At 33.9% G+C, this 72,089-nt stretch overlaps 1 protein-coding gene and 2 non-coding genes across 4 annotated transcripts; 1 reads left to right on the top strand and 2 right to left on the bottom strand.

Moving 5' to 3' along the window:
* Window positions 1–2,223: 2,223 nt before the first annotated feature.
* LOC128287640 (small nucleolar RNA R71) lies at window positions 2,224–2,331 on the top strand. The gene has a single exon (XR_008278339.1). It is a non-coding gene; the product is annotated as a small nucleolar RNA R71 (small nucleolar RNA).
* A 32,556-nt stretch (window positions 2,332–34,887) lies between these two features.
* LOC108464283 (increased DNA methylation 1-like) lies at window positions 34,888–46,199 on the bottom strand. Of its 2 annotated transcripts, XM_053024315.1 has the most exons (9): window positions 44,956–46,199; window positions 43,389–43,469; window positions 39,198–42,105; window positions 38,841–38,964; window positions 38,127–38,203; window positions 36,901–37,142; window positions 36,596–36,682; window positions 35,848–35,947; window positions 34,888–35,730 (listed from the first exon to the last, which is right to left on the bottom strand). In XM_053024315.1, exons 3-9 carry the CDS (start codon window positions 42,087–42,089, stop codon window positions 35,134–35,136), a joined length of 4,119 nt encoding a protein of 1,372 aa, XP_052880275.1. In that variant the 5' UTR covers window positions 42,090–42,105; window positions 43,389–43,469; window positions 44,956–46,199; the 3' UTR covers window positions 34,888–35,133. The 2 variants fall into 2 exon arrangements, with proteins under 2 accessions (XP_052880275.1, XP_017619975.1); XM_017764486.2 differs by lacking the exon at window positions 43,389–43,469 and having other exon boundaries at window positions 44,956–46,198.
* A 21,784-nt stretch (window positions 46,200–67,983) lies between these two features.
* On the bottom strand, window positions 67,984–68,090 carry LOC128287725 (small nucleolar RNA R71). Its single transcript, XR_008278425.1, has one exon. It is a non-coding gene; the product is annotated as a small nucleolar RNA R71 (small nucleolar RNA).
* Between the last annotated feature and the right edge of the window lie 3,999 nt (window positions 68,091–72,089).

Here is a 72,089-nt window from a genome sequence, read left to right as displayed (position 1 = left end):
TCCTATAGTCGATGCAAACTCTCTATCCTGTGACTATTCATGTTCGGATCAATTCATTCTACTCATTAGCCACAACAACCATGCCTCATTTCTTAGGGAAAACCTGCACAAGACTCACCCAAGAACTGTCATAAATAGGATAAATAACTCCAGCATCTAGAAGTTTAATTACCTCAGCTTTTACGACTTCTTTCATGTTAGGATTCAGTCGTCTTTGAGCTTGCACACAAGGTTTATATTCATCTTCTATTAAAATTTTATGTGTGCAAAAAGAATGACTGATCGCTCTTATGTCAGAAATTTTCCAGGCTATAGCTCTTTTATGCTCCTTCAATACTTGAAGTAACTCGTCCTTTTCTGTTGGCTGTAAATCTGAAGCAATAATTACTGGTAATGTGGAATTATTTCCAAGAAACGCATATTCTAGGTGATTTGGTAGTTGCTTTAATTCTAATTTAGGAGGTTCTTCAACAGAGGGTTTTAATTTCAATTCATTGTTTACCTCAATACCCTCATAATTCTTCTATCGCAATGAAGACTCATTAGAATTTAATTCAGCTTTTGTCTTACCTAACATAGAATCATCGTCATTTACCTCTTCTTCTTGTGCAAGACACAGTGTCAATGTGTCCTTATGAACGATTTCCTATAACGAATCTTGAATAGGATGATCAATAGAATCAATAAAATAGCAGGAGTCATCTTGTTCTTTAGAAAATCTCATAGTATTATAAATTTTAAAAATAATCTTTTCGTCACCTACCCTAAGTACAAGTTTACCGTCACCCATATCAATAACAGTTCTAGCAGTGGCTAAAAATGGGAGACCTAAAATTAAAGGCACCTCAACATCCTCATCCATGTCAAGCACAACAAAATCAACAGGAAATATAAATTTATCTACTTTTACTAGTACATCTTCAATAATACCCCTAGGATATTTAATAGATCTATCAACTAGTTGAATGTTCATCCTATAGGTTTTGGTTCCCCAATGCCAAGTTGCTTGAACATTTTGTAAGGCATCAAATTTATGCTAGCGCCTAAATCAGCTAGTGCCTTCTCAACATTTAAACTACCAATTAAGCAGGGAATAGTAAAACTTCCTGGATCTTTCAGTTTGGTTGGTAGTTTATTTTGGAGTATGGCCGAGCACTCATCGTTAAGTTTTACTATAGACAACTCTTCAAACTTCCTTTTATTTGTTAGAAGCTCCTTTAAAAATTTTGCATATGTAGGCATCTGCGAGATAGCTTGAATGAAAGGTAAGTTAATATGCAACTATTTAAAAAGTTCAAGAAATTTACAGAATTGTGCAACCATGCAGTCTTTCTTCAACTTTGCTGGATATGGGATTGGTGGTTTATATTCCTTCAGCATCGGTTTCTCACTAATTTTGAGTTTTACCTCCTCATCCTCTTTCTTATCAGCTTCTTGTGGCACCTTTTTCAGATTTAGTTAACACTTTCGCACTCTTTAGGGTAACTGCTTTCACATGCTCTTTTAGGTTGGGTTCGGTGTTACTAGGCAGGCTCCCTTGTGGTCTTTCTGAAATTATCTTAGCTAATTGTCCTATTTGATTCTCGAGCCCTTGAATCGATGCTTGTTGATTTTTAAGTGCAGTTTTAGTGTTTTGAAAATGGGTTTCTATCACTGAAATAAACTTCGTCATCATCTCTTCAAGGTTCGGCTTTTTCTCTTGCTGGTAAGGCTGTTGTTGGAAGCCTGGAGGGGGTGGTGGTCTCTGATTTCCATGGCCTCCCCATGAGAAGTTTGGATGGTTCCTCCAACCTGCATTGTAAGTGTTACTATAAGTATTATTTTGAGGTCGATGATTATTACCCATGTAATTTATTTGCTCGTTCTCCATGCTAGGACCGAAGGGTAAATATTCTATATTGCCTATTCCACCTTTACTCGTGTCACACTACATCACCGGATGTACCTGTGTAGAACCATATAAACCGTTAATTTTTTTATTCAAGAGTTCTACCTGGTTTGATAATATGGTGATTGCATCTAGGTTGAAAACACAGGCTGATTTCGTTGGCTTTGTTCTCATAAGTTGCCACTAATAATTATTCTGTGACATCTCTTCAATGAACTCATAAGCCTCCTCAGGTGTTTTTTTTATTTATGGTTCCACCGGCCACTGCATCGATAACCTGTCTAGTTGAGGGGTTCAAACCATTGTGGAAAGTTTGAACCTGTAGCCATAAAGGTAACCCATGGTAAGGGCACCTTCTCAATAAATCCTTGTATCTCTCCCATGCATCATATAGTGTTTTTAAATCCATCTGCACAAAAAGAAGAGATATCATTCCTCAATTTAGTTGTTTTAACCGGCGAAAAATATTTGAGTAAAAATTTTTTGGTCATTTGTTCCCAAGTAGTGATTGACCCTCTTGGTAATGAGTTTAACCATTGTTTAGCCTTATTCCTTAATGAAAAGTTAAACAACCAAAGAAATGACATCGTCAGAAAAGCCATTGATCTTAAAGGTGTCGTAGAATTCCAGAAAATTTACTAAATGAGTGTTTGGATCCTTGTCCTGCAAACCATCAAACTGAACAAACTGTTGTATCATTTGAATAGTGTTAGGTTTCAGTTCAAAATTATTTGCAGCAACAGCAGGTCGAACAATACTCGATTCAGTTCCTGTTAAAGTAGGCTTAGGATAATCATACATAGTACGAGGAGCAGGATTCAAATTAACAGGATTTGCGGCAACTACAGGAGGTAGCGGATTATTCTAATTATCTACCATCTCTACAGTAAAATCTGTAACGTCCTCTTGCTCTTCCTCTATGTATTGTAGACTTTTCCTTATTTCTCTTTGATTTCTGCGAGTTGTACTCTCTATTTCACTATAAAAAAGAAAAGGTCCTGACGGGTTTTTCTAGTCATAAACTAGAGACATCTGCCAAAGCAATTAAAAAGAAAATTTTGAAAAGAGGAATTAAGCTAAAAACAAAAAGTAAATTGCAATAAAAGTAAAAATGGCTAAAGTAATAAAATTCAAGCGTTCCTAATATCTTAGTCCCTGACAACGGCACCAAAAACTTGATGGTCGCTAAACTAACTAAAAATTTGACTAAGGTAAGCGCACCTATCGAATAGAAGTATAGTTATGGTGAGATAGGAAATATTGTATCCACAAGGACTAAAAGTACTAATAATTACTATCTTTTTATTATCTAGCCTAAGAATTAAAGGGATGTTTTTAAACTAAAATTAACTATTTAATTAACTAAGAACACGACAGAAATAAAAATTGGAAAATACTTTTGGAAAACCAATGGAGAAGACAATACCCAAGGAAGAATCCACCTAGACTTCACTTACTACTTCTGAACTAGACGATTTATTCACTTGACTTAATCCGTAGAAATCCCTAGTTTATGTTAATATATCTCTCTTTCTAATTAAAACCCCTATTGTCGTATTAACTCGATCTATGGATTCCCTTATTAGATTTGACTCTAATTCGACAGATTTACGTTATCCTATGTCTAGGATTGCATTCAACTCCGCTTAATTATGCTAGATCTACTATTAAACAAGGACTTTTGCTCAACTGAATAAACACATCAGACTTGAATTAATATCCTGAAATATTAAAGCAAGAATTAAGAACACATAATTAAGAATAAGAGCAAGTATTTATCATATAATTTAAATAGTAATAAGATCTGTCTTAGGTTTCATCTCCCTTAGGTATTTAGGGATTTTAGTTCATAGTGATGGGGCAAAACATCTCAAAATTGGGAAAACAACAAAAAATAAAGAAACCCAAAGAACTTCTAAGGAAATTGAATGGACATTTTCAGTCTTGAAGTAGATTCTGCTTCCGAGCTGATTCCGATGGTTGTCTTTGAGTATTCTCTGCCTTCTGCTCTGTGTTTCCCCCTTGATCCTCTTCTAGGGTGTTTATATAGACTTTGGAATCCCTAAAATATCCCAAAATTAGCCTTTTCAGAATAGAATTAGACTTGGGCTTGACAGGGACACGGCCGTATGCCATGCCCGTGTAAAGGTGCTCAAGCCGTGTGCAATTCTGACGTGGTTTAATGTCGACATGGCTATGACACATGGGCGTGTGGCCTGGCCGTGTGTCTAACACGGGCGTGTGAACATGCCTAGGCCGTGTGGAACACTAAAGTCAGCCTATTTGTTTTTGGCTCGTTTCTTGCTCTTTTTCACTTTTATATGCTCTCTTGAGTATGAAACATGAAATTAAAGGATTAGGAGCATTGAATTCAATAAAACTAATGATAAATCATCCAAAAATATGCCAAGCATAGGATAAAAATATGTATATCTTATGGTTTATCACTTCCCTTTTGCAGGCCCCGGTATTGGAACTCAAACCATTAGCGAAACATTTAAAAATCCCGATAGAGGAAAAGGAAAACCCAAGTAGAAAAGTTCGAATACGTTTCAATCCACTGATGATGAAGGAATCTGGAAAATACTTCAAGGTCAATAGGGAAAGGTTGAAATCTTTCTATCAGAACTTTCAAGTGTACATAATGGAATAATTAACTCTCGAGGAACCAAATGAATAATACTCAGGTTGTCGAGCTAATGACGTTAAAAAAAATGCTTTATGGGAGGCAACCTAAAATTATTTTTATTTATTTATTTCATTTAATTTTGAATTCTAATTTAGTTTGAGAATTAATAAGTATCATTTAATCCGTTTGATCATGTTATTTTCTAGGAACATGGACGAAGACAGTCATTTTTTAGGAGGTTGGAATTAATTCATGGCATGAGCACAGCTTCTCAAATTTCAGTGCTGCCATTTGTTGAAACATACACCCAAGATCGAACTGGCCAGAACCAACCCGAACTGCCCAAACCACCTTACGCCAAATTAACACGGGGAGTACACTTGACCATTCTATACATTATTGTTTTAAATTTTCATATTGAGGGCAATGTGGGCTAAGTAAGGGGAATTTTGGATCATGTTATACTTTCTTTTTGCATGTGTTTTACTAAGAATAATTTTTTTTAATTCGTTACAGAAATAAACCTCTAATTCTTATGTCTAGTTTACTTAAATAAGTGGGTGAATCATGAATAACTATTGCTTGCTTGATCAATGAATATTTTGTAGAATTGAAAATGTTATGCCTTAGTTGTTATTCATGAAAATTGTTGGTTTTGTTGAACTTGCCTAATGAAAGTACTTGTTTAAATAAATAAATAAATTTGCTAATAGCTTAGTTAAGAGTGAAGATTTAGAAATGTGATCAAGTTGAGTAACCGGGATGAGGTCCTTGGATTGTCATCTCATTTCGCGTCAAAATGTTTGGTGATGAAATCGAGCTGCCTTGAAAAGCAGAAATAAATTGATTAGGGACATGTGAAATTGAGTCACCGGGATGAGGTGTTTGGGTTGTCATCTCATTTCGCGTCAAAAGATTTGATTATGTCTCAAATTCGTTAAAAATAAATAAAGAGAATGTGTCGGGTTGAGTAATTGGGGTGAGGTGCTTGGTTGTCTTCTCACTTCGCGTCAAAAGACTTAACTAATTTTGAAAAAAAAAAAAACAAAAAAAAATATAGATATAAATAAAAGTATATATTGGGTATGATCGTTTCACATGTTTGATTAAGCCTAAATTTAGTGAAATAGTTGAATTTGACATACTATTCGAGATTTTATAAAATACTTATTGATTAAGTTTAGCATTTATTTCTTTTTGATTCACCTAATTGTTTGCAGTATGCTTGACTAGGAAAGGGGATTTTGATTTTGAAAAGGATTGAGGAATTATTTTTAGTGGATATCATGCTTGAGGACAAACATTGACTAAGTAGGGAGAATTTGATAGCAATATAAATTCGTATTTTTAATATATTTATTTTTGGCAATTATTGAATAAAATGCTATTAAATTTGAGTTTTTATTATCAGGAATAAATTTGGTGTGTTGAATTCAAACTCTTACAAAATGGGGTTAAATTGAAACAAAAAGCAAAGTGGAGGGCTTGATTGAAAGATTGAAGATACAAAGATGACTAGATAAAGATTGAAGGGTTGAAGTTTTTTTCAAAAATAGCTGGATAAAGATTGAAGGATTTTTTTTATATTATTATAACTCTGTAATCAATTTAAATTTGACTTTTAAAAGTGACAATATTTAGAATTATTTAGTGATAATATTTAAGATTATTTTGTGATAATATTTAGGAAAAATCTAGTTAAATTTTAACATTAGAAGTGAAAATAAATACCCAATGGCTATAACCAATTAAACATACACTTTTGCCTTTAGCATTTAAAAACATTATTTAGTTTTTTTTTCCCATTCCTGCGTCATTCTCAATTCTCTGGTTCATTTTTTTTTTCTTTTGTTTTCAACCTTTCTGTTTAATTCCCTTCTAAGGCCTTTTCCGTTTCTATTTTCCAAATTCCATTTAAACCATTTATTTTCAAGCATAATTTTTTCTATGATTAACTAAACTTTTTTTAGCCTTAGCTTGGTTATCACTTCGACAAAGTAATCGTGAGATATGAACCCACACTAAATACTTTGCAATTCGGTATTCACTATCTCTCTAGTATATGGGATAATACAAATTCATCCCTTAAAGTTTATTCGATTTCAATTTAAATAGCGCACGTTGGGAAGTTGAGTGGGCGGTGCTGTATTCAAAATCCCGTGAACAAATTGGTGTATTCAATTGTAAAAAGCTAGTTGGATTCCATCAAGGGAGATAGTGATTTAATTTAAATAATCCACACGGCTGAGGCCGTTAGTTCGAGTTGGGCTTTTCAGATCACAAGGCTATCAAAGTATTAAATTATAGGTACGTGCCACGTGGTTGGAAATTCGAAAAGGGTCAATTTGCAGGTGATACAGGGATTGACTACGAGAGGAAGAGTTGGCGGTTTAAGGGATCCTTTATTGCTATAACCAACTTATTGCTTGGAAGAAAAAATTTGTTTTAAGGATCGATTCAAGATTGGAGTACACCGAGGCTAAGGCTAAGCTTAAAAATATATTTTATTTATCTGTTTATTTTATTTTCTTAAATTTATTTTTGCATTTTTGAATATATTTTTATTTTATTTTATTTTTCGTATTTTCTTATTTTGTTATCTTAATCAATTTAAACCCTCATTTTTGTTTTTATTTTTTCAGCATTTCTACACACCAGCCGTAGGCATAATTGTGATTGCGATAGTGATTCTGGTCATGGAAAAAGGGGAAATTAGATAGCCAGTCTCTGTGACTTTGACTCTACTGCTCTATACGGTTAATTACAGTTATTTTCTCGTAGGAATTTATATTTGATGGTTTCGATGTCCATCAGAAAGTTATTTAGAACAAACAATCACCAATTCCAACTGCCACAACTGTCCTCAAAAGACCCAAAATCTACAACATCCCTTGACGAAGAAGGAGAAGAAAAGCGAAGTTGTTAAGGTTGATGAAAGCAGGAGGTTTTTTGGTTGGGAGAATTGCATCAAAAGCAGCTGAAGAAAACAAGGAAGATTTTGTGGAAAAAAGATAAGAATTAAACTTGGAATTTGGCCAAATTGATACAAAACTTGAACAAACAGAAGCAGAGAAATACAAGAGATTAAAATTTTGGTTGGGCAAAAACATACTTGTTTCCTCAATATTGACGTTCATATATTTACCTTCAGCGATCCTTATCCTCAAGGCAACTTTACTATTAAGCTTGTAACAATACTCTCTCCATCAAGGCAATCCTTATCCCCAAGGAATGAAGTTTGGATACTGAACCTGAAAAGTGTTGAACGATTCTCAGGCATCTTTTGGGAAAGTGTTTTCCTATTGAACCAATATTTCTGTTACTACTTGATCATTCTTCTTTTCAGCATCGTCAAAGGTTCTTTAGGCAAGGTTCCATCAGGAGCTAGAATAGGTAACTGAGGTTGTGTGGGTTTATCTCCAATGTCGGGTGTACTCTAGAACTTAGAGGAAGAAGTAAAGTGTTTACTATTGCTCCAACCTTAGCTTTCACTTGAAAAGGGCCATAGAATTTGGGTGACAACTTCATGCAAGACCTTTTTGCCACTGAGTGTTGCCTATAAGGCTGTAATTTAAGATAAATCCGACTCTTACTTCAAAAGACCTCTCAGATATTCCTTTATCTACCACATTTTTCTATTTTGAGATCGTTGAGGTAAAGGTTCACCATTTTAATAGCAATCTCTCTTGCTTGCAAACTTTGGTCTACCATAGCCATTACTGATTCTCCTGGTAAGTAGGGACCATGTATAGGAGGAGCTTGCCATAAATCACCTTAAAAGAAGCAGTGTGGGTAGAGGTGTGGTAAGATGTATTGTATCAAAACCTAGCTAGGGGTAGCCATTTGTACCATTCCTTGGGTTTTTCTCCATTCATACACCTCAAATAGGTTTCCAAACATCTGTTCACCACTTCAAATTGGCTATCTATTTTCGGGTGATACACTATGGATAGCTTAAGTGTGGTATCGCTGCACCTAAATAATTCTTGCCAAAAGAAACTAATAAACACCTTGTGTCTATCAGAGACTATGCTTTAAGGAAGGCCATGAAGTCTAAAAACTTGGGTAAAGAATGCTTGTACCACCGGTGAGGCAGTAAAAGGATGAGCTAGAGATATAAAGTGAGCATACTTAGAAAGTCTATCCACAACTATCATTATTGTATCAAATATAGAAGATTTTGGAAGACTTTTTAAGAAATCCATACTAACATCGTACCATATTTTTTCTGGAATTGACAGTGGTTGTAAAAGACTAGGAGACAATGAATTATCGTATTTCTATTGCTGGTAGACCGCACATTTTGAACAACCACCAATTGCTTTAGCATGAAGCTGGTCCATGAATTCCCCTTTTAATTTTGGGACATTACCAGCCATTAACTTCCTTTTCCTTTTCAATAAACCTCCATCCCAAGTGTATTTAGAAGTAGCACGAAGACTCTTGCTCAAGTCAGAAATCAACTTCTGTAATTTTGGGTCCAACAACCAAGAATCCTTGATCTTTTGAAACAAATCACTAGCTACTGAAAAAAATTGCCATTAAATTGATGGGCACAAATTCTGATTTCCTAGACAATGTATCTGCTACTGTGTTGGGAGATTCCTTTTGATATTGCACCTCAAAGTCATATCACATCATTTTCACAACCTATAATTGTTGTACCGATGTTATTGCTTGCTGATTCAATAGGCACTTTCAGCTTTGATGATCAGTTCTAATGATAAACCGCCTGCCCAACAAGTATGAATTCCATTTTTTAACAGCCATCAACATTGCTAACATATCTTTGTCATAAATTGACATTGCTTGATACTTTGTAGATAAAACTTTACTAAAATACGCAATTAGTCACCCATGTTGGATTAATACTACCCCAACTCTCGAACCTGAAGCATTGGTTTCAAGCACAAAGGCGGCTTAAAAATCCAACATTGCCAAGATCAGGGCAGTAGTCATGGCCTTTTTTAATGCTTTAAAAGCATCCATTGCAGCCTCTGTCCACTCCCAAGCATTTTTCTTAAGCAATTCTGTTAAGGGTCTCACAATAAGCCCATAATTTTTAGTAAACCTCCTGTAGTAACCTGTAAGGCCTAAGAACCCCCTAAGTTGCTTCAAAGTTTTAGGTTGTGGCCACTCCATCAGACATTTAACCTTAGCTGCATCTATGGTAATTCGTTTGGAACTAATGATGTGATTCAAATATTCTACTTGTTGGGTAGCACATACACTATTGTTTTCTTTAAAGAATAATTGATTGTTTAAAAACCTTCACATGATAGATATGCGAATTTCATGATCTAAATAAATTAGTAAGTCGTTAAAGAATACCAATACAAGTTGCCTCAAATAAGGTTTAAAGAGTTGTTTCATCAAACTCTGGAAGGTAGAATGAGTGTGATCATGTCTCGATGTACGTGCATCAAAGCTATAAACCAACACACAATTTAAAAATTTAAAAGTAGCTTTATTGCAAGTGTGATATGTTAGTTGTAATATTTATAAATGTTACAATAGAACACCAGGAGTATTCCAAATATCGAACCTAAAAGATTATCAAATTAGTAGATGTGTTATCAAGTTAATTACAAGTTAAATAATTACTAATCTAATTGAGTTAGAAATTATTAATACAAATTCAAATATAAATTATTTATAAACTAAATTTAAATTATTAATTAAATAAACTAATCTAATTTTCTTTCCTATTGTTTTAGACAATGTAAATGATAAAACGATGATCGGTTGATTAGTCGGTTGCCAATTAAACTAATAAACCTACACCGATTATATTGTTTGCCACTTTTAGATAGGAGTATCGTTTTGGTCTCATCCTAGGCTAAAAGATACCACCTAAGTTATCCTCTCAGTCTTATCTAGGCATATGGATTTCCTCTCGGTCTCACTATTTGGCACAATTATATTAAACTATCTAATGATAAACTCTCATTTCGGTCTCCTTTATCTAAATTTTTCACTAGAGGCGTCAATTCTAGCGTATGAAACATTTTGATATAAAAGAACAATAAATTAATCAATAATAAACATTAAATTAAGCTAAAAAGTAACTAATCAACCAACCATCAACAAATTTAGCACATAATCAAACTTAAATTTCAAACAAGCATTTTATCAAACTAATGGTAGACATAAAATAAAAGTAAAGAGTTTAAGAAAATGCTCATTTAATTGATGGAAATCCAATGAATTCCAAGAGTTTGATGATCTCCCTCTTGCATAGGCTTCAATAAGAAAGAAGAAATAAAATAACAAAAATAAAACCTAATCTAAAAATGTAAAGAAAACCTAACCTAAAAGCCTGAAAAACTAAAGAGAAATGTTCAGCCGCCAAAATCATTTCCTTCAAAAGCTTATAAGGTAGTATTTATAGCCTACTAACATTTAACTTAACATTGACAATTATGCCCTTAAATGAGCAATGATTTAAGCTTGTTTAGACACAAAATTTTCCCTATAGTGTTTCACACGTCAGGTTTCGGTGTCGCAACATCCCCTGGTCAGTGTCACAATATCATTGGTGATGGCTCTAATTTCTTCACTTCAACACCTTTAGGGCTATCACGACCTTGAAAGCTCAATGTCATGATTTTGGCTCGGCGTCACAACATCCTATCCTCGATTTCGCAACTTTCTCGATAGTAGGCTCCATGTCGATTTCATGTTGAAGTTTTTGCATACTCAAGGTGAAAGGATTCATGTTGCTACACTTACGCTAAATGCAACTTTTCTCAAAGTTTGATCGTCATTGTCTCCCTACACAAGCTCAAATAAATCATTAGACTCCCAATGACATAGTTTTGTCAATTTAGGTCTCAAAAGAGGAAAAATATAAGAAAAAAACATCCTTAATACTAACATTTAAGAATCAATAAAAAGTATAAAAGCCTAATCTGTCGCAATTCATTGTAGCAGATTAAACTATTTTTTGTACTTAATGAGCTCAACAATTTAGTTATGTTTTTGTTTAGTTTTCATTTTTAGTTCTTAGAAAATAAAATGAGCAATTTTGACTATTTATATGACCTTGTGGACCAAGAGAGGCCTAAAGGTAGACTAACATATCCAATTAATGTGCAGGGCATTATTTGGAGGCACGAAGTTAGAAGATTGCCTGCATTGTTGCAACACAGAGCTAGGATGTCGCAACACAAAAAAAGAAGTATTAAAGGAGCAAACTACCTTCAATGTCACAACATAGCTATTGGGTGTTGCGACATAGTCTTGAAGACATGCCCAAGCCAGTAGACTGCCAACTATGTCGTGACACAGGCCAAAGGGTGTCGCGACATAGATGTGACAAGGTTAATTAATAAGACAAATATGTTTCCATCCACACAACAAACTTTAACGAAGATTAGTCAGTTGAATTAGGTCAAGGACCGGGGACGAACCCTAAGCCTATAAATAGGATTGCTCTGCATAGTTTATGGACAATTTTAACCTAGATTTTAATTCTCCATCTTTTACTTAGTTTTATTTTAGATATATTTTTAGTTGTAATCGTAGTTTAGTTTTTATTTCGTTCTTCGTGAAAAGAAAATTAGAGATCCATTAAACTAGTTGACGAATTACCGTTCTCATCGTTATCAATATATTAGGATTTTTCTTGTCTCTGTTCTTGATTTATTCTTTATTTTTATATTTCTAATAAAGTTAATAATGCATGTTAAATCCATAGGGAACTAATACGGTAATGGGATATTAACGAGTGGATGTGAGATTAATTAGCTTCTATGTAGGGTTTCTTAGTGGATCAGTTGATTGGGATAGGAAGAACTTAAAACTTTAGGCTTGGTGACCTTGAAAGTCATATAGATGGGAATGAACCCAAAATTAGTATTGTCTATCTGTGAGAACCTTACCCCAATCCAATCTAGATTGTGACGTCAAGAGATAAATAGTTCTTGCCAACTCATTAGGTTAGTGGAAGACCGAGAGCCCCTGCTAGGTTAGTGACTAGTTGATTGGATAGAACTCAAAATAAGAGTTAATTATGAACATGAAGTGAGTTAGTTTTCTGTCATTTAGATCTGATTAAATCTATACTTTGTTTTCTTTGATTGTTTTTATGTTCTTTTATTAGTTTAATAAAATAACTTCTATCACTACCTTAGGATTCATCGTAATATAGTTTAATTACAATACTAAGTAGACCCATTAACGTAGAAATTATAATTAGTTTAGCCTCGCTTCCCTTGGGTACGATCCTCGAAGTACTTCCATACTTCGTTGTATAACTATATTACAACTTGACTCGTATACTTGCGAAAATCGCTTTACGCTTATATTTGGTTGCAGTATTCACACTTTAGACTTTAGTACATTCGAAGGAGGTCAAATAATCATAAGCTACTTGAAAACAAGCTCATTAAGTACTCGAGATAGCCTGATTTGACATATTAAATTACGACAGATCAAACTCCCCTACATTTAAGTCTTTTCTTGTCCTCAAGAAAACATACAAAGCATGCATAAGACGACCTTTAGAATATGTTAAACAATAAGAAGCATGACAATTGAATATTGAATTTTTACAAGACAAATCTCTTATGCAACTTAAGGTTGATGTTGAGTTGTTCTAAGTACTCCTAAAGAAAATATATCTAGTTCACTAAGTTAAAGAATTAATAAACCTAGGGGTAATTCAAATGAAGAAATACTTGATTATGTTATCCATCAACATAAACTATATAGATTCGTAGTAAACACAAAATTCAAATCAAAAGCATTCATTAAGCTAATTATAAAAAAATTAAGAAGATCGTGTATAGGAAATGTTTATGTCACATAGGTCTTCTAGGCTTGTAACATTTTGAAGCTTAAGATGGTTTGAATTTTAATTAAAAAGATAGCTCGAAACGGTTTTAGGCACTAAAAATAGTAAAACACATGACATTGTTCCCTATTCATCCCCAAAGTAATCATTAAGCTCATCACCTTATTTATCATTCTCTCATTTTCCTTATCTCTCTAAAGAAATAGAAGATATGGTTTAATATTAGTGCATACAAAAAGCTAGCAAGTATTTATGCATTACGAAATGAAAGATTTCTTTTAAGCTTAAAAAGAGTTAACTATTTGAAACCACCAAAATATCTCTACCTAACCCTTGACATCCATGGCCTAACGTCTATTTCATAGTCCATTTTAAGATTAATGATAGAGAAGGGTTAAGATTTAACTCAATTTAGGCTCAAGGTTTCAAAACTATAGGTTTATAAAGAAAGGATAATTTGAGGCTCAAATCATGGGAACTAGGGATAACATAACATCAAGGTTAGTCATTTAGGCTCTTGGCTAATCAAACAATGCCTTAGGTCATCCTTAAAATGTTCAACCACACAATTTCAATCATGCTTACGTTTACACAAATGAATGACAAATTGATTCAAGCACTATTTATCTACAAGCATCTATACAATCTATCTATTCTTTGGCACAAATCATATATTATTATATAAAGAATAATTATCTCTAGTATATTATGCACTTTAACTTATTGAACTAACTAATTTACTTTTAAAATAGCCAAATTATCTACCATCAATCAAAATTTACATCCTCAAAAGTAAAAAAATATATCAGTCAATATCAACAACCAATAATCCCAATGCCAACATATTTCAAGCACCATACAAGAAAAAGAAAAAAGTAATTTTTTTATAGATTTTTTATTTTTTTTAAACAAAACATAAAATAAGCAAACAAAACATGTGAATTAAAATTTCTATGTACACTCTGTAACACCCCTAACCCATATCTGTCGTCGGAACAGGGTTACGTAGTATTACAAGAGTTTACAGATCCAGTACAAACATTTCATATAATTTCTCATTCATATCAAAAATTAATTAAAATCAATCATATTGTCCCTTATACGAGCCCTCGAGGCTCAAAATGCGCATTAGAAATTTTCTTAACAAAATTTTTATACGACATTCCTATCATAATGCAGACCATGCAATAATATTAAAATAATTTTCCTTCCGAATTAAAATTTGTGGTCCCAAAACTACTGTTCTAATTTCACTGAAAACAGACTGTTACACACACCCCCACACTTAAGTTACACATCGTCCTCAATGTGTCCCCTACTAAAGATTGGTTTGAGAGATCTCCCTCAATTTAAGATTATGTGCAGTAAAATAATGGAGTAGTCCTCAAACTTCATTAAAACACTTAATGTTGTGTAGCTTTTGGTGGGTAGACCAACATAGAAAAACAAAACAAACACACCAAAAGCAAAATATGCAATAATAAGAAAATAAAACAAAATAATAACTAGCAAAAAGAAAACTTATCAACTTTCGAGCGATCCGCATCCCCTTCATAGAAGAATTTCCAATAGGTCCTCAACACTGAATCGACGTTTGCTCTTCATGACCAAAATGAGGACCCCCTATTCATTCGAGCACATTGTTGCCATCTTATTTTTAACCTTCTAGACAACCACATCACAAGCCACTTTCTTCCAAAGCCTAACCAACTCCAAAGCTTAATCTGGGATACTATAGTATCGGGCATCACAAAATCAATGTCACAATAAGTTGTAAATACCTGGGCTTCACTTCCTGTTTTGAATTGAAAATAAATATTCTCATTAAGCCCGTCAGTTGGCTTCTCTACAACAATGATTGGAAAGTGTGTTGGCTCTTCCACAATTTCATTTTCCCGATTTAACTTTTCCTCTATGTTGAAACCATTTTTTGAAAATGGGAATCGACTTTGTTTAAAGGCGAAAATCAAAACAGGAGTCGCCACCGATCTTTATTTGGTGTGATCGGATCACCTTTGTTTTAATAAAACAATTTTAGTTTACTAAAACGGCATTTTGGTCCACGAAATTCAAGAGAACAAGTTCGGGAATCGGTTACGTGTGAGGAAGGATTAGCACCCTCGACACGCCCAAAAATTGGTACAGAATTGATTAGTTAGTGTCTTAATGTCGAAAATTGAAAATCGGGAATGGATTTGAAATACGATCCTTTTTTATTAACATAGATTTTAAAATTCTTGAATTAGCTCAAAACGATTGCTTAAATATTTCCTTATCCCGAGATATCGGAGTATCACATCCCGTAAGTTAGGACACAATACCATGAATTCCCGAGCGCAAGGTCGTCTTTTAATTTAAATAAGAATTTCATGTGTTTTAAAACTTGAAAATGATATTTGACTATTTAGAAACAACGAGAAAATCGAAACCCCCTAAGTTAGGGCACAATTCCTCGATGTTCCAAAATGCAAAACATTGCCTTATTTGGAAAATTTTGTTTTTGAATAGTAGCGAATACAATATTTAAACGACGTATATTAGTTATTTAGGTTAGAATAAAGCGATTTGTTGGATAAATGTATTGGGGTCTAATTTGAGGCAATGATATGAAATAAAGTATAGTGCGACAAGGAACAATGATTCATGCATAAAATATTCTACAACCTCATGGCAATAATATGAATACGAGTAAGCAAATTAACATACATACAATAGCAATAATTTCACAACATACATTATTTAACATTAAGCTTAATAAATATAGAAATGAAGTAATAGTATAAAACAAATTAAATCAAATAATAAAATAATCTTAAATATAAAATATACATGTAAAGGGTTTAAAATAAATACTAGAAAAGCAACTTAAAGTAAATGATAAAAATAATTTAAAATCATTAATGAAGTCTAAAATAAATAATACATAAAAATAAATTTAAAACAAATAATATACATAGTATATTAAAAAAACAACTTAACCTAAATATATATATATATATATATATATATATATATATATATATAAAATAATGTATAAAGAGTTTAAGATAAAAACATATGGTAATTTGAAAATAAATGATCCATACAAAAGGAAGTTTAAGAATAAACATTGTATAAACTTAAAATAATAAGCAGTTCAAAAATAATATATAAAAAGGATTTTAAAATAAACTAATAAAAAGCAATGTGAAGTGATGAATATGTATATAATAATTCAAAATGACCTCTGTAAAAAGTTTAAAATAAATGATATGTAAGATAATTTAAGATAAATAATAGAAATAAGTTTAAAATGAATATTATGTAGTAATAAATCTAAAATAAGTAATATACAAAACATTTAGAAAGGGTATATATAAAAAGATAACACATATAAGAATTTGGAAGTAATAATATACAAAAAAAATTAAAATACATAATAAAACAATTTAGAATGGATAATACATATAATGATTCAAAATAAACAATGGATAAAACAATTTAAAGTGTATAGTGCATGAAATAATATATCTAAAGCAATTTAAAACAATATAATATATGAAATTTAAGATAAATAAAAACAGTTTAAGATGAATAAATAAATAAAAGTCTAGATTTATAGGAAAAAGGGAAAATTACAAATAAAACGAAAATTTAGGGTCCAAATTCGAATAAAAAATAGATGCAAGTATTTAAAAAGGACTAAATCAAAATCTGAATAAAATTAAAGGGAAAATCCGGGTAAAAAAATGAAACGGCGGGCCCATTTAAATCGCGCTGAAACCTAGAAGGACCGATCGCGTAAATAGCCCATAGGTCCAAAACACACGGGTTCCCCCCCTAAACAGTGTCGTTTTGGGACGTGGGGGGGTATGTGTGTGTGTGCAAAACGGAAGTGTTTTGCATGTCTATTAAATCCAAAATTATTTATTTATTTTTTTTAACTTCATTTTCTTTCAAAAAAAAAAGGCAGGGAGCCTTCCTGCTCTCTCTCCCTTCTCCTTTTCCTCCGGTCACCGAGGTAGCGATTCTCCTCTGCACCGGCCGCCATAAGCAGTGGTCGGAGGTGCGACAATGGGCTCTTTAGCCCCTATTTAAACGCGCACGAAGTCCCCCCCTTTTTAGCCCCGAAAGGATCGAGAAGAGAAGACCCCTCTTCCCCTTTTGGGCTCGAATCCGGCAACAGAGGAGGAGGTCCTGATGACGCAACCACGGAGTAGATCGGTAAGCTCCCTTTCCTCTTTTTTTACTTTTGTCTATTTTCGTATAAAAATAATTAAAAGAAAAAAGAAAACAGAGTAAATGAACTCAGAATTTAAAACAAAAATGGAGATAAAAAAAATCAACCTTTTTGGTTCTTACGCTGTTTTTATTGCTTAATGTGCGTAAAAAAACAATACAAGGCTAAAGTTTGAAGCTTTATAACTGGATATAAGATCCGTTTTTGTCCATATTTGTTTTGTTTTTTTCCATTTCTTGTCGTTTTCTTTGTTGTTTCCTATTACTTTGCGTGTGGATCTCTCTTTGCAGGTGACATGACGCGTGGAAGGTCAGTAGTTGGTGCCCCGAGCGGCGGTGGCTGAAAGCATGCGGCGACTGCATCTTGGGTAAGGGTTTGCTGCTGAAAATCTTAAGCAAGTGGGCTATTATTTGGGCTAGGGTTTGATATAAATTGGGTGTGGGTAGGTTTTGTCTTAATTTTGGGCCATGTATTGGACTGTTTTTTTGTTTATTTGGTTTGGGTTCTTTTAGGCCAAAATATGGACCGAGTTCGATTAAGGGGAATACATTTCCTTACGGCTATACGGAGATGAAAACCTCACGAAGACGCAGGTACGGATGTATCCGAAAGCAATCCACTATCCTATACGGAGGTGAAGACCTCACGAAGGAGTAGTTTCTCACTTCCACTTAAGAGGGTAAAATTGACCAATAATGCGACGCGATATGCAAAGATACATCAAATATTAAACCACTTAAAGCAATCATATTATGAAGAAAATCATGAAAATAACAGACAACATGTAATGCAGTAAATCTAAAACTGATTTTCAATTTTTGACGAAAGACAAAAATTAATCAATTTAAGGCTTGACTCTTGAAGTCCCCAGTGGAGTCGCCAAGCTGTCGAAACCTTTTTTTGAAAACGGGAATCGACTTTGTTTAAAGGCAAAAATCAAAACAGGAGTCGCCACCGATCTTTATTTGGTGTGATCGGATCACCTTTGTTTTAATAAAACAATTTTAGTTTACTAAAACGGCATTTTGGTCCACGAAATTCAAGAGAACAAGTTCGGGAGTCGGTTACGTGTGAGGAAGGATTAGCACCCTCGACACGCCCAAAAATTGGTACCGAATTGATTAGTTAGTGTCTTAATGTCGAAAATTGAAAATCGGGAATGGATTTGAAATATGATCCTTTTTTATTAACATCGATTTTAAAATTCTTGAATTAGCTCAAAACGATTGCTTAAAGATTTCCTTATCCCGAGATATCGGAGTATGACATCCCGTAAGTTAGGACACAATACCATGAATTCCCGAGCGCAAGGTCGTCTTTTAATTTAAATAAGAATTTCATGTGTTTTAAAACTTAAAAAGGATATTTGACTATTTAGAAATAACGAGAAAATCGAAACCCCGTAAGTTAGGGCACAATTCCTCGATGTTCCAAAATGCAAAACATTACCTTATTTGGAAAATTTCATTTTTGAATAGTAGCGAATACAATATTTAAACGACGCGTATTAGTTATTTAGGTTAGAATAACACGATTTGTTGGATAAATGTATTGGGGTCTAATTTGAGGCAATGATATGAAATGAAGTATAGTGCGACAAGGAACAATGATTCATGCATAAAATATTCTACAACCTCATGGCAATAATATGAATACGAGTAAGCAAATTAACATACATGCAATAGCAATAATTTCACAACATACATTATTTAACATTAAGCTTAATAAATATAGAAATGAAGTAATAGTATACAACAAATTAAATCAAATAATAAAATAATCTTAAATATAAAATATATATGTAAAGGGTTTAAAATAAATACTAAAAAGCAACAAAGTAAATGATAAAAATAATTTAAAATCATTAATGAAAAGTCTAAAATAAATAATACATAAAAATAAATTTAAAGCTGTAAAAAAAATAAAATAAAATAAAGAATGCATAGATTTTACGTGGAAATCCTTTCAGGAAAAAATCACGGGCAGAGGAGAAGAAAATTCACTATGTTGAAAATTTTGAATCAATACAAGAGGAATAGACTATGTCTATTTATAGGCTTGTAAAGCGATATTCTAGTAGGATTGAAACACCTTATCCTAATAAATATAAAATAGATGGAGTTTAATAAGGTTTAAAAAACCTTATTCTAAAATAAAATAAAAGAAGTCTAGTTCTATATGGATTTTACTTTTATTTTATTTTCCATCGTATTTTATTTAAATAAGAATTCGGGTCACTTAATTCTAACATTCTCCACCTTGACACAAATTCCCAATGAAAAAGTTCTTCACCGCGAACAAGTTCTCCACCTCTTCTACAAAACCCCTTAGGGGTTTAACTTCAACAATAAACACCAACCAAGTCTAAGCAATGCTCAAACTTGGTTATAGGAAGTGACTTAGTCATCATATCTGTAGGATTTTCATGAGTACTAATTTTGCTCACAACAATATCACCACGAGCAATAATATCACAAACAAAATGATACCGAACATCAATATGTTTTGCTCTCTCATGAAACATTTGATCTTTTGTAAGGAAGATGGCACTCTGACTGTCACAAAATACTGTACTGATTTGAAGGTCTTCATTAAGTTCACTAAATAGTCCCTTCAACCAAATCGCTTCTTTACAAGCCTCAGTAATCGCCATGTACTCAGCTTCAGTGGTAGACAAAGTGACTGTAGTTTACAAAGTGGCTTTCCAACTAATTGCACAACCTCCGATTGTAAAGACGTAACCTATGAGAGATCTTCTTCTATCAAGGTCTCCAGCAAAATCAGCATCAACATACCCTATGACTCCATCTTTAGTTTTTCCAAACCGTAAGCAAACATCAGTAGTGCCTCATAAGTATCTTAAAATCCACTTAACTACTTTCCAATGTTCTTTACTGAGATTTGCCATGTATCTGCTAACTGCACTGACTGCATATGATAAATCTGGACGTGAGCAAACCATAACATACATGAGAGATCCCACTGCACTAGAGTATGGAACATGTGACATGTACTCAATCTCATCATCTGATTGTGGAGACAAAGCTGATAAAAGTCTGAAATGGGCTGCTAAAGGAGTACTAACAGGCTTAGCACTCTGCATATTGAACCTACAAAGAACTTTCTCAATGTACCCCTTTTGACTTAGGTACAATTTACTTGCTTTTCTATCTCTGAGAATCTCCATACCAAGTATCTTCTTTGCTGGTCCTAAATCTTTCATCTCAAATTCTTCACTTAGTTGGGCTTTGACCTTTCTTATCTCTCCTTTATCTTTTGCTGCTATCAACATGTCATCAACATAAAGAAGTAGATACACAAAAGAACCATCACTGTTTTTCTTAAAGTAAACACAACTGTCTAAACTACTTCTTTTGAAATCATGAGAAGTCATAAAGGAATCAAACCTCTTGTACCACTGTCTTGGTGACTGTTTCAAACTGTAAAGGGACTTTTTCAGCAAGCAAACATAGTCCACTTTTTCTAAGACTATAAAACCCTCTGGTTGTTGCATGTAAATATCCTCCTCAAGTTCTCCATGCAGAAATGTAGTTTTTATATCTAACTGCTAAAGCTCCAAATCATGCATGGCCACAATACCAAGCAAAGCTCGAATCGAACTATGCTTAACAACTGGAGAGAACACGTCTGTGAAGTCCACTCCTGGAATTTGACTATAACCCTTTGCAACAAGCCTTGCTTTATATCTGGGTTCTTCAACTCTTGGAGTCACTTCTTTCTTTTTAAACACCCATTTACAACGAACAACCTTTTTACCTTTAGGAAGTTTCACAAGGTCCCATGTTCTGTTTTTGTGGAGTGATTCCATCTCTTCTTGCATAGCAAACATCCACTTTTCTCGAGTCTTCACATTAACCGCCTCGTAATAATTAGATGGCTCTTGATTCAGATCTATATCTTCACCACATTTAAAGCATAAGCAACTAAATCACTTGCATACTTCTTTGGAGGTTTAATTTCTCTTCTAGTTCTATTTTTGGCGATAGAGTATTGTGGTGAAGAAGCAACTCTATTCTCAATTTTTGTTATGGCTTGTGCAGTTGACTCTGTATTAATCTGATGCTCCACCTGCTTTTGGATTTCTTTATTGGAAGAGTCTTTAAGAGATAAGTTAGGTAGCATAACAGTTTCATAAAAAACAACATCTCTGCTAATCACAACTTTTCTATTTTCAGGACACCATAACTTATACCCTTTTACACCAGCTTTATAACCAAGAAAAACGCATTTAATGGATCTCAGTTCCAATTTTCCATTATCAACATGAGCATACGCAGGACACCCAAAAATCCTTAAATTAGAATAATTAGCAAGATTACCAGACCATACCTCTTGTGGAGTTTTTTTCTCAATGGCAACGGATGGAGATTGGTTGATCAGAAAACATGCAGTAGAGGCTGCTTCTACCCAAAATGACTTCGGTAAGTTGGCATTTGACAACATACATCGAACCTTCTCCATGATTGTTCTGTTCATTTGTTCTGCAACGCCGTTTTGCTGTGGAGTATGACGAACTGTCAAGTGTCTCGTGATCCCTTCTGACTTGCACAATCTATTAAACTCATCAGAACATAACTCTAAGCCATTGTCTGTACGGAGGTATTTTATCTGTTTTCCCGTCTATTTTTCAATCATAATTTTCCAAGACTTAAATGCGGAAAACACATCGCTTTTCTGCTTCAAGAAGAACGCCCAAAATTTTCTGGAAAAATCATCAATAAAGGTTAGCATATAATTAGCTCCACCTCTCGAAAGCATTGTGGATGGCCTCCACAGATCAGAATGAATATACTTCAACGTTCCCTTGGTGTTATGGATTCCTCTAGTGAATTGAACTCTCTTTTCCTTCCCAAAAACACAGTACTCACAGAAATTCAATTTGCAAATTCCTTACCCATCAAGAAGTCCTCTTTTGCTCAATTCTGCCATGCCATTCTCACTCATATGCCCTAGGCGCATATGCCAAAGTTTAGTAATATCATCATCTGACAAGGAAGAGGAAGTGACAGCTGCATCACCAGTAACAGTAGAACCCTGCAAAATATATAACTTGGCAATTTTTCTCTACCCTTTAATCACAACAAGGGACCCTTTGGAAATCTTTAAAACTCCACTTTCAATTGTGTATCTGTACCCTTTTGAATCAAGAGTACTCAATGAAATTAAATTTCTTTTCAATTCTGGAACATGCCGTACGTCACTAAGTGTTCTGACAACTCCATCAAACATCTTAACTTTAATTGTTCCAACACTTGCGATTTTACACGAAACATTATTTCCTATCAAAACAACAACTTCAGACACTGTTTCGTAAGTTGTAAACCAATCCCGATTGGGACTCATGTGGAAGGTGCAGCCTGAATCAAGTATCCACTCCTCACTTACTTTAGAATCATTGACAGAAGCGACTAGAAGTTCACCATCGCTGTAGCCTTCTACAACATCAGCTTCACCAGAATTTTCTGGTTGTTTTCCCTTTTGATTCGCAGCCTCCCTTTTAATCATATTTTGTAGCTTACAGCACTCAGATTTAATGTGCCCTTTCTTCTTGCAGAAGTTACAAGTTTTACCTCTATTTGAAGACTTCGATCTACGCTTAGATTTACCACAAGGATTCCGTTCCTGTGTCCTACTACGACCATCATCAGCATTCCGATATTGTCTCCCATGAACAATGAGACCCTCTCCCTAAGAGTCGGGTTTAACCACAAGATATTTCATCTTATCATACGAGGTTAAAGAATCATAAACCTCATCAACTGTGAGAGACTCGTGGCTATATAAAATCGTGTTTCTAAAGGTTGAATAAGACAGGGGCAACGAACAAAGTAGAATCAACCCTAGATCTTCCTTATCATACTGAACCTCCATGGCCTCCAAGTTTGAGAGAATTTCTTTAAACACTGTTAAATGTTCGTGTACAGACGCACATTCCTCCAAACGATGAGCATAAAGATGCTGCTTCATATGCAATTTGCTTGTTAGAGTTTTCGACATACATATTTGTTCTAGCCTCTTCCATAATGCAGCGGCAGTCTTCTCTTTCATCACATCCTGCACAAATTCGTTTGACAAATGCAGATGTAATTGTGTTAACGCCTTTCGATCCTTACGCTTCTTCTCTTCATCTGTTAATGTCGAAGGCATCTTATCTATCCCTAGCAGGGCATCCTCCAGATCCATCTGCACAATAACTGCTTGCATCTTAATCTGCCACAATGCAAATCTGGTGTTGCGATCCAACAGCGGAATTTCATACTTCAAAGACGCCATTACTGTGATTGAGATGAACAACCCGAAAGCTTTGATACCAATTTGTAAAAATAAAATAAAATAAAATAAAGAACACACAAATTTTACGTGGAAACCCTTTCGGGAAAAAACCATGAGTAGATGAGAAGAAAATTCACTATGTCGAAAAAATTGAATCAATACAAGAGGAATAGACTATGTCTATTTATAGGCTTGTAAAGCCATATTCTAGTAGGATTGAAACACCTTGTCCTAATAAATATAAAATAGATGGAGTTTAATAAGGTTTAAAAACCTTATTCTAAAATAAAATAAAAGAAGTCTAGTTCTATATGGATTTTACTTTTATTTTATTTTTCATCGTATTTTATTTAAATAAGAATTTAGGTCACTTAATTACGACAAAAACAAATAATATACATAGTATATTAAAAAAACAACTTAACCTAAATATATATATATATATATAAAATAATGTATAAAGAGTTTAAGTAAAAACATATGGTAATTTAAAATAAATGATCCATACAAAAGAAAGTTTAAGAATAAACATTGTATAAACTTAAAATAATAAGCAGTTCAAAAATAATATATAAAAAGGATTTTAAAATAAACTAATAAAAAGCAATGTGAAGTGATGAACATGTATATAATAATTCAAAATGACCTCTCAAAAAAGTTTAAAATAAATGATATGTAAGATAATTTAAGATAAATAATAGAAATAAGTTTAAAATGAATATTATGTAGCAATAAATCTAAAATAAGTAATATAAAAACATTTAGAAAGGGTATATATAAAAACAGATAACACATATAAGAATTTGGAAGTAATAATATACAAAAAAAATTAAAATACATAATAAAACAATTTAGAATGGATAATACATATAATGATTCAAAATAAACAATGGATAAAACAATTTAAAGTGTATAGTGCATGAAATAATATATCTAAAGCAATTTAAAACAATATAATATATGAAATTTAAGATAAATAAAAACAGTTTAAGATGAATAAATAAATAAAAAGTCTAGATTTATAGGAAAAAAGGGGAAAATTACAAATAAAAATGAAAATTTAGGGTCCAAATTCGAATAAAAAATAGATGCAAGTATTTAAAAAGGACTAAATCAAAATCTGAATAAAATTAAAGGGAAAATCCGAGTAAAAAAATGAAGCGACGGGCCCATTTAAATCGCGCTGAAACCTGGAGGGACCGATCGCGCAAATAGCCCATAGGTCCAAAACACACGGGTTCCCCCCCTAAACAGCGTCGTTTTGAGGCGTGGGGGGGTATGTGTGTGTGTGCAAAACGGAAGTGTTTTGCATGGCTATTAAAGCCAAAAATTTTTATTTTTTTTTAACTTCATTTTCTTTCAAAAAAAAGGCAGAGAGCCTTCCTGCTCTCTCTCCCTTCTCCTTTTCCTCCGGTCACCGAGGTAGCAATTCAGCTCCGCATCGGCCGCCATAAGCGGTGGTCGGAGGTGCGACAATGGGCTCTTTAGCCCCTATTTAAACGCGCACGAAGTCCCCCCTTTTTAGCCCCGAAAGGATCGAGAAGAGAAGACCCCTCTTCCCCTTTTGGGCTCGAATCCGGCAACAGAGGAGGAGGTCCTAATGGCGCAACCACGGAGTAGATCGGTAAGTTCCCTTTCCTCCTTTTTTACTTTTGTCTATTTTCGTATAAAAATAATTAAAAAGAAAAAGAAAACATAGTAAATGAACTCAGAATTTAAAACGAAAATGGAGATAAAAAAAATCAACCTTTTTGGTTCTTTCGCTGTTTTTATTGCTTAATGCGCGTAAAAAAACAATACAAGGCTAAAGTTCGAAGCTTTATAACCAGATATAAGATCTGTTTTTGTCCATATTTGTTTTGTTTTCTGCTATTTCTTGTCGTTTTCTTTGTTGTTTCCTATTACTTTGCGTGTGGATCTCTTTTTGCAGGTGACGTGACGCGTGGAAGGTCAGTGGTTGGTGCCCCGAGCGGCGGTGGCTGAAAGCATGCGGCGGCTGCATCTTGGGGAAGGGTTTGCTGCTGAAAATCTTAAGTAAGTGGGCTATTATTTGGGCTAGGGTTTGATGTAAATTGGGTGTGGGTAGGTTTTGTCTTAATTTTGGGCCATGTATTGGACTGTTTTTTTGTTTATTTGGTTTGGGTTCTTTTAGGCCAAAATTGGCTACTACACTCTACATCTAGCTCTACTCCTCCTACTTTTATGTCAATAGGAGTGAAGACGCCATATTTGCTTCTCACAATCTCGTCATTTTCTCTAACTCTGAACTCTTGTTAAACACTCATGTTCAACTCACCATGCTCAATAACGGTTGAGTGACCCTCATCCTCGAGCTTAGGAAAATCATGCTCGAAATTTTCCATTGGAGTGTTCATTATGGCTCGACATTGGAAGACTTCCAATATTAGATCTAAAGTATTGAACTTGGAAGACATGGTAGCTTAGCATAAAGGCATGCTCTCCTCCAACATTCCAACCCGTGTAGCAAGAGATGGGTTTTCTATGTACTCGTCACTCTCTATATTACTTTTCGGATAGTTATATGGAGAATATGATCTTGCTTCGGATAACTAGTCGACCATTTGGGGTTGTAGCTATTCGCACCATCTGCATACCTATACGACCCATGAGGTTAATTGTATGAATTCTCATGACATCTATGATCACCATAATAACTCCAATGGCTTGTCAAATGTCCATCCACCGAACTCAACTATTCTTCATAGTTTTATTGGTCACTTGACCACCTATACCCATTGTTATTAACCATGAATAAGCTAAATCTTCAACAAGTTAAATTAAAATAAAAAAATAAAATAATATACAATGAAATAAAAAGCACTATCTAATTTTCTTGTCTTTCAACTAATATTGCCTCAAAAATAACTAACTTGACTACATATTTACACCGTTACAATCCCTGACAATGATGCCAACAACTTGACCGTGCCTCGACGTGCGTGTACTAGGGTTATGAATCAAAACACAATTTAGTAATTTAAAAGCGGCTTTACTGCAAGTGTAATAGGCCAATTGTAATGTTTATAAGTGTTACAATAGAACACTCACGTTAGATGCAACTTTTCTTAGGGTTTGGTTGCCGTTATCTCCCTACATAAGCTCAAATCAATCATTCAACTTTCAATGGCATACTTTTGCCAATTTAGGTCTTAAAAGAGGTAAAATATAAGAAAATCTATCATTCTTACTAAAATCTAATAATTGATAAAATGTATTAAAAATACTTGTAAACTACTCAAGAAAGTCTAATTTGACATATCAAATTACGGTAGATCAAGCGTTTGTGAGGCCAAAAGGCATTACCAAAAACTCATAATGTCCTTCATAGGTTCAGAAAGTCATTTTGTGAATATCGTCCTTAAACATTCTGATTTGATAATACTCAACCCTTAAATCCAAATTAGTGAAATACACCACATGCACCAATTCATCAAGGAGGTCGTCAATGAGAGGAATAGGAAACTTATCCTTGAAAATAAGTTAGTTCAGTTGTTTATAGTCAACACAGAATCTCCAAGTACCATTTTTTTTCTTAACCATGACTACATAAGAGGCAAATTAACTGGTACAATCTCTTATAACTCAATTTTTCATAATTTCTTTTACCAATTTCTCAATCTTGATATTTTTGAGCTGTCAGATACTTATAAGGTTTAATTCAAACAACTTGATTTTCATCCTTAAGAGGTATTTTGTGGTCATGTGGTCTCTTAAGAGGCAAGTTGATCTGTCATAATTTGGAACATCAAATTAGGCTCTCCAATACACTCGCAGAGCTTATTCTCAAGCAATTTAAATATCTTTTATATGTTTTTTTCAATATTTAGCTTTAATAATTAATAAACATTTTTGTTTAGTTTTGTCCCTTTTGAGACCCAAATTGGCCAAACGATGTCATGAGGAACTTAATAATGTGATTGGGTTAGTTTAAGGAGACAATAATGGTCCAACCTTGAGGAAAACATCATTTAGAGTGGGTGTCACGAAACTGATGCCATGAAAGCCATGACACCAAGCCCTTTCACCTTGAGGATGCAAAATTTCAATGTAAAATTAACATGGAGCTTACTATACTGGGAGTCATAATACCAAGGGTAGGATGTCGTAACATTGAGCCAACATTGCGATACCAAGCCTCTGAAGTAGTAATATCCCTAAAGGTGTTAAAGTGAAGAAATTGAGGCCAAATCCAGTGATGTCGCGACACTGACTAATGGGTGTCGTGACATTGCTGCTTGACGAGGAAAAAATAGCTGTAGGGGTAGTCTTTTGTCCAACACCATCTCCAATCAAAACACAGTTTCTAAGAGCATTCTTGTCAACTTTTTTGGGTTGTAATCAAATGTTAAAAGCCACTTTTGGTTGATAACTAAATGAGCTAATTTTGTCTTTACTTTTCTATCATCTTTTAAGTTTAGTAGTTAGTCTTCTTCACCATTATTAGGGTTTAGTTCTTAGCTTTTTCTAGGTTTTTTGTTTAGTTAGTTTTTACTGTAGCTTTTGAATTAATTGTATTTTGGTACTTAAAACTCTCTTTGTATTTTCAATTTCATCCAAGGCTTTTAATATACCTTAGCTTTATTTTCTTTTTAGAATGTAAAAATCTAAACTTTGTTGGTATTTCTCACCTCCATTATTGCTACCATCATTTTCTTCAAGCAACCACCAAGAAATCTCTAAGCTTTCTTTAACCCTAATCTTATGTGCATTTGAATGTATGATTTGAATATGTGTTAGGTTGTTATTTATATGAAAATGGTGTTAGGTAACTAAATCTATTGTGATTTGTTGATGGAAATTTTTTTTGGTTAGTTGTTAGTACATGGACTAAATCGTAAAAGTTGGATTAAATCAAATAAACTTTAAAACTTAAAATTTATACTTCTAGGTGAATACTTAGATAGGTGGGATGGAGAGGAGATCCTATTGAGCACCAATTCGGTTGTCCCAAGTTAGTTTGGTAAGGTCGGGAGATAAACCAGACTAAATCATCTAAATTGGTAAAATAGTGACTGAGAGGCAAAATTAAGCCAATTAGAAGTTTAAGGTTTTTAGATCCCTAATCCGAAGACTAATAAGAAACATGGAAGTCAATCAACCATTTTTGTATATTGGATTTTTAATTGCTTAATTTTGACTATTTTACAATTTGGCTATTCTTAGTGTTAGGTAACTAACTGATTACTGTAATTTACCCTTCATTATGAATTGTTGTAATATAATACTTAACGAGTAGTTAGTTAGACTTCATATTTGCTTGCTTGTTGCTTAGAAATCACTTTGCCCCCAAAATTTCTTGGGTTCAATCTTTGGAATACTTGGGTGTTCCATTGTAACACTTGAAAATATTACAACTGACTTGTCACACTTGCAGAAAGCTGTTATTGTTACATTTTTATTTGTGTTTATTCATAGCCCCGATGCACGCATGTTAAAACGTAGTCACAAGCACATAGGAACTTTAAATAAATCCTTGTATTCCTTAAGTAACCCTTGAATATCAACATGTTGCCTCTCTTTCAATGCCTCAAAAACCCCCAATAATGACGAAAATGATTTTTGGATGTTAGGACATATGTACGAGGAACTAGCATTTTAGTTAATAACATTTGTAACACCAATTTAAAAGCTTTTTTTTTATATATAAAACGGTAAAAGCCAATTCTTGCACACCTCATAAAGTGTGCCATTGATTACTTAGTTTGAACTACATATTAAGATTCTTAAAATCTGATAAAATAGGGCCTAATGACACCAACCATAGTACCCCTAATACCATTCGACAACTTGTTAGTGGTAGGACCATAAAAAGGTATTACTTGAGCACTCCAAATTACATCACTACGCCTTCTCTTTGTAAACATATATCCTTCATTGATAATTGTAGCCTCCAATCTATTATCCCTCTTAACATCCATTCCAACTCGCTTAGCTACTAATGTATCTAGGAAGTTATGAGTACTTGTAGAGCCTACCAAAATACTTACTACTTGTTGCCTAATTACTCCATTTATTCTTATTGTTTGATAGCCCACAATTCTTAACATGGCTTGCAAGGACATTACAGGTTGATCAGTATTTTCAATCTCTAAACTTAGTGCTTTCGAGTTGTCAATACAATCTGAAAAAAAATTTCTCTTCACTTTCTTTTTCTTCGACTTAGTTAGTAATTGGTATAGTTGAGATTTGATACACTTTTGCCCAAAAGTATATTTTGCATTACACCAATAACATAAACCCTTTCTTCTTTTTTCTTCCATTTCAGTAGAGGTAACTGCTATGGTTGATGGATTTGTTGTTGTTTAAGGTACGTGATCTTTTTGGTAGGTAACTTGGAATTTTAAGATGGTTGGTAGTAGTCAATATAGGGTTTGGAGCTATTTTGGGAGTAGGTAGTAAAGGGGAATTATAAGTTTTCAAGCTATGTCCAAGAGGTTGGTTGTTTGGTGTAATATATTCTTTATATGCTTGGTTAAATGCAAGGATTCATTTAAAGTTTTTGGATGAAACAATTTTAAGACCTGAGCTACTTTAGGTTTTAAATTTTCATTAAAAATACTTAAGGCATAAGAGTCTGAAAGTTGAAGTTGATTGAGTATATCGAGAAAGTTTTCATGGTATTGGTTTACAAAGGTAGTGTGCTTGACGTTGACTAAGTTAGCCACAGGGTTTTCATATTCTTTTGGTGCGAAGCGATCTTTCAAATCTAGTATATAGATTTCTCACATTAAATTTTCAAAATCACCTCGGCTTTTTACATAATATTGATGCCACTACAAAGCTTGTCCTTCCAAGTGTAACATTACCAATCTGACTTTGTTATACTCAAAGACATTTTCTGAGATGAAATGCCGCTCCAGCTTGAGATTCTAGCTCTTAAAATCATCAGTATTAAATTTAGGACATTCCCTTTTGAAGGTTCTCGAAATCCCAACATCCAAATAAATAGGATGTCCAACTGATAGCAACGGTTCAGACGAACCCATTGATGCTTTCCTTTTTTCGATAACAAAGATAGTGGTTTGATTTGATCCCTCCCCTCTCCATGAATTAATAACTCCATAATACTCTTCAATTGAGCACTTATCCCCTCAAAATTTTCATCAAATTTTTCATCTATTTGTTTCATGTATGTTTGGGTCTTTGCTACTCAGCGTGCAGCTAATCAATTTCTTATTGAATTCGGGTAGTGACTATCTCCTTTATTGCTAAGAACCTGGCTTTGATACCTTTGATAAGAATTAAACCAAGAATTTAACCAAATTGATAGAAAACTTGAATAAAGAGAACCAAAGAAATAGAGAGTTCTAGAGAGAGTAAAATTTTGGTTGGGAAAAAACATACTCGTTTCCTCACTATTGGCATTCATATATTTACCTTGAGTGATATTCTCGATACGAAAACAAACTAACAAATTCTCAACAAATTCTAATAATAGAGATGATGATTGTCGAGGCCACCAAATATAAATTTCCTACGCTCTAACTAAACTAAACAGTGGTATAGAGAAGCAAGGTCGATCCCACAGGGACTAAGATTCCTAATATCGTTTTTTGTGTGACCAGATTCTAAAGTCATGCTAGCTGTTGTGCCCACAACTTGAAATGTGTTGTGCTAAAAATAAAATAAAGAGGGTTTTAGTTTATCAGGGTTAAAAATATAGAAATAAATAGAATAAAATAATAGTTGAATTATAAAAAATAAAATTAAATAACCAAAATTAAATTAGATAATCAAATATGCAAAAATTTTTAGCCTTAGACTCGGTATATTCCAGACTTGAATCAATCCTTGAAAGTGAATTTTTCCTTCCAAACGGTAGGATGATTATAACGATCAAGGACGCCTTAACCGCCAACTCTTCCTTGCATAGTTGATTCCGAGACGCCCTGCAAACCAACCCTTACCGACTATCTATCCACGTAACACGTGTCCGCAATTTAAGATCTTGCTAGTCTTACGATCTAGAAGAGCCTACTCTAATTAACGGCCTTAACTGCGTAGGTTGTTTAAATCCGATCACTATCTCCCTTGACGGTACCCAACTGGACACGCCAATCGCGGGAACTTGAATGCGGCAGACGACCAACTCATTTTTCTAACTGTACGCCAAACAACTCCAACCCAATGCACACTTTTTGAGTTGAAATTGAATTAACTTTAAGATATGATTGTAACTATCTCATATTCCGGAGAGATAATGAATACCGTGTTGTAAGGTTTTAGCATGGGCTCATTGTTTACGATTCTCAACCGGAATGATAACCGACCTAAAAGGGAGATTAGTTGAGCATGAAATTAATCATACTTGATTAGATTATAAGAGTGATTTTAATGAAAGATAATAGGTGAAGAAGGGAGGGGATCAACAGGGCAATTGCACAAAAATTTTAAAAAGGAGAAAAGAAATGGCAAAATGCTCAAATGCTACTCACACATGAATATGCTAATTGCCTTTTAAATTATTGTGTGTTCTAATGCCACAATTACGAGCCTTTATATACACCCCTTAAAGAACCAATTTCACATGATTTACGCCTAGAACCCTGCTTAACAACCATCCACTAAATCAGATTTTTCTAAACATAGAATTTGTCAAAGTCAAAAGCCTGAATTTTTATTAGCCCAAAAATAGTTTTGTAATTTTCAATTCAACCCCTAACTTGCTTTTTGTTCCAATTTAGCCCTATTTTTGCTTGTTTTTAGACTTCGGCACTCCAATTACGTCCCTGATAAATTTTAAGTAAGAAATCACAATCTTAGTAGCATTCTATTCAAAAATTGACCAAGATTAAGTACATTAAACATATAAAATTAACTTGCTATCAAGAGAATTTAGAAAATATTAAAAATAAGAAATAAAAGAAATAAATTGTAGTAGTGAAAATGAAAGTAAACAAATAAAATACTGATACTTCAAACTCTCAAGCAACACATCTGTCAACCAGCCCAGAACTTATCTATTTGTTGATCCATGAGCTTAACTTCACTATTAGACCTGTAACACGTACGTAACCTCAACTCTACAAAAATGTATGAAGGCTCATGCTGATTATTATGAATCGCTCTTACGAGCCCAGAAGAAAAAGGTTGAGGAACAACTGCAAGAGGAGAATGACAAACAAGATTCCAAGGAGTTAAACAAGAAAGAACTTGGTTAGTCAAATTATAAAATGCAAATAGATTTATGGATGTTGAATTGAGATAACTAGAAATGAGATATAAGACTAAACTTGAAACCTTTATACTGAAGATTTAAGTTTTAAGTGGAAAGATGGTACCTTTTTTGGAGGGTTAATTGCATATTAATTGCCTTGTCTTTTTTCTTTCTTTCTTTCTTTAATTTATTTCTTAAAGATCATTTCATTGTTTCAGTTTCTTGAATGTGTTGATTGAGTGTGGAATGATCTAAATTAGCATTTCTTGAATATACTATTATTATTTCCCTACTCTCTAAGAGCATGATTCCTCGTTCTGATGGTTGGAACAGTTGTTTTCTTCTTTTTCTTTTCAGCACACGTTAATTTTTTATAATGAAATTAGTTCAACGTTGGTCCACTTGAAATTTAATTTTAGATAATTTTGAAATTTCATTACAAAATAAAAATAAAATAAATTATAGATATTTTTTTTACAACTCACAAGAAACAAATAAACTTTATTATTCGAACTCACTATATGAATCATTAGATAAACATCCATGATTAATAGATTAAACAACACTAAAATTCAAAATATAATTAGAGAGTGTTACAGAATTTTGAAAAGTTTCTATAAAGTATCTGTAGATGATTAAACAATAAAATAATGTTAAAATATCTATTAAAAATATTAAATATCTTTAAATATTATTTTTATGTGAAAGCAAACAAGCTTATAAATATAATAACAAGAAATTTTAATTAAAAATGGAATAGGATTTAACTTTCTTTGATATTTAGTTTTTTCATGTGTATCGGTACATATATTTGTCTCATGAATTGTTAAACATAAAAAATAAGTAGTAGCAACCTTGATTGTTGTTTTAACGAAAAGCAATTCATTTTGCTAACATTAATGGCTTCTTTTATGAGAACCAATTCCATTTTGCTTGCATAATATTTGTAAAAATTCAATGGCAAAATGATGTAACTAAGCATAGGAAAGGAATGTTTTAATGTCTTTAATTATATAAATTAAAGACCTTCAACATTTATATGCGGATCACATTTTCTCACTTGCTTATATGTAATTATAATAATTCTTTAAAAAAATCTTTAAACATAATGAATGATGTCAATAAATTAAAGATTTTTAAATTTTTAATTTATATCTACTACGTGTCATATAAAGAGGTTGCCACATGTCACTATAAGATTGGTCATTAATGTTACGTTAGTACAAGCTAAAGTTGTTAGTGCGGAGTTACTAACCAACCTGAATAACGAAATATGAGTTTAGATATCGACTAAGTACTTTTGAACAAGTTTAGGGAGCAAACAACATATTATCATATTTTTTTTATAAAAGTCAACTTTTGCTTTATTTAATAAAAAAAGTTTTTAGACTATTTTATCAATTTCAGAAAGAAATAGAAAACCTTATTATTCCGAAAAGGTCCTTGTTTTGGTCTAAGCTTGAGGATCCTTGCTTTCTTGCGGTTAGGGTTTGAAAGGTAGGATAATTTAAATGGTGTGGTAGTGTTTAAGGAAGGTGTTGAGTGGGGTGTAAAAGGGTTGATACTGGGATTCATACTTATTATACAGCCATACAAGTTCGAATCCAGTATCAAATTTAATTGATGAAATTAAACATATAATTAGTGTTGAAATTTGAATTAAAATATCACTTCTATAGATCTAAAAAATTCGATTATAATACTGGGTTCTATCTCTTGTACTGATTTGATTACATTTGTTTGTTCTTGTATTTGTAATACTTAGAAATAAAAGGAATATTAGAATTTGCTGAATGAACCAAATGCATTAAATCATTAAAAATAATTATAAATGTTTAAAATTTTAAATTCAAGTTTAGGAAAAATGGTTGGAGATTTCAGATTTTTATAATATTATTTCTACTTAAAACATTTTGCAAAATTCACAAGTCTTTCTTTTGCAGGCTCCACCTATTCTTCCACATAAATCTGTCTCATTACAAATAATTATAATCATAATATAAAGCCTTAAAACTAGGAACTAACCCCCAAAAAATTATGGCTATCTGAAAATTGTTCCTGCAAACTATTTTCTTTCCGGTCAGCTACTGTTTATATTCTTCTCTTTCCACTTACCTTCTAATCCATTTCACCACTGCTTTTCTACTAATTGCTGCTTAAACTCCGCTTTCGGCTCGTTACCAGCTTCATTGTCACCACAACAACTCTCAAATTGGGCTGCAGAGTTAATTTCTGCAGCAGGGGTTTCTCGACACGGCCCAACGTTGAGCCTGTCATCCGGCTCAGCTGAGCAACGATTATGGTCAGAGCACTGGTCATATTCATTGACCGGTTCTCCTGCTGTACAAATGCCTAATCTAGTAGTTTCTGTAACTCTTAAGGTTGGTTTTTCAACCACTTCGCCAGCATCAGTGGTTTTGATTTCCTTCATACCATCTATTTCTGATTCTTGCAGGTTCTTGTCTCCGGCAAGCTCAGTTCCTATTTCGGCATTGGCTTTATATACAGGTTGATCTCCTACAGAGTGAATTACTATATCAGTTGATTCTCGATACAAGGGCTTCTTAAGCAATATCGTTCCGGGAAACACCATCAAGTTGATCTTCTTAAGCATTTTTCTTTCGTCCTCCTCTACTGGTGTGAAGCCAAAACCCTTAGTCCATGTTTCCACTAAGTTTGGAATGGCGGTTATAACCAGCTTTTCCACCTTGAATGAGATGAGCATCTAGAGGTAGCATGGATCCAGGTGGTGGACAGCCCCATAGTATCAAAACAGAAAACCCATTAGCAATGATGTCAATATACAGTGTTAGATTCAAGAAACAAGTTGTGCATAAAATACCTCTTCAATAACATTCATAAGGCGTCGACACATTCCTTGACGACGATAGTTTATGCAAGTTGCAATGAGAGGCATCTCTGCAACTGTAACCCCATGAATCCTAGACCAAAGAGCAGAGAAAGACTGAACATAAACAGAATTGTTCACCAAATCGGTCTGAAACAGATTAAAATATTCAAATTGGAAAATGTGAGATTCTTTTTCGAAAGTTTTAATTTGCTAAAAAAGTACTTTCACCTCAAGCTATCTTAATAACCCATGTTACTTCCATTTCAAACTATCTTAATAGCTTATGTTACACAGACTCGGTGCAAATACTGGATATAAAATATATTTAATTATTCTTAGCTTTTCCACGTATTTGGAATATCCTTAAAAGAGTATTTTTGAACTCATGTCCATAATGCTTCAAACATGGTTGCTTCAAGAAAAATAAAGAGTCAGAGAGAGCAACATAATTGATAACCATACTTTTGCCAGGTAAAGAATTCCAGTAAACTTGTTTATAATTGTATCCTTTGACTCCAAAATGCATCCTATTTCTTAAACCATCATAACAAAATACTATAGATGCTAACCATTCAGACACCAAGAAATATATATCTAGAAAAAAAAGGTATTCCTCGTAAAAGCTTTAATGCATATTACATTCGGAAAGGAACAAGGGATAACATAGCATACCGAGTTGTTTACAGTTGTTCAAGAAATTATTGAAATATTAAGTACGTCCGAAGAACATCAATACTACCTGATGGATGCTACAGATATCAGCACGTCATCCTTCTCCAAGACGAGAGAATAAAATCCAAAAAAATTAAGGCGTGCAAAATCTGACCTGATCATTTAAACAACAAAAGGATCACAAATCATAAGCAGCCTTGCAAGCAGGAAATAAAAAATAATGAGCAGGGTAGAATGAAACATGTCTAAGAACTGGATGACACTAAAAAGGAGGAAAATGTTGTGTAGATGTGTAAAAGCCAAACCCATAATGTTGAAGATAATGGATGAAAAGGAAACTTATCAATAAAAAAAGAAGACTGGGTGTCTCACCCCCAATTGTACAAGAGTTGGGGTATCATATCTACCCCAGTTCTTGGATCAACCATAGACTGAAAACATTCTTCCATGATAGACAAAGCGACGGCCAATTTTGAGTTGCATTCTGCCTTCAGGGCAAGCCATTGAGCAGTGTAAACTTTTTGATCTTCATGAATACATTTAAGAAGTGTCCAAGAAAAGCCATCAGGGAGGTGATTAATCATGCCAAGTCGAGAACTAAGACCTGAGTATAGCTGCAAATACCAGTGAAGCTTGCATTAGAACTTCTAAAGAATCATGGTCAGCATCTATGCAGCAACTGGTTGCCTTTTAGGCTAACGAAATGGCTATAAAGTGAGAGTTAAAAGTACAACAGATCATTCAAAGCCAAGATCTTTTATAATGGCAGGATGGAACACTTCAGTTGACATGAATAGCATACATTTGCCAAGTTCAAAAGCTGAGATGCAGCCTAAAAATTCAACATGTTGTTCCTTTTAAAAAAAATGGAAATAACTATATAATTAAACAAAAGTTAAACTAGTGGACAAATCAAAATCCAAAGTGGTTAGCAAACGAGATAAGGAGTGAAGACAGAAAAAAGACATAAATAGTCACCCAACCAACTTTAAAATAAAAACACTAGGCGGCTACCATTTGTTTGAAAGTAAACCAAAGAAATGGACAAACAAAGTGTTAGAGAAGGGGCTTAACTGACGCTCCCAGTTTGGCTTAGCCTAAACCTAATGAAATCGTTTCAGCAAGTTCTTTACACCATAAAAATTGATTAAAGAGAGGAGTTATAAGAAGATCTGGATTCAGTGCATAGGCTAAGCCTGCACTGCATGGTAGGCACTACTGTTGTTTGGCTTTGCATTCAAAAGTTTAAAAGCCCTTGCAGAAATGTTATTGGGGAGAAACTTCAAAAAGCTGCAAAGACAGCATTTATTAAGCAGCTTATGGAATACAATTAAAGTGCCAATTCAAAGGCCTGCTTTCTTCCAGGGTGCAGTTGGGTCCATCTGGCTCTACTTTATCTTGCAGTGGAATGAGGAAGGGATGTTCCATCCCACACCTACTGAATTGTTGATTTAAAATAACCAGATACAAAAAACAAAGTACAAGAAGCGTAAAGACTTCAACTCATGTTAAGAATACTGAAAGCAATTTCAATAAGCTAAATCCGATAGATCCTTTGCAACATAATCAGAGTCAAGATACTTGAATCTCAAAAATACCTCCTCACAGCTTCCCCCACAGAGCCAAGATTCCTTTTCTTTGAATTGAAATTTATCATTCAGACATTCCTTATGATCTGTTTACAAACATTGTGATAATGAGAAAATCAGAAACGGTAATCACCAGAGAAGCATCATACACACACAGACATACACAAAGACATAAAAAATAAACAAACCAAAAGAAAAAAAAAGATGGTAAATATATAAAACGTCCATAATGATTTCATGAAACTACTACATGAAGTTGTGGAAATAGATTTACAATTTCTAATGTTTTCAAGAAACAAAATAGACAAAGAATACTTAACATTTTCTTTGAACTGACTTTTTTTTGTTTTGCTCACTGAAAAATCAAAATCAAGAAAAAAACTTTAAAACAGGAAATATTAGCCTGCCTCACATCTAAGATAAGATTATTTGTCCAAATTCATGCCAGGCAACTGTATACTGTCTGTCGTTTGAGGGAAAACTCAATGGTCTTTATTCAATAGTAGGAATCCTATATATACACTTATTGTTCCCCTAAATAACAGAATTAATAAATGAAAGAAAACAGGAAAGAAATCAGAGAAATCAAACTACTAAACTATTGTCCTAAAACAGCTCCTAAACTATGTTCTTAAAATATCTAAAATCCTGTTTTCTCACACTGTCTTCATAGATAATTTAATCTTTTCAGAGGAAATGACATGCTGAAGGGAGGAGAATTACATTTGTGTTCACACTGGGAACATTTGAATGCATCAAACAGATTTGAAGCCTCTTTATCATTAACAAAATTCCCACATATCCAACAAGTGCAATTTGAGCAATACCAATCACCCTCAGGTAATTCCTGGAAGTAACAAATTGAAGCAAATGAAATAATTAGGAGCCAAAATAACGAGAATAAACCAAAGCTACACACTTTGGAAAGAATGTCAGAGTAATCTATATTCTCTCCAGAATACAGAAGCAAAACTAAGTCATAAATGCTGAAAGCAAATATTACACAACTTTAGAAGAAGGGCAAAAAATCACTGTTCACATGGGTCACTGCCCAAAAAGAAAACACAGCAAAGGACAAACCTGCATAGACAGGCAAGCCAGATGAAAAGTAGAAGGGCAGTTGTCACAACAAATCAGTTCACCACCATCTCCACATAGACCACAGGAATCATCATTTCGATCATTTTCGTCAGCTTCCACCTTCCGGATTCCTTTCTTTTTGGTCTTGTACTCAGCAGACCATGCTTGTAGCTGACATAAAGTGAAAGGCTTACCAGATTCCATGAAAAGATTCAAGCAGGGACGGTTAAACTTGAATCCAGCATGGTTCTTAAACTCAGAAACTGATAGCACCCTGTTGCAACACTTGCAGGTTATTCCTTCCAAGGAAACAAAGCCATCTTTAACGATAGCATCATCATAAGGATTCCGAGATTGGATGACATCATTCAGTGAAATGACCCCAGCTAGGATCAGCCATGAGAGCACTGTTCTGGACCCAACATTATTCAACTTGATCTTAGTAACATGCTTCCTTCCTTTACCCTTTACTCGAGGAAGCAACCTTGGGCGGCCCCTCTTTCTCTTGAACTTGGTCTGAGCTCTTACTTTGGGGGCCTTCAATTTAGATCTGGTGGCACCCAAGCTTAAGTCTTTGTTTCTTATAATTGCAGAAACCAGCAGGTCATCATCTTCAATTTGGCATTCAGTTGATTTCTTCTTTCTACTTTCAGAACCATCACGATTGCAACAAATCCTCTTAAAATTTGAGCCTCTTTTCTCCACTTGACATTGGGAAGGCCCAGGAGATGAGGACTTTTGTAGGCTTCCCTTGGTTTCAAATGATTTTTGGATCTCCTTTGAATTTAAGTCAGCCTGGCATGAGTCAATATCTTGTTCACTCATATCAGGAGTATAAGAACATAGAACATCACTTTGATATGATGTGGTCAAACTTATTTCAGATATCTTTCTAGATCTCCTGCGTGCCTTCTTTTTCAAAATAGCATTTTGTGCACAGTTTTCATTGTTTGTTTCAAACTTCAGAGCTTCAGCAGACTTCTCAAACTGATCTTCACCATCCCCAGACTGAATCAGGCTATCACTAGGGTAGCTTCGATGGTCATCCAGTAAATGCTGTGGAAAATTTCTGACATTGCCAGCATCTAGAGCTCCAGATGTTTTATCTTTTTCCTCCTGAGAATCAAACGATACATCTCCTGGAACCTCATTAAGAGTTTCTCCATTACATAAAGACATTTGTTTACCAAAGCTTGGAGATATTGTGTTGCTATCTTGGTGAGGGGAAACAGATTTGAAACCATGAAGCATGTTGGTAACATCTCCAGAAGCAACAGGATAAATAAATTGAGAACTAACTAGCTGACCGTATGTGTTATCCGATCCACAAGCATGTGATGAAACAATATGCAAACCTTTGAACTCGCAACCAAAAGTTTCTAACCTGTTCGCAGTATCTACCAAATACGAACCTTCTTGGTCAGTCATATTAGATACATCTTTTAGACATTTTACTGCCCCACTACTCATTTTACCATAGAATTTTGACAAACTTCCATTGCCAGAGAGCTCCTCAGAGGAATCATAGCTCCTCTTGGGAACTGTCAATGAACTTTTAGCGGCCAGAGAAGAATCACAATGCTGAGTTGGCATCATTCCCTGAGAACAGAACTTTCTCATAGTAACTTTTTTCCTGTGTGCCAAAACAGTATCATTTTTCTTGTTCTTTTCAATAACTAAACTTCTTCCTGCTTTAACCTCATCTCCCTTTCTTAAAGAACCAATCTTCCTATTAATAAATACAACAGTTACAAAGGGATCTAATAGAGTCCAATGTAGAGCCAATGCATTAGAAAGGTTTGTTCGGTTAATTTCTTTCTCGATATTCAACAATGTCTCTAAGAGATCAGACCAGAACTGGATCATGTCAGTCCATTTCTTACCATCATTTTCCAGCATGAAGTCGTATTTATCAGCCAACAAAACCTCGCCACAAAATCTCCAAACTTTAGGGAATTCACGAAATAGCCTCCCCTCAGGTGATCTATAAACTGTATCCATATAACTCCTACTGGGCCTTTTCTTTCTCTCAATAGACCAGCCTGCTCCTTTTAGTACGTGAAAAACATGGCTCTGCAGAAGAGGACGGGGATCCTTCTTAGACACTGTTGCCCCAGAAATATTAGAACCGTCCACTCCAAATGATTGGCATAAATTAAATCTTTCCTGAGTACATAAAGGAGACTCAAACTTTACCAAAGCAGTTTCCGGGCTAGAAACAACAACCTTTGATGCAAAACTCTCCTCGGAGACAGGTGAAGCTATAGCTATACCTACTACCACTTCTTTTCCTTCACTCGCACCTGAGTCTTGTATTCTGGACTTAGTAACATCTACATCTTCCATTTCAGCACCTTTTTCCGTTTCTACAGCAGATGATTCAACTAAATAAGGCATAACTCTCTGGCAAACAGAATTTGTAGGTGTCGAGGACAAGCCACTAACTATTTCCTTCTGCTGCAATGGTGCACTCAATGCCTTTTTCTTTTGTGCTTCGCCCCTGGAAACTTCACCAGTGGAAAGCTTCATACGCTTGAAACTCGCATTCTGGTCATCTCTCTCAGCCAGAGCATATCTTTCAGGAAAGCTCCCTAATGCAGAAACCCAACCACAATTGTCATTTGCTAAATTGGAAACCTCCTGGCATAAAGTTTTTGAGCAAGAAAGGCTTGTTACAGCTGAGCTTGCACTGTAAGAACATAGTGATGCTTCTGGACTCTTGATACCCTTGAAATTAGTAGCTCCAGTAACAAGGCACCTTTTACTTATTCTGCCAGTATCATTTTTAGAGAAAACTTCTGTAGAAATACTGTGGTCATCATGTGACCCCTCAAAACCATCATCATGCATATCTTCAAAATATGTACTGAACGACATCTCCGTCAAATGCATTCCCGCTTTGACTGATCTATATGCCAAACAATAAGATCAGGCATTAGATATTGTCCTTCATAATAAATGCTTAAATAATTGTAAAACCTAAACAATCCTAAAACATTAAAAACGAATATTAAAAATTGAGAGTATGACTAGATTTGCTAATTCTGCAATAAAGCGGTAACATAAATGAACATTAAAGTCAATGAAGACAAAAGCATAAAAACTGAATAAAGCAAGCCATAAATAACCAAATAAAATAAATCATAAAGAAAAATAAAATAGACAAACAACCTAAAAACACATTGTAGTTTAGATGTTAATATTTTAAATAAAAGAATCATAAGAGACAATAGCAAAGAAAACTACCAAAATTGTCCTCCCTGGATACTCAAAGTGCACTATAATACATTGAACGATAACCATTAAAATGTTCAAAACCCTAACTTTTCCATTAATAAAATAAGGTTCCAATGAGAAAATATGAACGTCTCATCTTCATAGCTGGGGGATAAAGAACATTTGGAAAGGTTCAACTGGGTTATTTTGGCTTAATCTTGGCTAAAACTATCACAAGTAGGAGGGCGATGAAATAACTAAATGTCAAATTGACATGAATGGAATCTCTCTCTCTTTCATGCAGACTCACATCCGAACACATAACCTAACGGCGTTCATTTCTGTACTACTGCATTTTTTTGGTATCAAATTACATAAAAATCCCGATCTTGCCTTAGAATAAGTTATGTAACATCTAGAAATTTTAACAACAACAACATCAATAGAACCATTCATGTTTTCTATTTTAAAGAATAAAAAGACTTTTCAAGAAAAAATATATAGATACAAAAGATGAAAGAGGTTAAGAACAACAGACTGCCACCAACTAGTTGCAGACCATGATGTTCGGATGAAATATTAAAATTGTTATTTCCAAAGACAGGGTTTTCCCTTGCCATAACCATTTGGATATCAGATTTATGACTAGCTATAACCAGAGTAATGCCAAATCACTAATTGAAAACATGAACTCCTTAAGTAATCTGCATTCTTTGCTCTTTCTTATGTGTGCTTTTAGAAAAAAAAGAAGAGAGGGAAACGTACATTGATACATTCTCAAATGAACTAAAGGCTTCATGGTATCAGCAAACAGTATGTCTTTTCAGAACACCAGTGCAATAAAGAGAAAAGTAACAATAGCTAAGGCACGCGGAAAAAAAACAACAAACAAAAATAAATAAGTAAACAACATTATTTCCCCCCCATCTTGTTCTTACTTTTAAAATATGTTTGTCAATGGCACCATCAACTAACCTTTAACACAAGACCAAGCAAAGTAGGATCCCATCCACTTCCAGTGGTATGCAAAGACTCCACTTATAGAAGACTCTTTTGCTGATGAGTCCATATAACCACAAAAAAAGGAAAGTGTATGAGCTCCAATAGACATGCAGTAAAGATACAGCTATGCTTGAGGAATGATTGCATTCCACCAGGCAGCATAGGGATCAACAAACCATCAAAGTATACATAGATAATGATTAGCCATAACCTAATTCCTCCTTGACTTCTCCATGTCATATGCACAAGATTAAAACCAGAAGAAGTGGCAAAAATTTTTGTTAAATTAAAATGATGGGTTCGGAAACATTAACACGTGTCTCTCTCTCTTTGGATATGCCAAATGTGGAGATCACGTTGCCTGTAACAGAAATATAACTGTCAAGTGACACAGGCTTCAAAGAAAAAGTTATAAATGCACCTACCTTTCCACTTGTTTGATAGCAGTTGATATTTATATGAATGATGATAGCACTCAATCAATACCAATTATTTTTAAGTTTCCATAGGGTCCATTATCTCCCAATATGGAATGTGGCAGCACCGTACTGGTTATCAATGTGACATACATAAAGATTTCAAATGACTTCTAAAAATATGCAAATCATTCCATTGAAGGCTTCTTAAAGCTTTTTCATGTATTATGAACTTAAAGATTTCAAAAGTTTAACTGTATTATTAACTTAATATACAGTTTAAACTATATACTCTTTCATGAAAGCTTTTAAAGCCTTCCCCAATCGGCATCTCTCTTCTTTTCTTTCTACTCAAAACGAAACTAGATGTAGAAGATTGATAAAGCGACAAACTTCTTTCAGTGACCAAGTGACCGCAAAAAATGCGGGATGATTCAATTTGACACAAAGAAGTTCAACTCCAACTTTATACTTGGATGTCTTTTCCTTTCTTTTTCACTTTTTCTAGCCAGATATAACAGAAATATTGGATCATTATCACCATTATCATGCATGGAATTATGAAACAGTATATTTGCCTACATTTCAAAACTAACAACTGCTACTTTCAGCTCATGCGAAAACAAGCCATCACAAAAGAAACAGAAAATAAAGAAAATCGAAATACTCATACTCTCACCAGAACAAAAATCCAAATTCAGAACACAATCAATAGATAAATGTACTTGCACTGGCAAGTAGAAAATCAAAATGCTCATTCTCAGTATCTGCAGCCCGCTTTCCTCTAATAAAAATTAACAATGTCTATCTTATAAGAACATCATTGAACCCTTCCTAATTTCACCTGCCTCAAAAGAAATTGATGAAAATTAAAAAACTATGGTTGCAATTAAACTTGAATTTCTTTTACGTTTTAGCTAAAATTGTTCATTTTTCATCCCAATTTATTATACATATCAAACATATATAACCTGAACTAATTAAAAAACATAACCGGAAATGCAAACTGAAATGAAAATCCTTCCAGGACCCAGAAAAGCAAACAAGATTCAGATCAAAACCCAGAAATCCAATGCCAAACGCCCAAAATTTCAAAATTTTATCAAAAAAAAAATAGAGCTCACCTTTATAATGCATGTCCTGATCAACATGCAAAAGAAGAACAAACTTCAATTTAGGGTTGAAGAGCTGAAAAACTGAAATATATTCATCTAAAAAAACAAAAAGAAAAAAGAGAGAGAGAGAGAGAGAGAGAGAGAGAGAGAGAATCTTAATATATAGATATTAAAAAAAAAAAAAAACAAAACAGGCTTCCTTTTTGCATTTGGCTTCATCAGTTTAAAATATAAAGGAAGCCCCCAGTTTTAAAACTGAAGAGGCTTTGGAAAACCCGAATAGTGCTCCATAATGTAACAGATGGCAATGGCGGAAAAAAATAAAAATAAAAATAAGAAAATTCTTCCATGTAAGTTTATATGTCATGTCATTTGTACTTCTTCTCTCTTTCCACTTCGCTTTTGTAATTGCCTTATTATTATTGTATTTTTACTTACCATTTTAGATGTACAAATAAAAAACCGTTCCAATTAACCAAAATAAGGCTTGTATACATAAATAATCCTTTCAAATTAACTAAATAAGATTTATATTATATTATGCCAATAATATTTGCAGTGATACATTTCGATAAAAACAATAACGAAATCTATTCCCTTTGAACTAGCAAAATACAGTTTATATTTAAATTATACTATTGCATTTTTTTTCCTTCAAATTATTTCAATAACTTGAACAAACAAACTAGTATAATGTATGAAAATACAGTAACTTGGCATCCTATATTGAGCTATAAAATACCCTGAGAAGATAGACCCTGCAGTGGCTGAGTTCCCCATTTTGAGGTTGGAGACAAGAGCTGTGAAACATGCCACAAAAGAACTATTGGGCATAAAAAGAGCCATCCAAACCACCAAGGAGAACTAAAGAAACCCATCAATTAATGGAATCCCCAGACCTGGTAAAGCTAAGTAGGCAGTAAGTAGTAAGTACTGGTGAGGCGAAGTGAAGGCGGGCAACGAGCATCAAAGAAAAAAGGAAAAAAGATGATGGTAGTTTTAGCTAAGACATTTGAAAGCAGAACACCGCGATGAAACAGCTGGAGTCGAGAATCCAAAAACCAGGTTGGTGGATGGTCCAGAGGGGAAAACCAGGTTTTCATATTGTTATAACATTGAAGTTACCTAGGAACGGGCACACCAGAGCTGCTAGGTTTAGTGGTCCGAGAATGTTGAGATGGTATTAGAATAGAGTTTTAGCAATTAATTTTATATTGCGTAGTATTGAAAAAGGCTTTGTCCGAGTCTGAGCCGGAGCCCAATGTGACTTGATGAGTTTAGAATGAGATTGTAATTGATTTTACGGTATTTTTATTAGAATAACCGTGATACCCTTTAAACTTTTTTAATGGTGTGGGCTCTATCTTAGGGTGTGAGACCTTAGGACTACTTAACGAATAGCTATAACACGTATAATCTTTTTATGACAAATAATTTCTCATGTTTCTTGTAATAAAGAGCTATGGAGTATAACCCATATAATATTTTTCCCCACATAATAATTTCTTGAGTTTGGAGTTCGTGTTAGAAGAGGTCTAGAACGCAAAGAATAAGGATTATGGTTTGCTTAATCCACAAATTAGTACTTAAATTGTGCTCTTTTTTTCATCTTAATATTTAAATTTTATTTGTCACAAATGGTACTAAACTATTTTTTTTCCAAGTTGGTACTTTCGTTAATCAAATCATTAGTTAAACCATTAAGTCTATTTTAAAAAAACGCTTAACCCAAAAATTAATATCTAAACAATACTCTTTTCCCTAAGTTAGGCTTCTTTAGATGCTCCTTTAGCTCCGATAAGTTGAGATTCCCCAATCTCCAAACTCTAAACCCCAAACCCCAAACTTCAAATCCCAAATCACAAACCCCAAACTCCAAACGCACCACAATTGTCTGTTTGGATAATAATGTTTTGATTCAGTCGAGGCATTTCTATTGCCTTGCGACTGTGGTTTTCCATTGAGCTTTAAGATTCAATTAAGAAAAATACCTTCGGTGAGGATATTTTTTCCTATTTAATCCTCTTTACCAACATTAGTGTGAAAAAATAAAATAAAATAAAGAACACACAAATTTTTACGTGGAAACCCTTTAGGGAAAAAACCACTGGCAAAGGAGAAGAAAATTTACTATGTCAAATTTGAATTATTACAAGAAGAATAGATTATGTCTATTTATAGGCTTATAAAGCCATATTCTAATAGGAGTGTAGTAAGATTGAAACACCTTATTCTAATCAGTATAAAATAGACGGAGTTTAATAAGGTTTAAAAAACCTTATTCTAAAACAAAATAAAAGAAGTGTAGTTCTATATGGATTTTACTTTTATTTTATTTTACCATTGTATTTTATTTAAATAATGATCCGGGTCACTTAATTCTAACAATCTCTACCTTGACACGAATTCTCAATGAACAAGTTCTTCATCGCGAACTCTCAACGAACAAGTTCTCCACCTCTTCCATAAAACTCCTTAAGGGTTTAACTTCAACAATAAACACCAACCAAGTCTAAGCATGCTCAAACTTGGTTGTAGGCAGTGACTTAGTAATCATATCTAGAGGATTTTCATGAGTACTAATTTTGCTCACAACAATATCACCACGAGCAATTATATCACGAACAAAATGATACCGAACATCAATGTGTTTTGTTCTCTCAAGAAACATTTGATCTTTTTTAAGGAAGATTGCACTCTGACTGTCACAAAATACTGTACTGATTTGAAGGTCTTCATTGAGTTCACTAAAGAGTCCCTTCAATTAGATAGCTTCTTTACAAGCATCAGTAATTGCCATGTACTCAGCTTCAGTGGTAGACAAAGCGACTGTAGTTTGAAAAGTGGCTTTCCAACTGATTGCACAACCTCCGATTTTAAAGACATAACCTGTGAGAGATCTTCTTCTATCAAGGTCTCCAGCAAAATCAGCATCAACATACCCAATGACTCCATCTCTAGTTCTTCCAAACTGTAAGCAAACATCAGTAGTACCTCGTAAGTATCTTAAAATCCACTAAACTATTTTCCAGCATTCTTTATAGGGATTCGCCATGTATCTGCTAACTGCACTGACTGCATATGATAAATCTCGCGAACAAACCATAGCATACATGAGAGATCTCACTGCACTAGAGTATGGAACATGTGACATGTACTCAATCTCATTATCTGATTGTGGAGACAAAATCGATGAAATGTAAAATGGGCTGCTAAAAGAGTACTAACAAGCTTAGCACTCTGTATATTGAACCTACAAAGAACTTTTTCAATGTACCCCTTCTGACTTGGTACAATTTACTTGCTTTTCTATCTCTAAGAATCTCCATACCAAGTATCTTCTTTGCTGGTCCTAAATCTTTCATCTCAAATTCTTCACTTAGTTAGGCTTTGACCTTTCTTATTTCTCTTTTATCTTTTGCTGCTATCAACATGCCATCAACATAAAGAAGTAGATACACAAAAGAGCCATCACTGTTTTTCTTAAAGTAAACACAACTGCCAAAACTATTTCTTTTGAAATTATGAGAAGTCATAAAGGAATCAAACCTCTTGTATCACTGTCTTAGTGACTGTTTCAAACTGTAAAGGGATTTTTTCAGCAAGTAAACATAGTCCTATTTTTCTGAGACTGTAAAACCCTCTGGTTGTTGCATGTAAATATCCTCCCCAAGTTCTCCATGCAAACTGCAGTTTTTACATCTAACTGATCAAGCTCTAAATCATCCATGGCCACAATACCAAGCAAATTTCGAATCAAACTATGTTTAACAACTGGGGAGAACATACCTGTGAAGTTCACTCCAGGAATTTGACTGTAACCCTTTGCAACAAGCCTTGCTTTATATCTGGGTTCTTCAACTCTTAGAGTCCCTTCTTTCTTTTTAAACACCTATTTACAACGAACCTCTTTTTTACCTTTAGGAAGTTTCACAAAATCCCATGTTCTGTTTTGTAGAGTGATTCAATCTCCTCTTGTATAGCAAACATCTACTTTTCTAAGTCTTCACAGCTAACCGCCTCAGAATAATTAGATGGCTCTTAATTCGCATCTATGTCTTCAACCACATTTAAAGCATAAGCAACTAGATCATCCTCAGCATACTTCTTTGGAGGTTTTATTTCTCTTTTAGTTCTGTTTTTAGCGACAAAGTATTGTGGTGAAGAAGCAATTCTATTCTCAATTTTTGTACTGGCTTGAGGAGTCGACTTTGTATTAATCTAATGTTCCACTTGCTTTTGATTCTCTTTATTGGAAGAGTCTTTAATAGATAAGTTAGGCAGCATAACAGTTTCATCAAAAACAATATCTCTGCTAATCACAACTTTTTTATTTTCAGGGCACCATAACTTATACCCTTTTACACCAGCTTTATAACCAAGAAAAACACATTTAATGGATCTCGGTTCTAATTTTTCATTATCAACATGAGCATACGTAAGACACCCAAAAATCTTTAAATCAGAATAATTTGTAGGATTACCAAACCATACCTCTTGCGGAGTCTTTTTCTCAATAGCAACGGATGGGGATCGTTTGATCAAAAAATATGCAGTAGAGGCTGCTTCGACCCAAAACAACTTTGGTAAGTTGGCATTTGACAACATACATTGAACCTTCTCCATGATCGTTCTGTTCATTCGTTCGGCAACGCTATTTTGCTGTGGAGTATGGCGAACTGTCTAGTGTCTCACAATCCCTTCTCACTTGCACAATCTATTAAACTCATCAGAACAGAACTCTAAGTCATTGTCTGTGCGGGGTTATTTTATTTTTTTTCGTCTGTTTTTCAATCATAATTTTTCAAGACTTAAATGCAAAAAATACATCGCTTTTCTGCTTTAAGAAGAACGCCCAAACTTTTCTAGAAAAATCATCAATAAAGGTTAGCATATAATTAGCTCCACCTCTCGAAGGCACTCTAGATGCCCTCCACAGATCAGAATGAATATACTCCAATGTTCCCTTCGTATTATGGATTCCTCTGGTGAATCGAACTCTCTTTTGCTACCCAAAAACATAGTGCTCACATAAATTCAGTTTGCAAATTCTTTGCCCATCAAGAAGTCCTCTTTTGCTCAATTCTGCCATGCCATTCTCGCTCATATCACCTAACTGCATATGCCAAAGTTTAGTAATATCATTATCTGACAAGGAAGAGGAAGCGACAGCTGCATCACTAGTAACAGTAGAACCTTGCAAAACATATAACTTGACAGTCTTTCTCTGCCCTTTCATCACAACAAGGGAACCTTTGGAAATCTTTAAAACCCCACTTTTAACTGTGTATCTGTACCCTTTTAAATCAAGAGTAATCAACGAAATTAAATTTCTTTTCAATTCTGGAGCATGTCATACGTCTAAGTGTTCTGACAACTCCATCAAACATCTTAACTTTAATTGTTCCAACACCTGCGATTTTACATAAAGCATTATTTCTCATCAAAACAACACCTTCAAACACTGTTTTATAAGTTATAAACCAATCTCGATTGGGACTCATGTGGAAGGTGCAGCCTGAATCAAGTATCCACTACTCGCTCACTTCAGAATTATTGACCGAAGCGACTAAAAGTTCACCATCGCTGTAGTCTTCTACAACATCAGCTTCACCAAAATTTTCTGGTTGTTTTCCCTTTTGATTCGCAGCCTCCCTTTTAATCTTATTCTGTAGCGTATTGCACTCAGATTTAATGTGTCTTTTCTTATTACAGAAGTTACAATTTTTACCTCTGTTTGAAGATTTTGATCTGCCCTTAGATTTACCGCGAGGATTCAGTTCTTGTGTCCTTCCACGATCATCATCAGCATTCCGATCTTGTCTCCCACGAACAATACAACCCTCTCCCTGAGAGTCGTGTTTAACCACAAGATGCTTCATCTTATCATATGAGGTCAAAGAATCATAAACCTCATCAACTATGAGAGACTCGCGGCTATTTAAAATCGTGTCTCTAAAGGTTGAATAAGACGGGGGCAACGAACAAAGTAGAATCAACCCTAGATCTTCCTTATCATACTGAACCTCCATAGCCTTCAAGTTTGAGAGAATTTCTTTAAACACTGTTAAGTGTTCGTGTATAGACGCACATTCCTCCAAACGATAAGCATAAAGACGCTGCTTCATATGCAACTTGCCTGTTAGAGTTTTCGACATACATATTTGTTCTAGCCTCTTCCATAATGCAGTGGCGGTCTTCTCTTTCATCATATCCTGCAAAATTTCGATGGAAAAATGCAGATGTAGTTGTGTTAATGCCTTTCGATCCTTACGCTTCTTCTCTTCATCTGTTAATGTCGAAGGTATCCTATCTATCCCTAGCAAGGAACCCTCCAGATCCATCTGCGCAAAAAACTGCTTGCATCTTAATCTGCCACAATACAAATCTAGTGTTGCGATCCAACAGTGAAATTTTATACTTCAAAGACAACGCCATTACCGTGATCGAGATGAACAACCTGGAAGCTCTAATACCAATTTGTGAAAAAATAAAATAAAATAAAATTAAGAACACACAAATTTTACGTGAAAACCTTTTCGGGAAAAAACCACGGGCAGAGCAGAAGAAAATTCGCTATGTCGAATTCAAATTATTACAAGAGGAATAGACTATGTCTATTTATAGGCTTGTAAAGCCATATTCTAATAGGAGTGTAGTAAGATTGAAACACCTTATTCTAATCAATATAAAATAGACAGAGTTTAATAAGGTTTAAAAACCTTATTCTAAAATAAAATAAAAGAAGTGTAGTTCTATATAGATTTTACTTTTATTTTATTTTACCATTGTATTTTATTTAAATATAGATTCGGGTCACTTAATTTTAACAATTAGAAACAATTGTTGATGGTTGCTGCAAGAAAGGGGATGCTAAAATGGTGGTTGGTTTAGGAACCAGGGCGATAATACACGAGACTGAGGGTTGGTGGAAAATGACAGGATTGCGGACATGAAGTTGAAGGTGTTTTAAAGAAGAAGGCAAAAGAGTAGCTTTTTTTTTTATATATAGAAATAATATAAAATTTAATTAATTAATTATGAAAATGGGCAATTTTCAACAGTACTCGCCTGTGTCGCCTGACACACCAATGACGCCACCCTTTTTCCCCTTAATTATCACCTAATCATTAGATTTAAAAAAAATTGGTGTCTCGACTGTGTCAAGTGACACTCATGTAATTTTTGAAATACCTATGAAAAATACGGGTATTCATAGTGGAAAAAAAAAGGAAAAAATATTTTTTTAATGAGTGTTGCAGGTGTGTCAAGCGGCACCGATGGAAATTTAAAAAATATAGGTGAAATAGAAAAAAAATTTGAAAAGAAACAATTGAAATAGAAAAAAAAGGGGGGAGCTCATGACTGATGCTTGCTTCATAGGTGGTTCTTGTCTTCTTGACTTGCAAGTACCACTATTAGTGGATTGAAAAACTCGGGAAAAGAAAACTAAACACAAATAGAAATTGAATATGAAAATTTTGAAGAACTCAATAAAATAAATATGAAAAAGAAAAGTTTAAATGATTTTTATTAAAAATAACAATATAAAACTTATAAAATTGGAAAGTGTGTTGTAATGGTACAATTTTATATATGGGCCCATACATTTAATCTAATAATAGTTTATTCTAAATTATCTAATTTTAGACTAATTTTTTAATTTAATACACTGTGAATATATTTAAGATGTTAGTATACCACATGATAAATAGATATATAAATAACATGCATGTTTAATTGTATTATAGGTTATAGAAATCGATAGACTTGGTTGATTTAATCTATGTATGGAATTACCAAGGGATGACCTAAGGTATTGTTTGGTAGACAATTTTTTAAGCCAAAAAGCTATCTCGTAAATATTTTCCGTAGTACCTATTTTGAGCCTGAATCCATTTTCTTAATGAACCAAAAAAGAAACCTTGAGTCTATTATATAATTTATTTGATCCTTTAATTTCTTGGTCCCTGCACGGATTTAAACGTTTGACCATTGATATAGAGGGATTAGCTAGATACATTACGGTGGTTTCGAAAAGAAAAAAAAAAGAGTGAACTAAGGAATTGTACGATATAGTAAGTTAAGATTTTTAAGCTTGTAGAAAAATAAGGCAAAATGTAAATCGAGAAATCTCGAAGAAGAAAAAAAATATAAAAGCAAAGTAAGTTGGAAAAAAGTAAGCTCACATTTGTTAGAAAAACAAAATCAAGCTTGAATTGTACTCATGAATACTATACAAGGCCTTAGTGATGGAGAAATAAGGAAGGTGAGAGAAATGGATATAAGGTGGTGAGCTATTTATATACTTGGGGAGTATTGGGGACAATATAATGTGCCAAATTACTTTCGTGCTTAGCCGTTTTGTCGAGCCTATTCTTGAAATCCGAACCAACCTAAGCCGTAGAACATTACAAGCCGAAAAGTCCTATGTGACCTAGGTAAGGCTTTATATGGATAAAATTGTGCCAATGACTGATATTTGTACCACTTATATTCATTTGAACATAATTGTATATTTATATATTTGTTTTAAGGGAAACCTATACTTAACATTCTTTTTATTTATTTGCTTTGTAATTTAATGAACTAACCTGTCTAATTTTAGAATTGTGAGTCAATTGTATATCATTCTAGAATTATATGTTTATTTGCATTATCTTGTTAATATATTTCTGGCCAATTTCCTATGTCAAGCTAGCTCAAGTAATTTTTTTTCTTATATGTTTATTTTCTTGTTTTCAATTTAGTTTGTTTTCAGTTTTTGTTTGTTTTCAATTTAGTTTGTTTTTATTATTAAGTATTACATTTTTGGTATTTGGTAGTGTAGTAGTAAAAGTTAATAAAATAAATGTTTTTACACATTTTGTGAGTGTTTATAACCTATTAAGCCGACACGAGCCCTAGGTAGTTCAAATTTGAGTAACTGAGTGTGTAGGATGCTTAATTTAGGGCCCAATGGACATGGATCAAAGGTGAGTAATGCACAAGTTTCCTGAGTTGTATAAGCAAGACACAAACCAAAGAAGGCACAAATCACTTGTTATGTTGCGCCATAGACCTTGCATGGTGCAACATAGGGCCAACGTGGTGCCCAAGCATTCCGGGGTTATTTTCGTCTGCATAATCAACGTTATGTAAAGACCTAGGACATGTCGAAGACCTAATTCGGGCTGCCAAAACTTTTATAAATAAAACCGGTGTTTGATGTAACTAAGTCATTTTAGAAATATCCAAAAACTCTCGTAGTTTAGGAGTAGGATTTATATTAAATTTTCATTTGTTTGTCATAAACTCTTTGTTCTTCTCTCTTAGAATCGATTTAGATCCAATAGTTCTTTTGTTTAATTGAATTATTTCAGTTTATTTACCTTTACAAGTGACGATTCTCATTATCCCAATTGATAGATTTACTACTCCGTGCTTCAATCGACATCCACAAGCTTATTTCTACATCTTTTTTCTCTTTAGATTTACTTGTGTTTATTTACATGTTTATTTTAATTAAGATTGAGATTATGAATACCATGTGTGGCTAAATCCCTGGGGGGAGATTAACGAGTGGATGGAGATGTGGTTAACAGAGGATTACAGGTTTCCCAATAAGATTAGTTGGTTTAAATTACACGTTATTAAATCCTAGGCTTGACAACCCTAGGAAGTAATCGCAGGTTAAATGAGATCGAGAGATTCGAGTAAATCGTAATTTATCCTAGTTGAGAAAGTGAGGTCGAGAGATAAAAAAGTATCAACCAATTAATTAATCAATTAGAGGCTAAGAGGTAATAACTGATTAGTTAATAGCTAATCTACCCTAAAACATTAATCCGAAGTTAATTACAACCCCTAAAACGAGTTAATTTTCCTGGTTGGTTTTATAGGTTTAGTTGTTTGTCTATTTTATTGTTTATTTATTTTAGTTATTTAATTCCCTAAATTCATCTCTTTTTATGATCTATTGTAATATAAGACTTAATTATTATTATTTAGACTTATTATTGTAAAGAGATTTTCAATAGATTTAGTTTATCCTCCCTCAAGTATGATCCTCAGAATACTTCCCTGTATTCCATTGTAACACAAATATTATATTATAATTTGACTCGTATACTTACGAACACTACCGATTTGATTTTATATATTTTTTGGGTGCTATTTATACCCTAAACGATAACACATTTAGAGACGGTCACAAATATGTCAAAATCTTATATTTTGGTAACTATTTCGTGCCCAAACCAAACCATACACAAATGGTGCCTATAAAAACACTTAAAACCTGCATAAAACCAATTCAAAGCATACCTAACACTTCAATTTAACAATTTATCAATCAACAAAAACATTATCACATCAAATAAGCACCTAACCACATAATTTCTAACTTGTAAATTCTCAAACCATTCACGTTTGCACAACCATTCAATTCCATCATTTTAACCATGCTATTTAACTTACAAATTGACATTCTTAATAAACATATGTAACTTAGCATGTTACCATCATACACACACTTACATATATAACCATTAACAATCTAGAATCAAACATTAACCAAGGTTCAAATTAAACTATCATCCAAACTAACACACATATGATAACACCTATGTACATGCCACATAACCTGACCCAAAACAATTAAAAGAATACCTAGTGGCAAGATGATAGTGTAAGCTTTGCAACGATCCAACCGACACGTTTCACAAACCAACAACTACAGGAGAAGAGAAAAAAATGGTAAACATATTAAATGCTAAGTAAGTTCATAATAAAAGTACTTAATTTACCTTAACATTCCAAAAAGTTAAATAATAGAAACACATTGGCACAAACATGATAATCCATGGTATTTGTATGTATTCATACTCAATCTATCAACATAACAAATGAATTAATAACTTAACATAATAAGATCATACTTCGTAACCCATTAACATAAACATTCATACCAATTTATACCATTTTCCATTTCAATCCATACTCATTTTGCAAACATGAAAATCAAAATCATAATCAATTATCCATTACATTTCCATTTAATTACGGTTTTCACCTAGAGAACCTTAGTAAATTGAATTTGATAATTCGATATCCGAAATTGACTTGTTCACATAAACTAACATATTTGGGCTACTCACACAAGCTTCAAATCAGGGTTACTGTACAAGCTTTATTCGACACTGCTCATACAAGCTTTAGAGAATCGGTAACACATGTTGGATCTCAAGCTATTGGTAAAAAATGATTTAATGTTACTCACACAAGCTTCAGAGAATCCACAACACGTGTTGGATCTCAAGCAATTGATAAAGAATGATTTGATGCTGCTCACACAAGCTTCAAATAATCCACAACATGTGTTGGATCTCAAGCCATAGATCATTAAATCCCTAATCAAACGCATGATTCCTTTTTGGACCCTAATGGCAAACCATTTATATCCCAATCATTTACTAAGTTCACACGGACATTATTACTGTATTTGTACCATTTCAATATTTGTATCATCATTTTATATATATTTCATCCAATCACATAAACATTTCATATCTATTTGGTATTCTCGTATCTATTTGTAATTCTTCTATATCTCATACTTTACGATTTAGTCCATTCGATGTCAAAGGTTATTAGTTTCACATTAATTCAATCAACAAGCAAAATAATACAATACAAACATAACAAAAATCAACATAGTAAGTTCCATATGAACTTACCTGGAAAAACAACAAGCAAGACGTCGAGGACAAATTCACAATTTTACCTTTTTCTCGATTATCTTCCGATTGATTCAAATCCTGATCTATATGATAATTAATTTCAATTTATCAATTACTTTAAATTTTCCTATTAAATGCATATGATAATTCAATTTCACTTTTGGAATGCTCCCTAAATTTTTTTAGTTTCGAATTGCTACAACTTTCAAATTTAAGCTTTGATTTCGAAACAAATCTCAATTTTATCCTTCTACAGCCATCTATTATCTATAATTATATAAATTTAACATAAATTTCAAAATTTATACACCTTAGCCCCTATGTTAAAAAACTAGCAATTGAACTTTACAAACTAGTCATTTTTCATTTCTAAACTTAGAATATAACAAAAGAATACCAATTTCATCAAGTATTCAACAATTGAAACTTTTGAAAACTTTAACAATTTTACAAGTTGATACATAGGATAGCTAAATTAAACTCTTGGGACCTCAAAAACATAAAAATTATAAGAAAATGACTAAATTGAACTTACCAATTGAGGGACTAAAGCTTGAACGAGCCCTTTGGTTTCTTAGCTATGGATAATTGGTGAATGAAGAAGAAGAAAGGTATGTCTCTTTTTTTCACTTTATTTTCTTTATTTTATGTTTTATAATTATAACATTTTAATATTATTTTCTCATAAAATATCATCCAAACGTCCACCATAATTTTAAGTGGTCAATTTGTAAATTAAAACATTGGTATTTTAATTACTAAATAAATCCTTTAAACCTTTGGCCAATTAAAAATCTATATTGATTACACTTTTACCACTTTAACAATTTAGTCATTGTACCTTAATTAACTAGCCAATTGACTAAATTAAAGGACCGAACTTTAATTAAATTTTATAATAATCTCATAAATATTAAAATATTAAAATTTAACAACAATATTTACCGACTCAATCATTAGAAATGGGGTTCCAAAACCACCGTTTCTGACACCACTAAAAAATGAGTTGTTACAAAGAGTATGGCTTAAATACCAATTTGTGGGTTAAACTTTTTTTAATGTTTAATATCTCTGGTTTGGATAGTGTTTTTCCTTAAACCTACTAGTGCTTATAATAAGCTACAGGGTTTAGGGTATAAAAGATATTCCACATGATATACTTTGAAAATAGATTTAATTGACTATGGAGAAAATTCTCTCTATTGAAGAAAAGGAGGAGCTGGAAAAATCAAACAGAAAGATGAACACGAATGATAGCGAGGAGACCCCAACTAACGACTTAGCGGTGAGCGTTCAATCAAATTGAGTGGAAAATATTGAGTTAATTGAGTTCATAAGTCCTATTTTATCATTCTAACTCAATTTGAAATTTTTTTCGAATCGAGTCGAGTGAGATGAAATTCGAGTTGAGTTAAATTGAGTAAAATTGTTCAAGTTAAATTAAAAAAATTGAACATGTCAAATAAAAATATTATTATAGTATAACTAATTCCATGTTAGAGTACATAAATTTGAGACCATATATATTTGAAATTTTTTCAAAGCAAAATAATAATAAAATAAGATAGTTGAGTATGATAATTTTGAATCATTAATTAGGTCCCAAAATTATTATTTTAGAAAAAAAATTAAAAATTTATATATTTTTAGAATTTTTTAAAATTTAAAATTTTGAATTTTTATAAATATTTTGAATTTTAAAATTATTTTAAATTTTGAAAATTATTTTGAATTTTTTTGTAATTTTTGTTAAGAGAGAGACCAATTTGCTTATTTTCAAAGTTGACAAGGACCAAAATAGTATTTACACCAATTTGTTATTCGAATTCTTAGAGTTATTCGAATTGTGAAATTCAACTCAACTCAAACTCAAAACTCGAATCAAGTTATTCAAGTTTACTCGAATAATTCAAATAAATCGATTTGATTAACTTGAAATTCAAATTTTTTTTTTAATTTTTTTCAAATTGAATCAAGTTTTGATCACCCTTGTAATAATGGACAAGGTGGGAGGGTAATGTCATTCAAAGATTCTCTACTTTGCCCCAACTATGGGGATACAATGGAAAGGTTCACCGAAAGGGGTATTGAAGTGATGGATATGGATTCTGAAAGTGAGGATAAGCCCAATGAGAGCGACCATGACGATACTATAGTCAACATCTCCCTATCAAAATCGTAACGATTTTTGAAGACGATTGGGTTTAAATACCTTTCCTACAAACTAGAACAATTATGACATCTTAAATATGTGATGGGAACTATAGACTTGTGTCATGATTATTTCTTAGTGAAGTTAGGAAACAAAGAAGACCATGAATTTGTGATAAATGGAAGGCCACAGTTTGATAGGGGCAAGTTTTTAACATTAAGAAAATGGGTCCCAATTTTCTACGCATCTGAGGCTTTATTGAAAATGGTAGAAGTCTGGATAAAGTTACTGGAGCTACTAATTGAGTACTATGACCCTAATATTCTCTCAAAAATAGGTAAAGGGTTAGGGGTATTCTAAAAATTGATAACCTCACCATGAGGGGTGAGAGAGAAAAATTTGCAATACTTTGTATCCAAGTCGACCTAGATAAGCCGCTAGCCCAATTGGTGGTCATGGATGGTAGACGACAAGATATAGAGAATGAAGGTGTTTATATCCTTTGTTTTCAGTGTGGAGTTATTGGGCATAAAGCAAAATGTCTTTTGACGATTTTAGACGAAAAATAAGTTGAGACATCCTAGAAGTAATTGCAGGCGAAGTTACTAAACTAGGGAAAGATGGCGGCAAAGGTACCCTAAGTAAAGACAACACAAATAAAGATCATGGGTTTGGTCCTGATCTACCGTAATTCGGTGTAGCAAATTAAACTAGTTTTCGCACTTTAAGAGCTTGAACACAAGCATTTTGGTTAAGATCTAATTACATTTTCACAATTTTAGTTAAATTCAATAAAGTGTGTAATTTGAGTCTTTTATTGACCTTAAGGGTCAAATGAGGCCTAAGGGTGAGCTAATATACTTTTTGAGCGTACATGAGACTATTAGAAGGTGTGCTAACTCGATACTAGTTGCTGTGTTGCAACATGGAGCACTGGATGTCGTAACATAGGGAGCAGAATAGAAGAATTTCAAGACTGCCTTCAATGTCGTGACACAGCCTGAGAATGTCCCGACACACCCCTGAAGACACCTTGAAGATGTAGCATACTGCCATCGATGTCTCGAGACAAGACTAGGTGTGTCGTGACATCACCTCTGTGCAGGAAATAATTACGAGCCAGGGGCGTTTTGGTCCACACAATCAAATATTAAGCACGATAGCTGACCTATAGTTAAAGACGATGGCCACTCTAAAGTCTATAAATAGGCTCATTTAACACATTTTATGGACAACTTTGATATTGTATGATTTTCTTTTTCAATTTAGTCTTTAGTTTTTCTCTTTTCTTAGGCTTTAGGTTCATTTCAGTTTTTGTTATTTGCTTTTGTGGAAGAAATCAGATTTGTGAAACATAATCAAACTCTGTGATGATTCTGCATTCAATTCTAATACAAATCAGGCTTCTTCTAAACTTTATACTCTTGAATTATTATTCATGCCTACTCTTTCTATTAAGTTTATATTGTTTATGAGCTCCATGAGGAAATAATCTTCCCATGGGGGACTAGCGAGTGGAAGTATGATTAATTAACTATTTTGTAGGGGTTCTCTTAGTGGATCAGCTATTCAAGAAAAGAAAAACCTAAACCATAGGCTTGGCAACCCTAGGAAGTCATTAAGGTGAGAATTAACCCAAATTTAGTATGGCCTATCTGTGAACACCTTAACCCTGGATCGGTTTGGACTGTGAGGTCGAGAGATAAGTAATTCTTGCTAACTCGTTATTTTAGTGGAAGATCAAAATATCCTGCTGGGATATTAACTAGTTGATTGAACAAAAAAACCTGAAGCAACAATTGATTATGATTATTGAAGCAAGCTAATCACCCATATTCAGATTTGATACATTTTATTTTTTGATTTCTCATGATTTATTTATTTATTTCCTTTATTTTATTGTTATTATTAAAAATCACAAGAAACTTTATGTTTATTTCATTGTAATATAATTTACCTAAAGTACTAATTAGATCTATTTAAGTTTAGATTGGGATTAATTTGATGCTCGCTTCCATTGGGTACAATCCTTGGTGTACTCATCTGCTTGTTGTAATTATATTACAACCTGACCCATATACTTGCGGATACTACCTTTTTATATATTTTGTGCAGGATTTCTACTTTAGATGTTGGTACGTCCGGAGGCGGTAAGGCCCTTAGATGATAGTTCAACCAAGAAAACCTAGGTAAATAAGGAAATCTGGTCTACGCTCAATAAATATGGAGAAAGAAGAGCCAAAAACAAACAAAAAAAAGAAGCCCTAGAGGGTAAAGCGTCGGGTAAGGCCCCTTAGCTTTCTTCTAAGAAAAATCCAAATTATCATTTAGAAAAAAAAAATTCAATGGTTAGAAAATACTAAAGTTATCTTTACAAGAGAGACAACTTTTGTTTCTAAAGGGTAGGTTTCAGAACTAAGGAAAAGAAAGAACAATTCACCACTAATATCAGGTAGAAGGAAGGAAAATCAAGCCCCAACTATAGGGACTATCCTAAATCTTACGAAATTATGAAAATTATCTAAATTCAAAATTAAGGGTCTGGCCTCCAAAGGAAAAGATAATTAGAAATCAATTCTTTGTTTGAAGCAAAATAAGAAAAATCATGAATAATTAAATTTCAAAGATTCTGGAGATCATGTTAAACAATGCTCTTATAGTAAAAACAATGGCGTTTTGAATCATATCTCATCAGGTAATAAAAAATCCAAAGAGTTTATCTCTAAGACTTTCTCATTGTCTTACTATGATTCTTCAAAGAATGATGAACGATGGAAAAATTTGATGTAGGAGCCAAAAAAGGAGAGGGCCAAGCCTATTGAGAATGAGACCAACCAAACGAGGGTTGTCACTCAATAGACAAAATTGTTTCCTTTCAGACCAAGAATCATTACCGACTCACTTATTGCACAGAGTTTCAATCTAGGAAAGGGAGGAAGGAATAAGGCCGGGGTTTCCAAGAAGAAACTTAGCAAATCTATCTCAGTAAGAAGCTGTGAGTTCAAACCAAGGGTCAAACAGGCATCATGTAGATAGTTGGTTTTCCCCATCGACGTAGATATTTTCAATGCCTATTCCAATATATCCAAGGTTCATCTCGATCAGATACTTGAACCAAAGTAAGGTGGTTGGAAACTTAGAGGAAGACTCTAAATGGCTTATCAATATTCCAACGGTGAAATTTAGGAATACCCATTGGAAATCCATCTATCAAGCATTCATTTATTGATTCAAAAGTTAATTCTGAATCCATGACTACATCAAATTAACTTGAAAGCAACTACACTAACGATTCATAAGATGGACTTCCTACTTCATAAAATAGAGTTATGCCTAACTCGAACTCCACTACTAATGAGGAACTGAGCTCCAATGACACATCTACCTCTACAAATTCAAAATCAAATGTCAATGATCACATGGAACTCTAAAAGTGTTCGAAGTATAGGCTTTACAAACATTGTTGAAGATTTTCTTGCAGTTTACCATCCCCCAATCATGATTATCTTTGAAACAAAAATGAGAGACATTGATGTTCCTAGAATTATCTCTCAACTTCCATTCAACTGTTAGTTGGATACTAACACCATAGGTCACCGTGGAAGATTGTGGCTGCTCTAGAACTCAAATACTATCTCTATTGTTGAGTTGACTGACACGAAATAAGAGATTCATGCTCTTGTCAAGGTATGTGACTCTCACTCATCTTGGTTACTTTCATCAATTTATGTTAGTAATTGTTTTAAGTTCCATAAAATAATTTGGAATAATCTTAATATTATTGCTTAAAGCTATAATCTCTTGTGGCTTATGATGGGTGACTTTAATAAAGTCCTCTCTAATGTAAATAAAAAAGAGGGGAGGTCGGCCTCTCCTACTGATCTGCCGTAATTTCATAAGTTAAGTTAAGCTCCCTAGTACGCTTAAAGAGCTTGTTCTTAAGCAATTTATATGATTTTGTCGTGTTTTTACTTAGTTTTCATCATTTGCTTTAATAAGTGAAATAGTGCGTTTTATGCCTCTTTTGAGACCTGAAATGGCCTCTTTTGAGACCTGAAATGGCCAAATGCGCTATAGAGGCCCTAACATTTGATTAAGTGTTGTGAGGAGTCAATGATGGCCTGGACATGAATGAAAATATCACCTAGTAGGGGATATCACGATATCGAAGTATGGAAGTTGTGATACCCTTGACAGTGTTGAAACGAGAAGAATTAAAGCCATCTATAGTGATATCACGATACCAGCTTTGGGTATTGCGATTCCCAACCTCCCAATAACCCCCTAATTTAAGACTGTCATAGAGATCGCGATACCACATATGGGTATCATGATACTACTATCGTGAAGAGACAAAAATTGACTGTAGAGGTAGTCCTTGTCCAAATTCAATACCAATCAAATTTAGAGTTTGAGGGTAGCTGGGAGAAATTTCTTCCGTTGGTTGAATTTGTTTACAATAATAGTTATCATGTAAGTACTAAAATCACATCCTATGAAGCTTTGTATAGTCGAAAATGTAGACCTCTATTATATTGAATTAAGTTGAATTAGAAAAGGCTATTCGATGTTGATTTGATTCAAGAAACTGAAGAAAAAGTCAAAGTAATACATGATAGTTTGAAAGCTGCTTCTGATCTTCAAAAATCTTATGCGAATTTGAAAAGAAAAGATATTGAAGTTCAAGTTGACGACAGAGTGTTTTTAAAAGTATCGCGTTGGAGAAAAGTCCTTCATTTTGGCCGAAAAGGAAAGCTTAGTCCATGATTCATCGAGCCGTATGAGATTATCGAGAGGATTGAGCCAATGTCTTATCGTTTAGCTTTACTATCCAAGTTAGTGAAAATTGATGGTCGTGAAACTATAAAAACCTGTCAGGAGTGAATAAAAGAAAATTTAGAAATTTAAGCAAAATTAAAAATAAAACTAAATTGCAATAAAAATAAAATAAAAAATGGCTAAAGTAATAAAAATTAAGCGTTCCTAATATCTTAGTCCCCAGCAATGGCGCCAAAAACTTGATGGTCGTGAAACTAACTAAAAATTTGACTTAAGGCAAGCGCACCTATCGAACAGTAGTATAGTTATGGTCAGACCGAAAATATCGTATCCATGAGGACTAAAAGTACTAGTAACTACTATCTTTTTATTATCTAGCCTAAAAATTAAGAGAATGTTTTATTTAAAACTAATTATCTAATTAACTAATATTACGACAGAGATTAAAGTTGGAGAATACTTTTTGGAAAATCGATGGAGAAGACAACACCCAAGGAAGAATCCACCTAGACTTCACTTATTACCTTTAAGTTAGACGATTTATTCACTTGACTTAATCCGTAGAAATCCCTGATTTATGTTAATATCTCTCTCGAGACTAAAAACAACTGACTCTAGGTTGATTAATTGAAATATTTTTTTAATTAAAACCCCGATTGTCGCATTAACTCAATCTATGGATTCCCTTATTAGATTTGACTCTAATCCGGCAGATTTATGTCGTCCTATCTCTATGATTGCATGCAACTCCGCTTAATTATGAATGATCTACTCTTAAACAAGAACTTTTGCTCCACTAAATAAGCACATCAAAAACCTGAATTAATATCTTGGAATATTAAAGCAATAGTTAAATTCACAATTAAGAATAAGAACAAGTATTTATCATATAACTCAAATAATATTAAGATCCGTCTTAGGTTTTATCTCCCTTAGGTATTTAGAGAGTTTAGTTAATAATAATAATGGAAAACATCTCAAAGTTTGGAAAACAAAAAAACATAAAAAAAACCCAAATACTTCTAGGAAATTGGATGAAGATCTTCAATCTTGATGTAGATCCAACCTCCGAGGTGATTTCGATGGTTGTCCTTGAGTATTTTCTGCCTTCAACTCTTCGTCCCCTCCCTAATCCTCTTCTAGGGTGTTTATATAGAATTTTGAATGCCCAAAATTAGCCTTTTTCTGAGTAGAACAAGACTTGGGCTTGACAGGGACACGGCCGTATGCCACACCCATGTGAAGGTGCTCAGGCCGTATGTAATTCTGACTTGGATTAATGTCGACATAGCCATGACACACAGGCGTATGATCTACCTGTGTGTCACACACGGTCGTGTGGATCACTCTTGTGGAAGTGCCTAGGCCGTGTGAAACACTGATTTAGGCCCAATTTGTCCATTTTTGCCCCGTTTCTCGCTCTTTTAGTTATCCTAAGCTCTCCTGAGTATAAAACATGAAATTAAAGGATTAGGAGCATCAAATTCAATGAAACCAAGGAAAAATCATTCATAAATATACCAAGCATAGGGGTAAAAATATGTATATATTATGGTTTATTAAATACCCCCACACTTAAGCATTTGCTTGTCCTCAATCAAAATCCTCAACTCACAAATAAAATAAATCCTTCTTAACTTATAATTCTCATTAATAATGTTTGAAATAATCCACAAGTAATCATACGTTAAGAGCTTAACTATAAGAACATTAAAGTTTCAAACAATCCAAATTGAGCATTTCAATCATAAAATCATAGGTATCCCCTTTTATCTAAGTAATCACCCTTAATTCCAAATTGACAAGGTTGACATCCTCACTAATGATTCACACAAATCACTCAAAGTGTTTAAGGTTCAATAATTAAGCACTTAATAGTTAAACATGAAAAGTTATTACCATAGACTTGCATTAAAATCAAATCTCCACCACTATAATGAGATGATACACAAATCAAAAGGTCTTTAACAGGGTTGTAATGGGGCTTGGGTTAAAGGTGTGGATAAAGGTTGCAAAAGAGGGTTAGAATCGAGATTAATTTAATAGATTACCAAACTTATAAAAACAAAGCTAATCACTAAATTACAAACAAGTGCCAGAATTAACATTAATCAAAACTAATGAAGGGAGCTTTTCTCTCAATATGATAACTTATCCAAACTCTTTATAAAAACATGTAATTTGAATGAATATATGAGTTTTTTTTTAAGATCAAGTACAATAATGGAAAATACATAATAAGAAATAATTCAGCAACTGGAATGAACGAATGATAAACCATAAATTATACATATTTTTACCCAATGTTTAATGCATTTTATAGATGATTTCTCATTAGAATTGGTGAATTCGATGCTCCGAAAGCTTTAATTTCATGTTTTGTACTCAAGAGAGCACCAAGAGTAAAAATAAGCCAAAAACGAGCCAAAAAGGGAAAAAAACGGACCAAATCGAAAAGATGACACGGCTAAGCCTTGCCACACGGGCAACTCACACGCCCGTGTCTTTCGAGAGTGTCGACCAAGGCTTTCACGATTCACACGGCCTGGCCATTGACCCACACAACCGTGTGCAATTTAACAGATCGAACACGGCCTGGCAATCATGTCACACGGTCGTGTCACACGGGTGTGTCCCTACTGAGCCCAAGTTAAGTCCAATTCGGAAAAAGCTACTTTGGAGGGTTTGTAGGCATTCTAAAGCCTATAAATAAGCACTGGAGAAGGAGAAAAGGGGAGACGGAGAAGAGGGGTAAGGAATTACCCCAAGGAAGCCGATTGATCCATCTCAGAAGCCGGATTCATCATCAAGACTGAAGATCTCTCCTCAATTTCCCTTCAAGAGTTTTGGGTTTTCTTTATGTTTTATATTCTTTATTCTTCTGAGATGTTTTCTTATTTAGTTATGAACTAAATCCCCTAAATACCTAAGGGAAATGCAACCTAAGACGAATCTTGTTATTATTTTCTGAATCGTATGATAAATATTTAACTTGTTCTTAATTATGTGTTCTTAATTCTTGTTTTGATATCCTAGGATACTGATTCATGACATACTCTTATTCAGAGGAGGAATAGACCCTGTCAAAGAGTAAATTTGCCATAATTAAGCGGAGTTGATTGCGCGCCTAGAAACAGGCTGACAAGATTTTGCCAAATTTGGGTGAAACCTAATAAGGGGATCCATAGATTGAGTTAATGCAATCCTAGAGTGTTAATTAGAGAAAAGTCTCGGTTATTCAATCTAGGGATTATACATTATTAGCTTTGAATAGGGATAATAACATAACTTAGGGATCTCTACGGAACAAGTTGAATGAATAAATCGTCCGATTCGGAGCCAAAATAACAAGTAAAGTCTAGGTAGATTTTTCCTTAGGTATTGTCTCAAGTCAATCGATTTTCCCAAAAGCAATTCCCTAATTCTTTTCTCTGTGCGTTCTTAGTTTAAATAATTAGTTAATTAAAAACAAACCCTTTTATTCTTAGACTAGATAATAAAAAGATAGTTATTACTAGTACTTTTGGCTCCCTTGGGTACGATATCCCAGTCTTGCCATTACTATACTATTGTTCGATAGGTGTGCTTGTCTTTTTGTCGTGATAATAGTTAGTCTAAGTTTGATCTTCATTATAAATATTTATTAGTTGTTACGAATCACACAATCAAGTTTTGGCACCGTTGCCAGGGAACTAAAATATTAGGAACACTAAATTTTTATTACTTTAGCCATTTATTTTTCTTGCAATTTTATTTTATTTTATTATTTATTAATTTACTTTTTCTCTCTCTTGGTAGGTTTTTTTTTATAGTTTATGATTAGAAGAAACCCGTTGGGACCATTATTTTTGATGAAGAAATTGATCGTACAATTCGCAAAAATCAAAGAGAAATAAGGCGTAGCTTACGATACACGAAAAACGAGCGAGAAGACGATACTCAAACCTCAACCGACGAGATGGCTGAAAACCAAGGCAATCAGCTACCTCCTGCAATTGCTGCTAATCAAAATCCTGCTCCACGTACTATGTATGATATGTTAAACCTTCTTTAACAGGAACTGAATCCAGCATAGTTAGACCTGCTATAACTGCAAATACTTTTGAATTAAAACATAACACTATTAAGATGATACAGCAGTTTGTTCTGTTTGATGGTTTGCAGGATGAAGATCCTAACGCTCACTTAGCAAATTTCTTGGAATTTTACGATACATTCAAAATCAATGGCGTTTCTAATGATGCCATTCGCCTTCTGTTATTTCCCTTTTTACTGAGAAACAAAGTTAAACAGTGGTTGAACTCGTTTCCACGAGGGTCTATCACTACTTGGGAACAAATGACCGAGAAATTTTTACTAAAATATTTTTCACCGGCCAAAACGGCTAAATTACGTAATGGTATCTCTTCTTTTGTACAGATGGATTTAGAAACACTTTACGATGCATGCTAGAGATACAAGGGCTTACTAAAAAGTTGCCCTCACCATGGGTTACCACTTTGGCTTCAGGTACAAACATTCCACAATGGCCTGAATCCCTCGACTCGGCAAATAGTTGATGCAACTGTTGGCGGAACCAACAACAATAAAACACCGTAAGATGCCTATGAATTTATAGAGGAGATGTCACTAAATAACTATCAGTGGCAAGTTATGAGGACAAACCCAACGAAAACAGCCGGCGTTTATAACATCGATTCAGTCACCATGCTCTCTAATCAGGTAGAACTTCTCAATAAAAAGATTGATAGTTTACTTGGTTCTACATAGGTATATCCAATAATGAGGTGTGACTCAAGTGGTGAAGGTGTACATACAGAATACCAACCCTTCAATCCTACAACTGAAGAAGAACAAGTCAACTATATGGGTAACAATAACTTTGATCTCAAAATAACCCATACAATAATGCTTATAATGCAGGTTGGAGGAACCACCCAAATTTCTCCTGGGGCGGTCAAGGGAATCAAAAGCCACAAAATCCTCAAGGTTTTCAATAGCCACCTTATCAACAAGAGAAGAAACCAAACCTTGAAGAGATGCTTTCTAAATTCATCTCGGTGTCAGAAACCCGTTTCCAAAATACTGAGACAGTACTTAAGAATCAACAAGCATCGATCGAAAGACTAGAAACTCAGATAGGCCAGCTGTCCAAACTAATCTCAGAACGACCGCAAGGTAGCTTACCAAGTAATACTGAACCTAATCTGAGGGAACACCTCAATGTAATTAGTATTCAAAATAAGGATGGACTCATTGCACCTGAGCCAGAAATACAGCAAAACAACGCGATGAACAAAGGACGAGAAGAGGTAAAAAATAATGATCCCAAACAGATAAGTACGAATCATGAACCTCGTGTGCCATATCCTAAAGCGATGACAAAAAACAGAACAGAAGAACAATTCGGTAAGTTTGTCAAACTCTTAAAGAAATTACATATTAACTTACCCTTTATTGAAGTTCTTTCGCAGATGGCCAACTCAGCAAAATTCTTAATGGAATTTCTGAGCAATAAAAGGAAATTAGACGCTACATCGCATGTGGAACTCAATGCAGTCTGCTCAGCTATTCTAAAGAATAACCTACCTAACAAATTGAAAGATCTAGGGAGTTTTACAATTTCTTGCTTAATTGGTAGTTTATCTGTGAATAATGCTTTAGCTGATCTAGGGGAAAGTATAAATGTTATGCCCTATAAAATGTTTAAACAACTCGATCTCGGTAAACCCAAACAGACTAAGATAAGCATACAATTGGCTGAAAAATCAGTTAGATTTCCTAAGGGTATTATTGAAGATGTTCTCGTTAAAATTGATAAATTTATTTACCCAGTAGACTTTATCGTCTTAGATATAGATGTGGATAACGTGGTACCTTTAATTTTAGGACGACCCTTTTTAGCAACTACCAGAACCATTATTAATGTAGGCATAGAAGAGCTAACACTTCGTGCAGGTGACGACGCAGTAACACTTCAAGCACGCGACTTAGTCAAAACCTCTAAAACTCAAGATAATGCTATAAAACCTGTCGATGATAAAACTAATACTCAATCATCCTTGCAGGACCCCCTCGAACCAAGCAATGGAGACAGTGCACTATTATCATGTAGAGAACAAAAAAGTCCATGAAGAACGAAGACTACAGATAAAGGAGCTAGACGAATGGCAAGAACACAAACCGAGAACACATGATAAACCGAAACTACACCAAAACAAGCCCGATGCCTCTCCTAATCAACTTCAGGTTGGCAATAAAGTCTTACTGGATGTCGCAGATCCCCACATTGTCACTACCACACCAAATGAGGAAATCTCTCTTATGGTACTTAGTATTTTTCCATTCGGTACAGTGGAGGTGAGTCATCCCAAGTTCGGTACTTTAAAGGTAAACAACACCCGTTTAAAACCTTATTTTAAAATTGACAACAAGAATAAGGAGTATGAACTCCTCAAACCACCATGATCATTCAACGGAGAGGTAAGTCGAGCTTAGACTATAAATAAGTGATTCTCGGGAGGCAACCCGAGTACTAACCATTTTAAATTATTTTAAATTCAAGTTTTAAACATTTAGGTCACTAACAGAGTATTTGAAGCACAGGTTCCCAGTACCACACGGCCGGTACCACGGTCGTGTTTAAGGCCGTGTGCCCAACACGGCGGGAAACACGGCCGTGTGATACGGCCGTGCGAAAACAGGGTAAATGATTTTCCTAAAACATGGGATGCGATAAATCCCCACGGCCGTACGACATGGTCGTGGGTGAACTTGATACATATACAGGCGTGGGAATGGAAACCCACGGGCGTGCTAGGGACAAGTGTGACAGCCCTAAATTGACCCTAGTCGGAAAGTGGTTTCGGGACCACTAAACCGAGTTATAAAAATAATTAACCGTCATAGTTGATGCTCATTATATGTACATATGCTTGTGTAAAAATTGAATGTTTGGATTTTGTTAATTGTAAGTGAATTTTATCAAATAGGACTTATGTGAGAAAATTTAGAAATGTGCTAGGCAAATGTAAGGTGGCCTATTAATACATGTGGGAAAATGGTTGTCCTTGCATGTCAAATAACCCACTTCCTAAGGTGAGTGGCCGGCCATGACAAGGTTATGGGCAAGGGAACATGTTTCCAACATGTTTTGCTAATGGTTGATGTTAGAATTGTTATTATATTGGTGTTAGTAGGAAGAGAAACAAAAAAAAAATGTGTGTGTGTGGTTACCCCACCCCATTGCCGTGTAGGTAAGAAAGAAAACAAAAAAAATTGTTCATCCTTTCCTTTCTTTCTTTGGCCGAAAATTCTAAAGAGGAAGAGGAAGTTTTTGTTCCATGCTTGGTTTAGAAGAGAACTAGAAGGAGATTTGGCTATACTTGCATCAAGATTAAGGTATGTTTGAGGTTGTGCCATGAGATTCATGCATGTTTTAGTTGCTAACTTGATGTTCATGTTAGCCCATGGTTCAAATCCTTGTTATGCCATGGAAATGGTATTTGGCCAAGGTTGATATTGTGTTGAAGCCATTGCATGCTAAATGTGAAGCTTGCTAATGATGCATGTAATGATGGATTGACTACTCTTGAAATTTCTTTTTAGTATTCTTGAGTAGGGCATTGAGTCCTTTGTTTAACCATGACCAAAAATTAAAAGGAGTATGGTGTGTGATGTATTCGGCCATGGTATGCTCATGAGCATGGTTTATGCTTCTTGCATGATGGTTAAAATTTGTGTTTTGGATGGTTGTGAACACCTTGAAATTCGGCCTTGCATCTATATGTGTATATATGTTTGCACATGATGTATTGGTATGACATATATACTATCTCAAAGTATGTATTTTCTTGTGATGGTGTTTCAGTTATGAAGTAAATGATAAATATGTTTGTTTAAAGAAGAAATTGTTGAAGAATGTTTGTGAAATTGCAAGTATATTCGGCTTAGTACATATATGATGTGAAAATCTTGGAATTTATTGTTGATTTGTGCAAGTATGACTAAGTATAATCGGCCACATGAGTGCTTGATGCTATATTATAATTATTGAGCTCAAGTATGTGGATGTAAGTGTGTCTGACCTTATAAGGGCTAAGTACCTTGGATTCCTTTTGTATTCAAAACGATTAAATCAATTTATTTGTTAACATAAAGCTCAAGAGCAAAGGGGAACTAGCTCCAATAAAGGAAAAGAAAAGGTGATAGAATAGCCGTTGAAAGCGCTTGACAACCTCCAAGGTAAGTCATTAAGCATGTATTTGGTATTAATTTAAATGGTCATAATATCCATGCAAATTGTGTTTAATGAGATGGTGTGTATATAAAATGTATGTGTATGGAATGATGACATTGCTGAATGTATAAAAGTAGTAACTTGCATAGAGCGTTTGGTCTCGGCACTAAGTGTGCGGGCAATAAATGGGCACGGTGACAAGATTGGCACTAAGTGTGCGGGCTTGGAAGGTATGGCACTAAGTGTGCGAACT

This window comes from Gossypium arboreum, chromosome 13, assembly GCF_025698485.1.
Source record: "Gossypium arboreum isolate Shixiya-1 chromosome 13, ASM2569848v2, whole genome shotgun sequence".
Lineage (NCBI taxonomy): Eukaryota > Viridiplantae > Streptophyta > Magnoliopsida > Malvales > Malvaceae > Gossypium > Gossypium arboreum.
This window is presented reverse-complemented; position numbering and strand designations above follow the sequence as displayed.

Coding starts and splice junctions, on each gene's coding strand:
- LOC108464283 (XM_053024315.1), bottom strand. CDS start 42,089: ATGCATTTGACGGAGATGTCGTTCAGTACATATTTTGAAGATATGCAT. Junction 35,948..36,595: donor ATATCTGTAGCATCCATCAG/GTAGTATTGATG, acceptor TCTTTGGTCTAG/GATTCATGGGGTTACAGTTG. Junction 35,731..35,847: donor TTATGAATGTTATTGAAGAG/GTATTTTATGCA, acceptor TGCTACCTCTAG/ATGCTCATCTCATTCAAGGT.